Raw genomic sequence first — 72,089 nt, forward strand, 5'->3', positions numbered from 1 at the left:
GATATGTCACTGAGTTAATAGTGGAACAAGAGAGAATGTATCTGAATTAGAGAGACAGTGAAGCAAATAACCAATTCCAAAGCTAAGATAAAAATAAGTAGAATTGAGGCCTAGCCGGTTTGGCTCAGTGGATAGAGTGTTGGCCTGTGGACTGAAGAGTTCCGGGTTTGATTCTAGTCAAGGGCACATGCCCTGGCTGTGGGCTCGATCCCCAGAGTGAGGTGTGCAGGAGGCAGCCGATCAATGATTCTCTCATCATTGGTGTTTCTAGCTCTCTCTCCCTCTCCATTCTTCTCTGAAATCAATGAAAATATATTTTTTAAAAATAGGTAGCTTTGCAGGAATAAATCTTCAATGGGCAGAACAAACAGAATTTGACATGACTTTCTATGGCCTAGATGTCTGTGACTATAGATATCAATATGTATGTGCAAGGTCTGATTGAAATAGTAAGTGCCTAAGCTTAGAATTGCTGAAAGCAAATTATTTTGAAACAAAAACAGTTACCATGCCTGAGTGTTATGATGATTTGTCATTGTCTTTCAAATCTGCTCCTGGTGGAAATGTTGAGAGGACAAGTAACTGAGATAAAAGTCAAATGCCACTTAAAGTTTCAGTTTTAACTTTCAGCTATATAACGGGTAAGGCACTTAAATTTTCTGATCTTAGAATTATTTGCATAAAATAAAATTGTTGGGGAAAATGGTGGTCTATTCTGTTTTTAGTTATTTTTATAAAATTTAAATATCTAAAGGAATTTAGGAATAGGTTGCTAGGTTTGATTCCAACATTGCCATTGGGTGTCTTCTTGATCTTTCTCTGCCTCAGCATCCTTATACATAAAGTGTGGTTTATAAAATACTAGAGAAACAGTGCATGAATTTTGTGCCTGGTCTGCCCCTTCTCACAATCTGGGAGCCCTTAAGAGATGTCCTACTGATGGCATTCTGGCCTCCCTCTGTGCAAGGCAACAGGCCAGTCAGGGGAAGGAACCTTGCCCATCATCCCCTCACGGAGGCTGCCTCTGGACTCCCTCCACTGGAGACAGCCCTGAGATCATGGGAAGGCAACACCCCCATCACACCAATGCTGCTACCACTGCCAGCCCCAAGGCTGCCTGAGCCCTGCCCAGCTCTCATTGCCTCAGCCTCGGGCCATCACAGCAGCAGTGGCCATCAGACAAGAGCCCCAGGCCGGCCCTGGGCAAGTAGCAGCAGCCATTGGCCATGATCTTCCTCGTTCTTAACCAATCAGATCTGCTCATCCGGTGATGGGCAGACTGCATCTTCCAGGGTTCTCCTGGCTGCATGGGAGGGTGCAGGTCTCTCTCCCGCCCTGGGTCACTGGGTCAGGCTGCTAGAGGAAATTCCCTACATCTGCCACCCAGACACCTGGAGGCCTCCACTGATTCCCTACCCTGACCAGAGGGGCTTTGAGAGGCAATGGAGGCAGCCTGGGAAATTGAGGAGCCACAAGAAGGAGCTGCCTTTCTCAGAACCCCTGACCCGTGATGGGGCGTGGCCAGGCTGGGAGCTCTTAGCCGTGGAGCTGGACTTTCCTTCACCTGCCCTCACTACTGGGCTTTCCCTCACTCTCTGCCTTCACTACTGGTGCGGGGGATTCCTGGCAGACGGGCTCTGCTGTCACTTGGCAGAAGGAAGCTGTGGTCCTTCTGGGAAAGAGGCAGTGGCCACCAGGAACATTTAGAGCTGCCACCCCCATGTGGGGAGTATAAGCTACCTTCTGCCACGCCATGCCCATCCACCACATCTCCGCTATCACCATGGCCTCCCCAATACTGCAAATCCCTGCCCCTATCCTCGATGATGCAAATCCCTACCCAGCCATGCCTGCTGCATGCACAGACTGCTGATTGGTCATTACTGTGACTGTGTCCCAGACAATTTGCATATTACCCTTTTATTAGTATAGATATTTCTCACATAGTTATTATTAAAAAAAAAAAAAAGAAATAATGCATGGAGAGCATTTTTTATAGAGCTATTGAACATTCCATATGTGTCAGCAAAGGCTGATTCACCAAGAAGGTGATATGGCTTCTGGATCTTTATTTGCTGAAGTTCCTTCCAATATTCTGCACCTACTTATGAATTAAAACATTGTATTATTTTCAAAGACTCATTCAATAAGACTCAAATTTCATAAATTGGAAAAAAGTAACAATTATCACCTTTTATTACACATTTTAAAATGAATATATGCAACATGTAGTTTACTCAATTATTAATGGAAAAAATAATATTTGGTGATCTTGGTATAACTAAAAAATAATCAAATTATTATTTAGAATAGAATGAACATATAGAAAGTATATGATTTGTAAAACTGACTTCATTATTAAAACAACACTGATTTTAAGGATGCTTCTGCCTATATTAAAGGATATTGATGAGTTGAATAAGTTTGTTAGGTTGGCTACATGAGAGTACTTTGTCTTTTTAGACATGAGATTGCGAAGTACCACTGGTAAATACAAGACTAAGAAGGAAGAATCCTTGGTTGTACTGGGTAGTAAAAAGTCTAGTCATTCTTATGAGTTTCTGAGGAGAAAGAAAAATTTGTATTCATCCTTGAGTTTCAGGATAACAATTCTGTGCACCTCTTACTCCCAAATTACACTGTTTGGTGTGATAAAATATAAACATAAATTTCTTATGCTTTAAATTCCTGCTCTTCTTCTACCTGAAACCTTCTTAGAGTAAAATCAGAAATCTTAATTCCCCAGGGGGAATTAAACATCATATTGCTCAGATAAGGAAAATCAGTGGAGCCTGTAGAGCAAAAAGCACATGCAGCATAACTGCGCCAGTACAGATGGTGATGACTGGAAAGTTCTGATTCCTTTCGCTTTATTTGCTGGATCTATGAGCATGAAAAAGTGTTGACATGCCTGAGCCTCAGTTGGGTTTTTTTGTTTGATTTTTGTCAAAATATGATGTTTCCTTCTTGGCTATCTCAGAAAATTTACTGTCAACATCACATAAGAGTATAAGCTACACCATTTTAATTGATAATCTCTACTCATAAAAGGTTAAATAATTACTACAAAACATTCTAAAACTTACTGATGAGTCTTATTGATAGAGGTTTATTTTCTCAAAATATCATTAAAAAACTCTTTCATCTTATATAAATACCATATTATGATTTGAAGCCTAGATATAACTTTATAAAATGATTCAAAGCCTATATATTTTGAATAATTTCATTGTACACTGTTGCTCAAGTTATTCAACTGGTACTGGTTCTGTTATTAACTGTGTACTAACTTGGAGGAAGATATTTAAAATACCTGTCCTTTCCATTTCTTTATCTATAAAACTAGGTTAATTATAGTGGTAGAAGTACAGAATGTATTTCTAAATTTTAGAAAGCACCTGCCATTTACTAATAAAATATAAGATTTAAGCTATTATTATGCTACTGGACGCCGAGTGTGTGATTGAAATCATGAAAGGAGACACCCCACCTCCCACCTCCCACCACATAAGGAGGTCCCCCACAGGGTGCCGGCCTGAGAGGTGCTTCCTGCACCTCATGGTGAAGGGTCATTTGGTCATTTTGGTCATGACTCCTCTTGGCCTTTTATTATTATGATATTAAAATGAAAAAGTTGTATTAAATGCACAAAATTTTACCAATAATGGAAATAAAAAAGAATATAAACATTCACAGTGTCAGCATTCCAACAAAATGTTTTTACTTTTTCATGTTTCTTTTGGTTCTTGTTTATATCCTTGAGAATTTTACAGTAATGCAATTTAAAGTTTTATAGTTATTTTATAGCATATTATATTATAAACATTTTTAATATTTTCTCATAAAACTCATGCTTTTATTTAATGGTGATCAAATTAAAATATTTTAATGTATGACAAACAAAATATGTCAACACTAAATCATTATTTGAGATTAAGTTTTTATGTATTGAGGTTATGTAATAAGATTATCATAGTGTGGGAGACAAAGCACTCAATAATTGTTAACCATTAATTTTCTTATCACTATTACCAAATATGTACTTATTAAAATAATAACTAATATAGTTTATTTTCTCTCTCTTCATATTATTGTCTTATTACACATTTATAAGACTGTTATTTTATTTGAAATAAGAAAAATTTTAAGGAGCCTAAAATATACTGCCATATCATTCATATCATATTTTGTTGTTATTCTTATCTTTTATTTTCAAATAATTTCTACTCACAAAAGCTGGCAAATATAGGATTCAAAGAATCTTGTACATTTTCCCAGCATCTCCAGATGTTAATATCTTAGATCCAATGCTATTAACTAATTATTGATTTTATTCAAATTTTCCCAATTCTGTCACTAGCTATGTTGTTTTTTTAGAAGAGTAGTTTCCATTGCATGTCAATTGAAATATAGGAGTATATGTTTTATAAAATTCCCAAGATTAGGTTTATCTTTAGTTTTAATTGCTGATGATTTAATATATAAAAATGAAATGATGTTGTTATTTTATTGTACATAGTCTCTGAAGAAAATATTTTAAATTATCACTCAAGAGTATTTTTTCATTGATTTTTAGAGAAAGTGGAAGGGAAGGATGGAGGGGAGAGAGAAAGAGAGATAGAGATAGAGATAGACAGAGAGAGAGAGAGAGAGAGAGAGAGAGAGAGAAAGAGAGAGAGAGAGATCAATGTGAGAGAGACACATAGATTGGTTGCCTCCCACACAGGCCCTGACCAGGGCTGGGGATCTAACCTGCAACTCAAGGTACATGTTCTTGACTTGGAATTGAAACTGCAACCATTCAATACGCAGATTTGGTGATCTAACCACTGAGATCACCAGCCAGGGCTCAAAACTATTTTAAGAAAAATCAATAGACTTTATTTTGTACATTTTAGGTTTACATGAAAATTGAACAAAAAAACATGAAAACTCCTATTTACTTCCCACCTTCCCAACAGTTTCCCTTATTTTTAATATCTTGTATTGGTGAGATTCATTTGTGATAAGTGATGAACCAATATTAATTTATTATTAATAATTAAGGTCATAGGGTACATTACTGCTCAATCTTCATGTTGTGCAGTTCTGTGTGGCTTGAAAATGCCATGTGCATGCAACTTTTATCTATCATAATTTAGAATGTGATAGTATAAACTATAGTACAAATGACAAAAATAAAATTCAAACCACCTATTTGAACATCTAGAGATTTCTATTATGAATATATGCTTTCTTAATAATAAGCAATTTATATAATAAAGATAGTGGTATATATATTTAATATGTATATACTTACATAATTTATTAAATGTTATTATGGTGTCTTGTTTCCATTATTGCTTTTGTCTTATGGTCTTTCACATGCAGGTTTTTCAATAAAACTGTGTTAGTTTTTTAAAACAACTTTATTGACATATATACCATATAATTCACTCATTTTAAGTGTAAAATGAAATGATTTTTAGTAAATTTACTAAGTTGTGAAGTAATTACCAACATGCAGTTGTAGAACATTCCATCAATTCCACTGTCCTATATAATAAAAGGCTAATATGCAAATAGCCAGAACGGTGGAACAACAGGAACAACCAAACAACTGAATAACCAGTTGCTATTATGTGCACTGACCACAAGGGGATATGTGTAGAACATGATGAGCATTGGCCATGGAGGGATGGTGGAGCAAGTGAGTGGGGGCACCAGACCAAGGCAGGGCGCAGGTTGCTGTCATTGGGGTGAGCCTCTGCTGGCCACTAAAAATTCTTTGCTCCCGTGTGCTGCGGTCCCGCCCAGTGCTCGCACCTGCTGCCAGTACTGGCCTCACTTGTACCGGCAGCCGGTGCTGGAGCTGCTGCTCACTCCCGCTGCCAAGTGCTCAGTGTCAGTCCTAATCCCTCAGCGCTGTCAGCAGGAACAAGCATTGGCTATCAGCCCCCATTGCTCCTGAGGGCTTCTCTACCTCCCCCTGCTCCTGAGGGGCAATCAAGGCAGCAGTTGCTGCTCATACCCAATGACAGCACTGGCCCTGCTTGTACCTGGTGCTGGCACCAGCCCCAATTGCTGCACACCATAATTGGGCGTGAGTGGGGCTGGTGCCTTCAGCGCATGGGGGGGAGGGAGTGGGAGTGGGGCTGCCAGCAAACAGGGAATTGGGGGCTGCAGCAGAAGGGGCAGGGTAGGAGTGAAGAGGATGGGCCAAGACTCAGGTGACCAGATTTTAACATTGGTAAAGAGGGACACCATTGACCTGGGGGGGAGAGAGGCAGTTCCTTGATTAAAAATATGGTCTATATGAAGCAACGAAAATTTTCATAGGACACAAGAATAGTATTGTAATATTTATTTTTAAAATTTCAACATAAGTACAATTTACAAATATAATAAATAAATAAAAATTATGTATAGTTGTAAGTGTCACTTTGAAGGCCAGTGCTAGACTTTTTGCTGTCACTATAAAATATAAATAATATGAGTATTGTCTGCTAAATTCAAGAAAATTTATATATTTATGAAATAAATAAGTAAATTATTTACCTAAATTATCTGAAATAGCTGATTTGTAATGACATCACTTGTTTAACTAGCTTACTAGCACACAGTACGATGTGTATCATCTGAGAGACAGTTACAAAATGTTTTTGTCTTTGCCAATCCCAAAAAATGCCATTGTTCATTAAGTCCAAACAATGGTGGTCAAATACTAATAACTGATCAACAATGCGAACTTTGATAAGCAGTTTTCGATAATCATTTTAAAATCATAATAACAAAATTATTTGTTATTATTAAAGTTTAACATTATAAAATTAACAAAAATAATATAAAACTCATATCCTGGCTAAATAGCCACATGGCTGCCAAAAACCATATATTCCCTTCCTGTTCTCCCGCTGTTCCCTAGCTTGCCATGCATTCTTTCCAAAAATTGGGACTTTTTCAAAACGCCAAGGAACACATGACAAATTGTTAAAAATTGGGACTGTCCTGCCAAAAGTGGGATGTCTGGTCACCGTAGCCAAGACTCAGCCCAGTGCTTACTGCAGCTTCATGGCACACAGTTCCTTTTAAAGTTCACAAATACATGCACTGGTCCCCTAGTCTGTTTATAATTAGCTAGAGGCCCGTTGCAGGAAGATTCATGCAATAGGCATTCCTTCCCCTGGGTGCCAGCACCAGTTTTCCTCAGGCACCCAGGCCCCAAGCCCCAGAAGAGCCAAGCCATCAGCCTTCATGCTTGGCTTTGGCCATGAGCAGAGCCTTCAGCCTGCAGCCTTCAGGCTTGGCTCTGGCAGTGGGTGGAGGCTTCAGTCTTCAGTCTTCAGTCTTTACTAGGGCAGAGCCTTCTGTCTTCACTCCATACTTACACATGCAAATTAACCCACCGTATTTGTTGGGTTAATTTGCATACACACTCCTGATTGGATGTTCGATGTTGTGGAGGTATGTCAATTTGCATATTTCTATTTTATTAGTGTAGATCCTTCCTTACTGTGTCTGCCCATTGCAACCACTATCTCACTTTTTTTCTCAATAAGTTTGCCTTTTCTGAAAACGTCATATACATTTAATTGTACAATATATGTTATTGTGTGTCTGGTTTCTTTCAATTGGTGCAATGTCTCAGAGGGTTGGCCTTCTTCCATATGGCAGTAGGTATCAATATGCATTCTTATTGCTGACTAGTATCCCCTTGTACAGGTATAGTGTGCTTATGTGTTCATCATTTAGATTGTTTCCCCCCCTTTTTTTTCCCTTTGGCTGTTATAATAAATGCTACTATAATCATTTAATTGCCTTTATACAATTTTTTGTACAATGAAGTTTAAATTGGATTTTTGTAATTAAATAATTTAAGGACTACAATATTACGGTAATTAATTTTAAACACAGTAATTGTATGTTGTAAATTATGGTTAGTTTACTTTTTTGTTAATAGATGAATGTTCTACAATATGACTATAAAGCCAACACAAACACATTTTTTAAGCCATGCAAACTTATGAAAAAAATTTTTTTAAGAATCAAGAAAATGATTAGAATAAATTTCTTTCCTTAAGAGTTGCTTGAAATTTACAAACCAAAAGAAGTAACATTTTTCAAACTTTTCATACTCACTCTGTGAGGATATCCACTTGTCAATTCCTGAAAGATAGCACTTCCTGTAGTAACTAATCTCTCAAAAAAAAGCTGGAAGAGGTAAAAGAGATATAGTGAAGTGCATTTTCTTGTTTCTGTTCTTTGAATGCAATAGAAGTTGAGCAGGCTAAGTAATGTGCTGAGATTCTTAATAATGCTTATATTGTGGGACTCTATGTAAGTGAATAGTTGCATTATAAAATTTTACTTTGTTTCTCTTATAACCTTTAATCTTTTGTGTGGATAGAATATGTTTTAATGTGTGAAAGAGTAACCTCTCGATATCAGTGGCTTCAAATACAAGTATTTTCTTCGTGCTTTGCTAGAAGGCTCAGAATTTTATACTACACACTCATGGACCCTGGTAAAAATTCTCTGACAACTTAATATGTGCTTGCAGTGTTAAATAAGACAGCTGAGTTTGCCTCACTTCCAGTCACATCTTATGGCCATAACTTGCTAGATGATCGCATCCAAATTCAAAAGATTGGGAAAGATGAATCCTTTATTTGCATGGAAGCAGAGGGGAAATTGAATCATGGCCAATATCATTAATTTTATTTCTCTAAATTGACAAATCACACCTTTCTTTTTTTTCTGCTATTGAATTTGTATGATATTATTAGAAGAAAAAAAAAAGAAAAGAAATGGATGATTTCATGCTTTTCAAAGTCACTCCAAGTGATAATTTTCAGATTTGTCACAATAATGCTGCCATTTGTAGTTACCTCCATTTTTTGAGTATTCAGTCTCTTGACTTACGTATGCTTTAGTAGTTACTACATAGTGACTGAAATTTATTATCAAGTAGGACAAGTAAAACACAAAATGCATTCTAGACATTTCTAGTCATATTTTGTGATTAGAATATATTTCAAAACAAATACTACTTATATTTTAAAAATCAAGTGGTAAGAAGCATGGTTTATTCATTTAGTCTTTAACAACATATTAATGATTGTCTATTGGGATAGTTACTGCATGAGATGCTGGCAAAACAAAGGCAAGTATCAGGCCTTATCTCATTCACATGGAGATTGAGTGGGAGAAAGAGTTGGAATTAATCAAAGGAACACACAGTATTGAATGCACCCAACTGGAGGCAAGAGAAGACTTTCCTTAAGGGGGAAAAAAACATATTTAAAGAGATCTAATGTATAAAGATAAACTAAGGCTAAATAATGTGCTGAGATTATTAATAATGCTAGAAATAGAAGACGAGAGAGAGATTTTCTCTGACCCTATTGCAGAAGAAAATATGATGTGTTTAATACGAATGGGGGAAGTCATTGTGGATGGAAGAGATTTTGGAGCTTGGGCCAAGCTGAAATCAGTTGCAAGAGAAAATAGATTATATTCCAAGTGACTTGATAATAACTGAATTGGGGGCTGAAAGTCAAGAATCTCTCTCCTAGGTATAGCCGAAAGTGAACTGGACTTAAGTTGAAATAGACTTTACTCCACAGTCTTGTAGCTCTTTTCTCCTGGACAAAAGTGATAACTTCTGGAGCCCCACTTTTTTTATTGACATCATGAAGATGATGCCATTTACCTTATATGCCTATTGTTAACATGATAGAGCTTGATTAAAGTGCTCAGCTCATTATAGACTGTCATTTAGAGATCTCCAAAAGGAAAACAAAAACAAAAACCAATAACCACAAAAAAGTGGGGAGGGGAGGACAAAACAGATGCCAAAATAAGATATGGCTTACAAAGAATTTGTGGAGAAAACATTGGTGAAGATTGGTGAAAGAGGAACAAGATAAAAAAAGATAGGGAAACTGTAGACTATGATTATTTCTAATTTGTAAGAAAAAGAGAGGGAAGAAGATAACATTGAGTGGTAAGAATCTCCTTCTGCAGTGCAATTCCAAGAAAAGATTTGTCCATGTTGATGGTAGTCCTGGGGCCAGAGTTTTGCAGTAGAGGAGCCCATGCCTTGTAGGAACAGGCTTGCGTCAGTCGGTTCGTGGGAGAAGCCTAAGAGGAACGTGGTATTAATATGAACAGATTGCTGAAACCGGTTTGGCTCAGCGGTAGAGCGTTGGTCTGTGGACTGAAAGGTCCCAGATTTGATTCCGGTCAAGGGCATGTAGGTTGGTTGTGGGCACATCTCCTGTAGGGGGTGTGCAAGAGGCAGCTGCTTGATGTTTCTCTCTCATCTATGTTTCTAGCTCTCTATCTCTCTCCCTTCCTCCCTGTGAAAAATCAATAAAATATATTAAAAAAAATATGAACAGATTGATAAATCCAGAGAGGTAGTAGCTTGGATATCAGTCAAGCATGCTACACACAATAGAAGATTTGAATTGCATATTTTCATGGTTCCTGCTTTTGCTAGGCCTAGCTGATGATCAGGGCCGATCTGTGGAGCAAGGTGGTGGGGGGCCCCCACTGGCACTGTCTTGGCCAGCCTGGTGCTGCACACTCACTGACCTTGCCCCCCTCCTCCCCTGCCACTTCTAGTCGTCTCCCTCTACAAGGCAAATGGCAGTGCAATTGGGGCTCCTTCTGGTACCTATGTTGGCTGGCCTGGGGCCTGTGGGCTGGGGGACAGTTTCTACATTGAGCATCTGCCCCTTGGTGATCAGTATGCATCACAGTGACCTACAGTATTTCCACCATTGGTCGATTTGCATATTAGGCTTTTATTATATAGGACTGTCTTTCAAGGGCACAACCATTTTCAGTTTGCACCCACATAGCAAGGAAAAACATCTGTAAATAAGTTTTGCTCATTTTCATCTACTTCAGCTGTTTATACTGGGATATTATTAATTGTGATAGTCCACATTGATTCTCAAGATTCTTCCATCTGGCAAAATAAGTGTAGATAATATAGGTATCAATATCTGTGTATTATTGACATATTTAATCAAAGCACTAAACTCCCAATTTTCCCTTCCACCTTCCAGGCTGCTTCATTGTGTTGGATCTATCTTGGCCATTGTGTGAAAGGATACAGTTTCAGAAATTTCTATTTGGGCTTTTCTGACATAATAGTCTTTACCCTACAAGTGAAGAACCAAAAACGGAGGCTCCTCCAACTGTAAGTATATCAATTCCAATTATACACTAAAGACTGGAGAAATAACCACCGGATCCCAGGACACAGTGGGCCTGAAGGCCATGCTTTTTATGTCAAACTATGGTGCCCACCAATTGAGCATCTGATAATGTTGGTGCTATAATAAATTTAAGAATGAGGTCATTAGTACCTAACCAATAGTGGGCTCTCAAAAAAAAAATATTGGCTTTTGTATACTGTGAGTATACATTTACTAGCAATGATTTTCTAACAAGATATATATTTGAAGCATTGGGTCTTCAAGTAGCACTCAAATCATAACATCTGATGACTGTAATGCTTGGGTATTGTCCTTTTCCCACTGTAGAATCACCTGGTCAAACAGCTATCGGTCTTTTTTTTTTTTTTTTTTTTTTTTTTTTTTTTTAGGAGAGTAGAGGAATTATTATAATTATACTTTCAGTTATGTTGCAGGGTCTTTCCTTCTAGGGACCCAGGCACTTTTTAAATCAGAATTACTGGCATAAAAATTGGGTCTGGTCTAGGTAATGAGCAAAGGGTCATGACTTTTCATTAAGAGAACTGCCTTCATTTTCCGTTCTTGCATTTTTCTGGTTGAGAGTTAAGCGCTCCCCTTGCTGGCTGCCCATCTATTGTGCCCCTACTGACACCACGTTCTATCATTTCCACAACTCACCATGTGTCAAGCCCTCTGAATGCCCCTCTACCATACTGTTGGTTAAGGAAAAAGCAAACTTTTGGATTTTGACAATTTAGCACTTTCAATTCGACCAGTTGGCTTCTATTACTTTAAGGCTGTTTTATCCCTATTATTATAATTGGGGTTCTCTGGCTATTCACTTAACCTCCAAATTAGCCTTCAGAGTTTTCACTGAACTTCTTTGTGATGCTGGTATTCCACTAATCAATGCATTCTCAAACTCTTGATGAATAAACTGTCCTCTGGGCTCTTGTGTGGAATATTATCTTCTGTGAATCTTCGACCTCACATTATAAGGTTGAGGTAAAAGGAGGTTTACAATTGTGAGTACATGAGACACAGCTCATTCTTGTATTAATTATTATATATTTTTCCCATATTAAAATTCAGTTTCTAACTATAAACCTACTTTTCCCCCACCCTGTATATTTATGCCAGAATTTCTGCTACACTCAGTTTTTTTTGTTTGTTTGTTTTTTAATTTATTACTCTACCACCTGCCATAACAACTAAGTGTTCATATTTCATCCTGTGCTGGCCATTATGTTCTTCACACTTCTAGTTATCCATTTCAGCAGTGAGTGTGCCCCAACCTATGAGGTCCTTGTCTGGGTGTGAAATCTGAAATCCCAAGTAAATGTATTCAAATCAATGACTTCTTGTTTATCAAGATTTACCTTCCAGCCTAGGTGATCAAGTAAGTTCTAAATTAGTGTCAGGAATACTCTCTTGTCTCCTATGAAAAGTTCTTACTAATAATTGCAGTTCCTCTTGTATATATTTTCTTCCTTTTCTTACCTGGCCCTGAAACTCATTCACAGCTGAGTTGTTGTTTTTCTGGAATTTTACCCTAGTCATCCTGGAAGTTACATCTTCTGTTGTCTTGTGGGAGAGACATCTGTAGTTTTACACAGCATGGGGGTAATGCTGGTTATTACTAGCCCCTTGCTGCAAGCTCTGAGGTTTTAATAGTCTCTGTAAAGACATCTTCTGGGGGGATTTACTAGTATCTAGGTACTTTCATCCCATATTATTGTGTTCAAGTTTTTAACAATAAGTGTCTGGTTTTAGCATAGTGACCTACTTTGTTTGTAAATATAAATGTCACTAAACTCTGTGATTCTATCTGGGCCTTAGTCTGCTGCTCAGCTGTGTCTGCTCATCTACTCCACGAGATAAGTGCTTCTTTGTAAGTTACTAAAGAGACCCTTTTACCCTAACTTTCATATATAGCATTTAATTGCTTATCAATGACCTTCAGTCTTTCATTATTCATCTGCAATATGTCAACACAACTCATCTGTGACCCTTTGACTCTATTATCCCTATAAGTATTGATCTCCTTGAGATATTTCAATTTATATTAAGAAATATGTATTTGGGGGTATTTAAAGATGGCAGCTAGGTAAATGCCTGTGCTTACTACCTCCTATTAGAATCGCATCAAAATTACAACTAGAATATAGTACAACCATCATCCAGAACTGCTAGAAAGCTGGCTGAATGGAAGTCCTACATCTAGAGAAGTAAAGAAGAAAGCACACTGAGATTGGTAGGAAGTGCAGAGGCACAAAACAGGCTGGTATGGCACCCGCCTGTGCTGCTTTTTAATTGGGAGGGGGATCATCTCTGTGGAGGCTGCCCATAAAAGCAAGGAGTCCCAATCCCACACCAAACTCAGCCCAGGGTCCCAGAGCTGGGAAAAGAAGTCCATATGTGCAGTAAGTCCTACAGCCTATAAAAACCAGTGCAGATTGGGACTCAGTGACACAGAGGCTGCTGGATACTCAAGTGTTCCTCTTAAGAGACCAGCACCATGAACTGAATTTTTAAGATCTCCCTTTCTCTGAGCTCTAGGGAACACAGACACATATGAGGAGGAACTAGATTATCTGGCATTGGTGCAGGAACTCAGGAGTGGCTTTCTCCCAAGTGGAGGTGCTCACAGGGATCATCGGTCCTATGCTGGGACTTCCCCTGTTTCAGGACTGACTGACAGCCATTTCTGTTTGCTCTGCTCTGATAATTCCCTAAGACCTTGCCTCATCCAATTTGCTGCTCCACTGTGTGCAGTGACTTTTTCATATGAATGGCATGTCATTGCTCAAGCTAAAATCTCTCAAACAAGCTGCAGCTGGGTCAGGGAGCCCCAAACCTATCAATAAAAGGTCCCAAACTCAACACCAGTACCAGTATGCCTTGCTTCGTAGCTGGGCATCATATGGGCACTTCCAAACCTGATACAAAGAAGAGGAATCTGCAGATCTATCTGGAGCTCCTGCTGGGTGGTCCCAGGCATAAGCTGACTTTTCACTTCCCTGGATACCCAAAAGCCAGTATATCCAGTAGTCACTGTCAGATCCTATCAGATTAAAACTCTTCACATCGATAAGTGACATACTCAAGGGGTACTCAGTCCTGCTCCATAGTGGTGTCTCCTACACAGCAGCTCTTCCATTGGAGTTGCAGCTGGTCTTCATAGCAATTGGCCTGGAGGTCAATTCCCCCCAGTGACACCAATAGCAATCAAGTCTCAACTATAACAAGATTGTATTCACAGCCCACAAAGGGGTACACCTAAAACTCCCAGCTCAGGTAACTGGGGGGTTTGAGCAACAAGGCCCTGTAGAGTACCTACTACACAAGACTACTCTACCAACTCAAGGAGACATAGCAGCTACCCAATACATAGAAACAAACACAGGAAAGCAGTCAAAATGCAAAGACAAGGAAACATGTCACAAATAAGAGAAATGGAAGAATATAAACTACTGGATATAGAGTTCAAATTCACGGTTGTAAAGTTACTCAAGAATCTTCTAGAAACACCCAAAAAGGAAAAAATAAATAAATTGAAAAGGACCAGAAATTAAGCATACACTGACTTAAATGAAAAGTAATATATGAGGATTCAAGAGCAGAATAGAAGATTCTTAGAATCAAATCAACAATTTGAAATATGAGGAAGTAAAAAACACCCAACTAGAAGAGAGAAAAAAAAAAGAATAAAATTTTTTGAAGATAGTGTAAGGAGCTTATGGGATAACTTAGAGCATACCAATATTTGCATTATTTGATTGCCAGAAGAAGAGAGAGAGCAATATACTTAAAACATCTTTGAAGAAATAATGACAGAATACTTCCCCTACCTGGTGAAAAGAAATAGACTTACAAGTTCAGAAATCAGAGTCCTAAACAAGAGGAATCCAAAGAGGACCACACCATGACACATAATAATTAAAATGCCAAGAGCTCAAGACAAGGATAGGATTAGATACAATAATGAATTGTTTCAGGAAATGCAGGTTAAGGACAAAATTGAGGGAAATGAAAAAGTTGAGGAGAGCCTTTAGTCTCAAGGATGCTGAAAAAGAGCAGGAAAAAGTAGGAGGATAGAGTAGAAAGTCTCCTATTGCAGTGCCCATTAAAGAAAGGTGCCCACTGGTATTCCTAGTGGCTGTCACTCAACACGGAATTACCAAAGCTCAAAAACATGGTCTTTGTATACAGAGTGATCATTCGTTGGCTGGAGCAGCCCATAACAGGCATTTCCTGAGAGGGAATATGGTGGGAACCTTGTTAGAATGGCTGAGTGCCTGGCTGGTGTTCCCTAGCGGGAAGGAGATAAAAGCTCCGGACTGTGCTGAACCCCAGACCCTACAGCACTGAACCCCAGTTCTAGGCCAGACCCTGGGGGACCCAGGCTCAAACAGAGGGAGCCTGGGCTGTGAGGCGGAATCCCAGGGGAGCAGCAAAAGGCAGAGCCCCCGGAGGCATGCACATTGCACACAGAGAAGGGACAGTTGGCTGTGCAGAGGGATTGCCCTGGCGGGAAGGAGACAAAAGCTCCAGACTGCTCTGAACCCCACTTCCAATCCCACTTCCAACTGAACTGAACCCCAGTTCCAGGCTCATTGGGGGAAAGACTAGACTGTTTGGTAGCAGGCAAAAACTCCAGGGCACCTCACTCTCAGAGGTGCTTGCAGGGAGTACTGAAGGACCCTGAGGAATACTGAGATTCAGGACCACATAAGGTGTGGCTGACAGAAGCCAAGGCTGTAGGCTCCATCCTGAAACTCCACCCCATCAGGGAAGTTGCGAAAATGCCAAGACAAGGAAATAGATCACAAACTAAAGAAATGGAGGACAAAAAGTGACTGGATATAGAGTTCAAAACCACACTTATAAGGTTGTTCAAGAATCTCCTAGAAAAGGCCAATAAAATAAACGAGACCTATGAGAATATGAAAAGGGATCAACTAGAAATAATAAGGGATCAACAAGAAATAAAGAATACATTGTCTGAAATAAAAAATATTATACAGAGTCCTAAAAACAGAATGGAAGATTGCAAGAATCAAGTCAAAGATTTGGAACATAAAAAGCCAGAAGACACTCCTCAGCAGAAACAAGAAGGCAAGAGAATCCAGAAAGTTGAAGATAATGTAAGAAAACTCTGGGACAACTTCAAGCGAACCAACATCAGAATTATGGGGGTCCCAGAAGATGAGAGAGAGCAAGATATCAAAAACATACTGAAAGAAATAGTGACAGAAAACTTCCCCCACCTGGTGAAATGATTAGACTTACAAGTCCAGGAAGCGCACAGAACTCCAAACAAAAGGAATCCAAAGAAGACCATGCCAAGACAAATCATAATTAAAATTCCAAGAGCAAAAGACAAAGAGAGAATATTAAAAGCAGCAAGAGCAAATAAGGTAGTTACCTATAAAGGAGCACCCATACGATTGTCAGCTGATTTCTCAGCAGAAACCATGCAGGCCAGACAGGACTGGCAAGAAATATTCAAGATGATGAATAGTAAGAACCTACAGCCAAAAATAATCTACCCAGCAAAGCTATCACTTAGAATTGAAGGCCAGTTTATCTGCCTTCAATAAAGGCAGACCAATGGCAGAGCTTCACCAATAAAAAAAAAAGCTAAAGGAGTTCATCACCACCAAATCAGAATTATATGAATTGCTGAAGGAGGTTCTTTTGGAAGAGAAAGTAAATAAAGATAAAAACTATGAAAAACAAATACGTAACTATCAACAAGTGAATCTAAAAACAAAAAATAAAAATAAATAAATAAATAAATAAATAAATCTGATGAACAATATTAACTGTTGAATATAATAGAATCAGAGGTATGGAAGGGGAGTGAACTGATGATTCTCGGGGAAAAGGAGAGATGGGGATGTGGGAAGAGACTGAACATAAACTGTGCACCTATGGATGAGGACAATAATAGGTGGGGAAAGGGCAGAGGGTGGGGTGGGAACCTGGTGGAGGGGAGTAATGGAGGGGGCGGGAAAAAGAGGAACATCTGTAATAATATGAACAATAAAGATTAAAAAAAAAGATAAAATCACAACCATGATCATAATAAACCACATCTGAAGCACCATTCTACATGGATTATATTCTACAATGGCTTTCTATCTAATTACTTCATTTTCACTCTGATCCATTTCCCACAATTCTTCATATTGCAGCCATATTTTTTTAAATTAAAATCTGATTATGTCTCATGGATTCTTAAAATTTTAAGTAGATTTCTAATCTCATATGATGAAGACTAAAGTTATTGACATTATCTTCATGTCTGTGCTGTGTGTCCCTCAAATTTTGCCTAGGCTCATCTCACTTCACTTTGGTTCTCCTTACCTCTGTCTTTCACACCTGCCTTCTTTCTGTTCCTACAAAATGTCCATGTAGTGTTCTGTCATCCAACACCATCTCACCTCTTTGGTAGCTCCATATTGATCTGGAAGCATTTTTTTAAATGAATTTGCTCTGGTCATTATTGTGCTACAAGGAATTGGTTTAGCTTCACTAGCTCAACTTTTTCATGAATAACACATTAAGGCTATAGCGGATCAGAAAGACTGAATCTTTTATTGCAATTATTGGGAGGCAATTATAATACCAGCAAGAAAATAGCAATGCCTCTATTTCTTTTTTTTAACTGTGGACCTAATCCTTTCTTTCTTCAACTACACATTTTCTAAAAATAAAAGTTTACAATGTTCTGAAGATGAAGTGACAGGCTTTATTTTAACACAATTTGTAAATTATTAATAGAGTTCAAGAAACTCTTGACATCCTTGTTAGTCAGGATAGAATAGGCATTCAGTGAATGCATGTTGAAATTATCTAAATATTCAATTCAAATGAACTCATGTAGAAATGATCTACATGATTTAAATAACAAAAGTAACTTAATGTTGCATGCTGTCATTTGATTTAGCATCTAAGCCAAATACATATGTGCATTATTGATTCATTGCAAACATATTTAAAAGACAGCAGCTTTTTCAATAATTATACCTAAAGCTAAAATGTAATCATATTAGTTGTTATTAAGTATAGAAAGTATAGAAATAATGAAGAGAATCCTTCCTATTTTTTTTTTAATCTCGAGACAGGCATTCTGTATTTTGCTATATTTCCTTTTGATTATTTTATTTTAATGCATGTAAGTATGTACATTATTTATACATTTTTGGAATTATTCTATTGCATAAATTTATTGCTTTTATAAAAGGAATCCTTTTTGTGTTGACCATATTGTTCCATCACATTCTGAAGAAACTCAAACCCATTTCCTCTGTGCTCTCTGTTATTTGGAGAATGAGATTATAGTATTTAAAATAATATCACCTAAATATGGGATATTTGCCAGGGTATCATCTTCTCTAACCACAGTTGTTGCCTAGAGGTTTTGTTTTTTTCTGTTTGGTCAAGTGGTCTGTTCAAAAGATTAAAACATCAGGATCCCAGTGCAATTTTCTGATAATCTTACCTCCCCCATGATGATGGCATACTGGGTTTCCTGGAAAGAAATTCTCATTGCTCTACATGACACAGCCTGGGCATTTTGAACTTGCTTTGTAAAAAATTACAGCTCTCGTGTTCCACTCAAAGATTCTTTGATTCAGTTATTTGTTCAAGAGCATGTTCTGCTAAGAGAATGAGAATTTTCACTTATTCAGGAGATGATTCACTTTCCACCAGGAGACTCAGTGCCATGTTCTTCTTCTGAGGACCACCCAGCAAACTGATGCTGATATTGTTTTTTAAGTATCTGACTTCTCTGACAGGATCAAGTTCAGTTATCTGAGTGAACCTAATTCCACAGAGGGAAGGATAGGTACATCATATAAAATGATTGTCAATCATGGGTTATATAAACAGGTGCTCTATACTTGACTCTGTGTGTGTGTGTGTGTGTGTGTGTGTGTGTGTGTGTGTGTAGCAAAATACAAGACCATTTAAAAAATATATTTTATTGATTTTTTACAGAGAGGAAGGGAGAGGGATAGAGAGTTAGAAACATCAATGAGAGAGAATCATCGATCAGCTGCCTCCAGTACACCTCCTACTGGGGATGTGCCTGCAACCCAGGTACCTGCCCTTGACCGGAATCGAACCCTGGACCTATCAGTCCGCAGGCTGATGCTCTATCCACAGAGCAAAACCAGTTTTGGCAAAATACAAGACCATTTTAAGACAAAGTCAAAGCATGCCAGAGTCTAAAATGAGCTGGGCAGCTTTCTGCTTTCATTTATGTGCATCTTGACTTCATCAAGGGTATTAGACACATACATGAATCAGCATTTTAAAGCCTCTGATCTTCCTTGAATAAGCAGAGTTAATTCTCTTTGCCTCCTATCAACACACATGCATCGTTTTAAAAAAGTGTTTGCATTCCTCTACAATGTCCAGAGGAGGCACCCTTTTATATACTGTTGAGTCTCTTTTGACTCTGATAGTACCTGACCTCATCTAGGTTTTAGGTTAAGTGCAGCGGATAGCTTTATTTGCTGGCATCATGGATGATTGCTCTAGGAAGAAATAAAACAAGGAAATAAAGCCACGATTCTGTAAGTGCTGACCACAATTTACAGCAGATAGTCAACCAGCGGATATGGACATTACATTGTCTCACATTCACCAACATTTTATAGTGAACAAATGGGAAAGTAGAGGTTTTCTTTTTCATTTGTATAAGAGACCTATATTGATGTTTGATGCAGCCAAATGTTTGGATAAAGATAATGACATCAAACAAATATAAGCTAACTTGGGGGCAGGGGGAAATAAAGGATAGAAAACAATCTGGTCCTACCTTTTCTATTTTAAACTTTTGAGAATCAAAATAAAGTAATAGCATTTTTAAAATTTGAACTGCAACAATATTTTTAGGTATTTTAATAGAACTCCTAAACATTATCTGGTTCTTGAAAACATTATTGTTTATAGCAGTAGTTAAGTAGTTCCTGGAACCAGAATGACTGTATAAAATATCAATTAAAGTATTTCAGAAAAGAAACAGTTTAGACTTTAATCTTTTGTGGCTTTTTCCATATAGAAATAAAGTCATTATTTGATTTTGTTCCTTATAACAGCATTTATGAACACAGATGTGAAATACAAAGTGAATGCCTTAGGGAACTTCTCTCTCTCTCTCTCTCTCTCTCTCTCTCTCTCTCTCTCTCTCTCTCTCTCTCTCTCTCACTTTCTATCTCTCTCTCTGAAATCCAAATTAGATCCACTTCATTGATTAAAAATATTGCATCTAGTGATTTGCCAAAAACTGCATTCTGAAATTTAAATTAGGTTAAGTATTTTGTTGCAGACTGCCATAATAATTTTCCAAAGCAATAGAATCAGTTATCAGAATTAATGATATGTAAAATTCATTTTATGATTTTACTTACATTACCTTACATCTCTCTTTTACCTGTTTTCAAATGAACTCCTGTAACTCTATAGTGTGTCTGCTCTACCTAAGGTTCCTGGCTGTGGTAGAGAGGACAACTGAATTCAACATGATTCTTTATACAGTCTTGTTTGTATTCACAAGTTGCATGAAATATATAAGATACTGAATAAACGTGGTAGCCTGCTGTCTCTGTGAATATAAAATCCCCTTAAAGTGGCAGGGGCCCTTCAAGCAGTCTTCCCTGGAGCTCTCAGTGATGGAATAGTTGGCATTACCTGTTGAGTGAATGAAGCAGCTGCCACTTGAACAATCAAGGAATGGACCCCTGTAGCTCAATTACCCTCTCCATACAACTGTCGAGGACACAGGTCTCCCTTTCCCTCCTTGTGAGTCTATGATGACAAATGAAATATTTTTTTTTATTTAAACTATTTAGTCCGTCATTCATTCTGTCACTTAGCCTATCAGTTCTTCCCTAAATTAAGCAGACATAGAGTACCTACTGTGTATGGGCAGCATGCCCTGGACAAAAGAAACAGAGCTGGTCTGTTTCTAGAGACTGTCTTATGAGAAGACAGACACATAATCTTGAGGCAGGAATTAGCACAAATGAGGGAGTTAACCATTCTACCTATGATGTTCACTCAGGACAGTCCTCTAAGTTTCATGAAACCACAGGTTTTAGATGCTGCTGGAAACAATTTACAGTTGATAATTATTCAAAACTACTCTAAAACAAAATGTGCTTAATAAGGATGCCACCTAGAGCACGTGGCTTGTGGCTCCTGAATGTGTAATTTTATTTTGCCTGAGCATAGTGTAGAGGAGCATATTGTGAGCATGTTAGAATGCTATCGGGATCCCTGGGTATTCTAAAGGTGAACAAGAGGAAGAACAATCAAAACAGCACGTCTGCTCTACCATTCAACTAATCCTCACCACTGCTGCACTGACCATTTAAGTGTATCTTCTTTTTAACCTGCCATTCCTTTTATCACTTTATCTTTCATTTTAACCCTATCTCATTCTCTTCCAATCCCAGATCTTTAGGTTTTCATATCATACCATAAATATGAATACCTAAATACCTAAAAATCTTTTAAAATGCATATTCAGGGCAGAATTTCAGATTCTTATTTTAAGCAAATTTCCAGATCACACTGATTCTCATGCTGCTATAGCTCAAGTAACAAGTAATATAACCAGTTTATACTCAATGTTACCTATTATACACTGAGTGGCCAGATTATTATGACTATCTGACGCTTGTAGGCAAATTAGCCTTACACTCATCGTATGGGATTTGGAAGCTGAAGGCCTGTTCAGACACCTTTGCTGTCTGCAGTTACCAAGATAAAACGTCTCCAATTCGCACAGGAACACAAGGATTGGACAGCTGAGCATTGGAGAAAAGTCATGTGGTCCGATGGATCACATTTCCAGTTGCATCATGCAAATGGCAGAGTGAGAATTTCACAGAAACAGCATGAAAGCATACATCCCACATGAATGAGTACAACCCTTCAAGCTGGTGGGAGCAGTGTTATGGTTTGGGGCATGTTTTCCTGGCATGATTTGGGTCCTTTAATTCGTGTAAAACAATGTCTGAATAGCACAACATACCTAAGTATCTTGATATCAAGTTCATCCTATCATGTTGATGGTGTATCCCAATGGAGATGGCTTCTTCCAACAAGACAATGTGCCATGCCATGATGCTTATATTGTGCAGGAGTGGTTTCAAGAACATGAGGCAGACTTTTCCTTGCTTAGGTGGCCCCCACAATCACCAGATCTCAATCCAATTGAGCATTTGTGCGACAAAGTTAAAAGAGCCATCAGGCAGCTGGTTCCACAACCTTCATGTCTCACAGAACTGGACAGTGCTATTCATCAGACATGGTCAGATTATTTTTTTAATATTTTATTGATTTTTTTACAGAGAGGAAGAGAGAGAGACAGAGAGTTAGAAACATCGATGAGAGAGAAACATCGATCAGCTGCCTCCTGTACACCCCCTACTGGGGATGTGCCTGCAACTCAGGTACATGCCCTTGACAGGAATCGAACCCGGAACCTTTCAGTCCACAGGCTCATGCTCTATCCACTGAGCCAAACCGGTTTCGGCGATGGTCAGATTCCTCGCATCACCTTTCAACATCTCATGGAGTCAATGCCAAGAGCAATCGTCACAGTATTGAAGGCAAAAGGTGGCCCAACGAAGTATTGATAGGGTGATCATAATAATCTGGCCACTCAGTGTATATATAATGGTGATGGGGGTATGATATGTAAATAAACATAAATAAATATATACCCTTATTTACTTATTCTTATTTAAAGGTAAATTGGAATTGTGAAGATAATGACATACTAGGGGCCCAATACACAAATTCATGCACATTAAAAGGAGCTGTTGGCCCCGAGGGGCAGGTCTCAGCACAGCCTCTGTGCCCCTGCCTGGCCCCTCCCACTGCAGACCCTGGTCCCCTGTTTGCCCACAGCCCTGCTCCCATTGCCACTTCACACACTGACAGTGCTGGTCCCACTTGCACCAACTGACAGCAGAGTAATTGGGGCTGGTGCCAGCAGCAGGTGCAAATGGGGCTGGCACCATAAGCAGGTGCTAGTGGCGGCTGCTTCCCTGATCGACTCTCAGGAGCAGGGGGAAGTGGAGAAGCCTCAGTAATGGTGAGGGCCAGCAGCCACCATTCACGCCAGCTGAAGGTGCAAAGGGATCCGGATCGGTGCCAGGCACTGGCAGCAGGTGTGAGTGGTGACTCTGGTGCCAGCAGTGGGTGCTAGAGGTGGCTGTCAGCCCTGATTGCTTCTCAGGAGCAGTGGGAGGTGGAGAAACCCTGAGGGGTGGCCAGGGTCGGCAGCCGATGATAGTGCCGAGTGATTGGGTTGGCACTGGGTGCTGCAGCAGGTTTGAGTGCCAGATGTTACTGTGGTGCCCAGGAGCAAAGAATTTTCATTAACTACCCAGAGGCTTGCCACAATGACAGCCACCGGCACCCCCACTCACTTGCTCCATTATCCCACTGCTGCCGACACCTGCCATGTTCTGCACTCTACAGCCTGTTGCCATGCCCACCATGTTCTTGGTGCACATGCTGGTGATCAGTACATGTCATAGCGACTAGTTGTTTGTTCGGTCTATTTGTATATTACAGTTTTATACAAGTATATTTTTCAGGTGGAAAATATCATGTGTGTGTGTGTGTGTATGTGTGTGTGTGTGTGTGTGTGTGTGTGTGTGTGTGTGAATACGAACTTATCTCTGTGGAATAGATGTTCAAGAGTGAAATTGTTGGGACATAAAATTGCATATTTAGTCTTGTAGAAAGACAACCAAAATTTTTGTCAGAGAGATTATAACATTTTACATTCCCACCAGCAAAGCATAAGGAATCCATTTTCTCTGTATCCTGGCAAAGCATGTGGTCTTGTAACAAATGAACAAACAAAAACTTACCCTTTCTGATTGGCATGTGGTGATATCACATGTGGTTTTAGGTTTCATTTTCATAATAGTTAACGAAGCTGAACATCTTTAATGTGCTTCTTTGCTGCCTGTATGTCCTTTCAGTGATATTTCTGTTTATGTCTTTTGCCTGTTTCATTTTGTTTTCTTTATTTTGTTTGTCAATTTATTTTGTTTATTAGATTCCACATATAAGTGAGATTATATGTTATTTGCCTTTCTCTGTCTGGCTTATTTTGCTTAGCATAATACTCTCCAGGTTCCTCCATGCTGTCTCATAGGGTAAGAGATCCTTCTTTTTATAGCAGCCTAGTATTCCATTGTGAAAATGTACCACAGCTTTTTTTTTTTTTAATCCATTTATCTATTTATGGGCACTTATTGTTGTAAATAACACCGCTTTGAACATAAGGGTGCATATATTATTTTTGATTAGTGTTTCAGGTTTCTTAGGATGTATTCCCAGAAGTGGTCCAAAGGCAGTTCCATATTTCTATTTTTTAGCACAATCCATAATGTTTTCCACAGTGTCTGCACCAGTCTGAATTTGAAATATGTAAAGGTACAATGGGCATGATATGAAGGCATTGTGCCTTTACTATCTTAAAAAAAAGAGTGATATTGAACTTAGTGTTCAAAAGATGATAGTGATACTATCCTCCATAACAAAATAGTAGTTTGACCACCAATATTAATCCTTCTTTCAGGTTCAGTTCTGCTTCCTCCCCACAAGACTGATCGTTAGCACCTAGCACAGTTCCTAAAAAAGAATCAATACGTGGTAATAATTTTGTCAATACATTTAAAAAGCAAACAACAACAACAACATATAACTGTCCTACTAACCATACCCTCAACCTCCTTGGTTTGGTTTCTTAGATATGAGTAAGATTCTGATATAATAGATGTGTGATGAGCAGTATTTTGATAATAGAAACCTAGATTGGGAAAAGCCCCAGAATATGTTATAAAATATGGTGTGCAGATTGGCATTTCTACATATAGATAGATGAGTTGTTCATCTGGTGCTTATGAAAATAGTGGTTCTCTTTGAAACAGAGACATGATTGAGTAACATATACTGTATGTCATAAACATTAAACTTTTAAACATTAAAATAGGGTTTCTGAGGACACACTTTAGCATTTTGTTAAAATGCTTGAATAATCACTGTGAATACTTCACAACAGCAAGCAGAGAATGGTGTAATTCACACATTCAAAGAACACACCCTATAGTAATATAAGTATGCATACTGTATTATTTAAATTGTGTGATTCTACACTTTTGATCTGAAGATAGATTATCCTGAATTTTTTTGACAGAATCATATTGTTTCTACAAATCCTAGGGGCCAGAGGCCACGTCTGGCATATCTATCTATTCTTAGCACTTAACTCTGTTAATGAAGCATAGGAAGTCTTCGTATATGTTGTTCACAAATGGATTAATGACCTGTTTCCATAAACATTGCAGGTTAGAATTTGTTACATAATGAACCCTCTAAATATACCCTGAGAATGGTGTTGCTTTAAAAGTGTAACTCTAAAAGAAAAATTTTTCTTTTTTTTGTTCAGGTTCTGGCTGGGCAAGTCATTTAGAGATATTTTTAAACAAACATGTCAGTTATTCTTTTATTCATTAAATGTCTTAATTGGAGACATTAAAATTACAGTTGGAACAAGTGCAAATTGAGCATATATTACTAATTCTCTCCTGAAATACAGTGTAATTATGAATCATTAAATATTACATTCATATGTTTTGCTAGACTGGAAATACATAACTAATCAAATGTTTTATCATTTTTTCTGTATTCAAATACAGCAAAAATAAACTATGCAATATTTTAATGAACTGGAAATCTATCCAAAGTAATAATTATTAGAAATGTTATTCAATTAAGATTTTTATGTATACCAATTCTGAAATACATAACAAAAATTTTGCTGTGCATTTCTTTATCTAGACATTTGATTCTAATATTTTAGTCTAGAGAATATGTGGTAAGTGAAGAAAGATATACTTTCTAATAATGTGATTGGTTTAGTACCCCCATTCACTTATTAACAAAAGGGTGAATTAGATGAATAAAAAATATTCCTATTCAATAGACTTTTTGCATTTGTACAAAAAAATAAGTTATTCTCTATATGTCGCCATAGAAGGGTTTGTGAGTTATATTGTCAAAAAAGACATAAAAATGTATAAGAAACAAGTTACATTATTTAATTTCTGAGGAAAAAAGAAAATTAATAATCAACTATAATTTCCCATTTGGAAAAGGGAAGGACAGTCTTATCTTTTATACAACTAAGAATATTTTCCTCTTAGAATATATATATATATATATATTTTTATAGCAACATCAAAACTACAGATATGTTTAGAAACTTTGTTATCAGCCATGTCAACATGACTTTGATAAATATTCTGAATACTTTTTTCTAGCCCAATTTTTTTATTGGCTCAAGCAAAAATAGTACTGTGAAGTATGAATTCACAAAGAGAAATGAATATATTGTTTATTCTAGGTATCATGGATTAAGTTTTTAAGAATAAATCTAACACATAAAATGAATTTGTGCATGTAATGTAAATCCTGTGCCACACTTTCTGACACCTGGTGTTTCCTTCCAGTTGGAGGGAGTTCCAAAAGCATACCACTTCTAGCTGCCTCTTTTCCCCTCTTCCCCAACTCATTTCTTTTCCAAAAAATGAGTGACTTATTTGATAATTGGGTTTAAAGGCAGACCCTGGCATGTGTATGCACTTGCTATATCTTCTCCTCTTTTCTTCTGTGCATCTAATTTGCTCACAGAAGAAATAATTCTTTTTAACAATGTTATAAGTTTTACATATTAGAAGTAATCAAATATTGCCTATGACTGGGAGGGAGTATATAAAATTTTGGGCTTCAATATTAAGAAATCAACTAACTTGAAGGTATTAGCTTTAATAGTAATAAGGTATATTTTGCCCTCACATATTCTGTACTTTTTTCCCCCATATTTCTCATTTAGTTCAAATTTTAGATTGGGAGAGATAGATATTATTTATTGTTTCCCTAAATACACAACCATTGTCTGATGGGATTCTGAATATTGAAATCATACCTCAAAATATTGTCCAAAAATCATGTTGTTGTTTAATTTGTTGTTGTTTTTTATCACAAAACTAAAGTATATTATTAAAATTTGTATAAGAACACAATATAAAAAATATATTTAATATAAAATATAATGAATAAAAGAAAATAAATACAGTAGATTATTAGTAGGAGTAGCTAGAGTTAACATGAAGTCATAGTATATTGAGTTCTTAGTGATTATTTTAAACATTTGTGATTATACTAAAATATAATTCATATATTGGTATAGTCAGTTAAAGGCAATTATAAACATTTTCCTTGCTTTTAAGACACCTAACAAGCTTAATTTGTCATCCTGTTATTCCCTTTGTGTTAAGATGCATCTTTTTCTTTTAAGTCTCCCTTATCTTAGGGATTTAATTTGTTTATAAATTCTCACTATTGTACCTAGTGTTGTCATAAATACCCTTTAGCCTAAATCACTGTTTGTATTTCCTTCATATAGAACTCATATAAGAAAATTTCTGAATGTAAAGTTACATAACAAACTCAATTTCCAAAAAAGGTAAAAAGCATTCAATTCTTGCAAGAGTAAAATAAAAAAAAATAATGTTTTCATGCAGTTTTTTTAAATTAAAAAAGTAATATAGAAAAAATGAAAAATATAAAATAATTTTCACTTCTGGAAAATGTATATCAACGTAAAAATGTTTTGTATACTTTTTAGTTTTATTTTAAACCTGGGACCCTTGCCCATCTTTTCTATAGGTATCATGCAGTATGTTAGGTAAGGTAACTACAATTTCCTAATTGATATTTGTTCAAGATTAATTCTGGGACATGTACACATGTTTCCCATTGATTCTCTTAAATCATTCAATTACCTAATAACACACAACTGTGTCTGAATTTGTACTAGCTTAAATGGAAAGAAGAAAAAGAGGCCCAAAATAGAAGGTTCAAAAAACAAAAGTTCTCTTGCTTTACAATCACTCTTTCTGTGGGATGTATTCCTTTTGCCTTCTCTACTCGAATACCCCAGATAACTCCGGGAATCCCCAGGTCACTTACGAGTGTCCCAAGTTAGATTCCTAGGCTTCCTCAGAGAGGATGGTACTATCCTCCCTCCGCCTGGAACATGGGTGATACCCCTTGGCTCTGCCCTCACACAAAGCATTAGCTCATTCACCATGTCTAACAGATGCTCAACCATCACTGTGGCTTCATATCTAATAAGTGTTGCCAGATTTAATATTTCAAAAACAAGTTTCTTTTTTCTCCTCCTCCTGTAAGTGTATTTATTAGATAACATCTTCTGTCTTTGAGAGAGGCATCAACATTCACCCAGTCGCTGAAGCCAAGTGCAAGAGGTCAACCTTGATTTCTTGATTTTTTTAACTCTTGACATTCAGTCCACATCATACTGTATCAATTATTATCCAGAATGTAGCCCACATATTTGTACTCCTTGCCAGCCGCAGTACGTCCCAATAACTAAAGCCCAATAACATCTCACTTAGATTCCTATAATTTACCCACCTTGCCTTCCTGTAACTACTACTACTTCAGAAATCTCTTTCACACTGAAGCACCAGGGATCTTTCTAAAATCTAAATTGTGTCAACTTACTGCCTGCTTGAAATTTTTCAATGGCATGTCATTGCAAAGGGATTAACATTTTTACATCTTCCTCTAGCTGGCAAGGTCTTTTATGCATGAGCCCTTCCTGAATCTCTGGTCTCATCTCACACAAACCAGGCTTTTCCTCTCTACCTTCTCAGATCCATGAATGTCTCCCTGTCTTTCAGCTCACATCTCAAATGATAATTTAAGTGGAAAAACATCCTGGTAAAGTATTTGCGCCACAATTTCCTTCCTACTTGATGAGGCTTTATAACCTACATTAATTTTATAATTAACTAGAATACAAGAACAAGTAATATGTTGTTGTTTTTTTAAGTTATGTAAAGGGTAAATTTTCTGAGCAGTTGCTTCTTTCTGAATAACTTTAATTTGCATTAAAATTTAAATATCTACTCTTTTTAAAAAAATATATATTTTATTGATTTTTTACAGAGAGGAAGGGAGAGAGATAGAGAGCCAGAAACGTCGATGAGAGAGAAACATCGATCAGCTGCCTCCTGCACACCCCCAACCGGGGATTTGCCTGCAACCAATGTACATGCCCTTGACCAGAATCGAACCTGGGAGCTTTCAGTCAGCAGACCGACACTACCACTGAGCCAAACTGCTTTCGGCTAACTTGCATTAAAATTTAAAAACAAATTGGCCATATTAAAAATTCTGGGAACTTTCTTTCCTCAAAAATATAGATATAGATTCCACAGGTTCTAGTACTTAGTACTTCAAAAATATGAACAATTGGTTTTATATTGTTTAAAATCCTGTATTTTTAAAATAGTTTTTCTTTATTGGTTGAGGTATTACAATATGGCCTTATCTTACCATTGTACCCCACCCTGCCCAATCCTTTGCTCACCTTCACCCCCTGTTGTCTGCGTCCATCGCTTATGCTTATATGCATGCATACAAATCCTTTGGTTGATCCCTTTCTCCACCTTCCCCTACCATCCCTTTGAGGTTTGAGCATCTGGTTGGTGATTTTCTTTTTCTGAATCTGTTTTTACTCATCAGTTTATGTTGTTCATTATAATCCACAAATGAGTGAGATTGTGTGCTATCTATTTTTATCTGACTTACTTATTTCACTTAAAATGTTCTCCAGCTCTATTCATGCTGTTGCAAATGGTAGGAGTTCCTTCCTTTTTTACAGCAGCTTAGTATTCATTGTGTAGATATACCACAGTTTTTTAATCCACTCATCTATTGATGGGCACTTAGGCTGTTTCCAAATCTTAGCTATTGTAAATTGTGCTGCTGTGAACATAGGGGTACATATATCCTTTCTAATTGGTGTTTCTAGTTTCTTGGGATATATTCCTAGAAGTGGGATCAAATGGAAGTTCCATTTTTAGTTTTTTGAGGAAACTTCATACTGTTCTCCACAGTGGTTGCACCAAAAACCCTGCATTTTAAAAAATATGATGGCTTATTTCTTAATTATTGAGATTCTAAAATGTTATATGTCATGTGTGGATTTTCATGGACTTTTGATAATGTTCAGTCCTTGGAAATAGCACACTCTGATAATTCATAAGATCAGAAGGACTTCTTAATATATTTATTTTGTTGATTTTTAAAATTCAGTAGGTAAAGGTAAAATGGTGTTCCTATAAAGTTCTGATCCTTCATGTCTGTTCACTTTTCCCTCATTATTTTAGTCTTTGATCATTTATTTGTTTAATTATTTATTCATATTTCTATGTTCTGGTGACCTGAGTGAGTGGGATTTACATAGTGTCAGTTGAGCTATTGTGTTTTTTAGTTTATTTATAATTTTCTTTATGTAAGCAACCTAAATTTTTCATATTTCATCTAATAAAAGAATAATATGCAAATTGACCATCACTCCAACACACAAGATGGCTGCCCCATGTGGATACAAGATGGTTGCCACAAGATGACCAGCAGGGGAGAGCAGTTGGGAGGGACCAGTCCCACAGGGGAGGGCAATTGGGAGCAATCAAGCCTGCAGGGGAGGGCAGTTAGGGGTGACCAGGTATGCAGGGGAGGACAGTTAGGACCAAACAGGCTGGCAGGGGAATGGTTAGGGGGTGATCAGGCTCGCAGGCACAAGCAGTTAGGAGCAATCAGGAAGGCAGGCAGGAGGGCAGTTGGGAGCCAGCAGTCCTGGATTGTGAGAGGGATGTCCTGGGATCGGGCCTAAACAGGCAGTCAGATTGGCTCTCCAATCTGGCCTAAGGGACACACACCCCTGTGCATGAATTGTGTACACCAGGCCTCTAGTATGTATATACTTCACCATTACTTGCATCCTTGAAAGCATTACCATAATTTAATATGTGGTAAGACCACTGAAAATGATTTGGTGGACTGATACTTCATCTTGTCTCAGTAGCATTTGCCAGAACATAGACCTATAGGTCACAACTATGTGAAAAGGAATCTGAAATCTGGATGGCCATATATCTCACTAAAAATATAGGATTTACTTATAAAATAAGAAGGGAAGCCTAACTATTGAAGCGGTCAACTGTTTCTAACAAAGAAGGCAGGAAGAGAGAAAAAAATCAAAGAGCTCTTTTAGGAAGGATAATCATGCTGCTCAGAGTGACTTGTCAGACTGCCCAAAACTATATCACCCATCAGTAGTAGACTCCTGGCCTGAATTTGAGTGCCCTTGTTGTGAGTTCCCTTCTCTTCATCTGCTTCAGTCATCATCAGGGCAATGGTTCCAGGACTCACATTTTGTTCAGCTGCCACAATAGACGAAATGACTGACCCTGTTTGTTTTACCACATTTAATCTATGTTTTCAGTCAGATTTCTGAAAATTGAAAGGTAATTTTGATTGTAGCAATTGCTCATTGTGCCAGAATGACTTTTGATTTTGTTGCTATAGAATTTTGAATATTTCAACTCTTATTACATAATAAAATATTTACTAATTTTAAATAGTAATATTTGATATTTTAAATAAAATATTAAAATAAAATTTTAATACCAGTTAGTTTAAAAACAAAACAAAACACCAGTGTATTCAATTTTATTCTCAGCTTATTTTTTTAGTATACCTCATAGGAGCACAGAAAGATATCAGGTTTCACTTATAAATCTTACTATATGAAGGAAAAAATGCATGAAGAAACTCTAAAATGTTGATACAAATCTCTGTGCAACAACAAATGTTAAGCATGCTTAAATTTTTTAACTTATCCATGTATTAAAAATTATTTACTACAGAATTTTATCATATTTTCTATTGAGCCAAAACCAAAAACACTTTATACAATGTTTTTTTCTTATCACATTACTAGAGGCCCAATGCATGAATATGGTCCCTAGGCCTGACCTACAATCATGGCTATCTTCCCCAGGTGCCCGCAGCCAGCCCTGCCCCCTTTGCCACCCACCCCCGATTCCCCATTCACCATCAGATGATCAGAGTCTGCCAGCCAGGGGGAAATAACAAGAGGTGGTCAGTGCACCTCATAGTGACTGGTCAAGCAGTTGTTCTGGTCCTTCCTTATGGTCAATTTGCATATTACCCTTTTGTTATATAGGATCTTTATAGTAAAACCCGCATTTAGGTAGGGAAATGTACGAAGATATAAGGAAATGATGAACAATAAGTCTATAGCCAAATGAAAATGGAGACACAGCTTTAAGGCATTAAAAATATAGTAATAAATCCTGGCCGTGTGCTACTATAGTCTCTATTCTCCACATAAGCAGTTGATTAAAGGAAAGTGGTCACTGTGTTTGCTCCAGACAAATGGTAGAGCACTATGCAATAAACGATCAAGTAGCCAAGCTGTTTGGCTAAGGCCTCCATGGAGCAATGAGAGCGCCATAGCATCACCATCCTCAGAGCCAGCAGCCACAGCAGAATGGAGGCTATGCCAAGAGCAAGCAGGTGCTCAGAGTGCACATCCACGCTCACAACATCAGCCCTTGGCATCTTTCCTGGCAAAGATACCTCTGAGTATTGTTAGACCACAGTGAGTGGCAATAAATTTTGTGGCACCTGTGGCCAAACAACTCCATTAGTTGTTCACCATACCAGAAGTTATTTCTAATGATGTTACAGGAAATACTTAGGTTTTCTATGTTCCTCGAATGTTTCAAAGGACCTACATATATTGACTCACTGAATTCTGTGACCTTAACCTCTTGTTCAAAGTAACATATATTGTAATATATGGTGACTCAAGATTTAAGCCCAAAATATGTGCCCCTAATTATTAAGCTCTGCTGAAAGACAGAGTGCATAATTAAAGGAACATGTTAGAGATTTCCAAGGAATCCCAGAATGAATTAAAAACTTTAAGGTTTGAGAGGAGTATGGGTAGAAAGCAAGTGTCAGAGCAAGGGGTCTTTGATGTGACCTTAATTTCTTTTTTATAGTACATCTTGGGAAACATCAATTATAAATTATTACATTAAATTGATTTTGCAAATAACTCAAAGATAAAATATATACCTATAAACATAATATTCACCAAATTATGTAACAAATGTAAAGAATTCCAGAGAGAAACATTGATTGGCTGCCTCCTTCACACCCCTTTGGGGATCCACCTGCAACTGGGCATGTGCCCTTGAAATCAAACCTGTGACCTCTCAGTGATGAGAGGATGTTCAACTCTGGCCAGGGCAGCACTGTCCATTTTTAAATGCAGTAATATAAATCCCTATTTCTGAAATCTGTTTTTTTTCTCCTTCTGTTGTCAGTGTCTTATCAGATATGATTAAATTACTTCATTGTTTCATCTTATGAATAGCAGACGAATAGCTTTAACTAGGGTGTGTTACATGTCATCTCTGCTTCATTTCTAATTGTTTGTGTTTGAGTCATTTGAGTTATTTTAATAACCTATTTGCGTACAGGAATATTTTAATGTCATCATTCATTTTTGAGATTCATTTAGCTTAAAGTAGCTATTATAATCCATAAATCATGTTAACCTGGCATGAGTACACTGCACTTTGTGAAAATACATTGAAGAAAACTATTGAGAATGCCATTTTCACCAACTGCCTCATAAAACCTTCCCGCTCCTTAAGAATGTATCCTATTTCACCATATACATGACCTTCTAATAGCTATCGCTTAGAGAATGTGCCAATGCCAGTCTACATAGTAAATAATAGTAGAACATAATTCCTTTTATATCTTTAAATTCAAAATTTGAATAAAATGCATACTTATTGTTTATGAAAAATCCTATTTATAAAATTAATGTCTAATTATTTTAATTATATCATTTAGAGTAGAAAGAGGTAATAAAACTAAACACATATTTTAATTATATCTTTTAAATTATTTTGAAATACTGCATTTTCTATAAGCTGTGTTTCCAATCACACTTATGTCTTTCATGTCCTTTGCATAAATAAAAAAGAAATAATTAACAACATACATTATCCTTTTAACATGATTATATCCATCATAAATTTACACATTTACTGGCCAATGCATTCATTTTCAAGCATTGTGTTGGGTGACAGAGGTGTTTGCTATGTCTTTTATTGAGTGAGCTGTCCCTTTAGCAAGGGACTAAGTTCTTTAGTTGGGGAATTTGTTATGGAGAGGAGAGCATCAACATGTGAGTGGGGTTGGAGGAGATGAAATGGAATTTATATTAATGCCTGATGCACAATAGAAAGAGTTCTTTCAAAGGTAGAAAGTTGTCTTTCACCATAAATATTAGAATAGTTGGTCCTTTCTGGAGAGAAATGACAAGTTTTTAAAATACTATAGGCCTTAGCCCAGGTGCCATGTCTCAGTGGTTGAGGGTGAACTTCTGAACCAAGAGATTATGGTTCATTCACAGTCAGGGCACATGCTGGGTTGTGGGCTTGAACCCAGTATGGGGCATGCGGGAGGCAGCGGATCAATGAATCTGTCATCATTGATGTTTCTCTCTCTCTCCCTCTCCTTCTTCTCTGAAAGCAATAAAATATATATGTTTAAAAAATTATAGGTCTTAATACAGTAGTTCAACTGCTGTTTTATCTAGTGCCCTGGTATAGGAAGACAAAGAGAAGAAATTCCTCAGTGGGTAATAAAAGGTTACAATGATAGATAGTATTAGCTGCAAGAAAAGATCAAGGGCCCTGTGTAGCCAAATTAAAATGGGCAATATCCTGGAAAATCTGTACATAAGGCTTCTAGTTCCAATATATTGCTTCTGAAAGACAAGTAGGAGAGTAGCTAACATTAGGGGATGTCTCTGCCCAAATGTGGTTCTTAATAGAGAAAGATCTATTACTCATGGTCATCAGCCTTCTGATTCACTTAGAATCCATTTAATTGTAAGAGACATACAGCTGACTTAAACTGTAAGGAATACATTTCTATTGTTTAAATCATTCAGTCTATGGTTATTTTCATATAACAGCTAGAGCTAAGACATAAATATTCAAAAATATTGAAATACTTGACTAACCCAGATAAACCTGAATAAATTAATAATTCAATCTCAGAGCAGAGTCATAGATAAGAAATGCAAAGTAGAACTTTTAGAATCAACAAATGTCTTAAGGATAAAAGAATGCAGGGATCTAATGGTTGTTATAAACAGGAAAGGAAATTGCTATTTGAATATCTAAGCACTGTGTCCTGGTGAAGAACTCTGAGAGCAATACACTGAATGACTAGTATTGCAGAGAGAGAGAGACAGAGGCCATACCATCTAGTAGTTTTGGTTAGCTTAAGTAGATGACTGATACCATCTCAATGTAATGGCCTCCTTGTTTAAATACTTTAGTAGTACTAGTGCTTAAATAACACACACACACACACACACAACAACAACAACAACAACAACAACAACAACACATTTATCATTGTAACTTTTTAAATTAATTTAAGTTCTTTATTGTTCAAACTATTACATATGTCCCCTATGTCCCCCCATTGGCCTCTCCTCAGGTACTCCCAGCCCCAAGCACATTCCCTCATACCCCTGTTGTCTGTCTCCATTGGTTATGCATATATGCATGCATATAAGCCCTTTGGTTCATAAAAGTCCCCTACCTTCCCTCTGAGCTTTGACAGTCTGTTCGATGCTTCTATGTCTCTGGCTCTATTTTTATCCATTAGTTTATGTTGTGCATAATATTCCACAAATGAGTGAGATTATGTGATATTTATTTTTCTTCAACTGGCTTATTCCACTTAGCATAATGCTCTCTAGATCCATTCATGCTGTTAAGAATGGTAAAAGTTCTTTCTTTTTTATAGCAGCATAGCATTTCATTATATAGCTGTAGCATCATTTTTAATCCACTTACCTGCTGATGGGAACTTAGGCTCTTTCCAAATCTTAGCTATGGTGAATTGTACTGCTATGAACATAGGATTGCATATATTCTTCCTGATTGGTGTTTCTGATTCCTTGGGATAATTTCCCAGGGATTACTGGGTCAAATAGGAGTTCCATTTTTAGTTTTTTTAAGAAAATGCTGCACTGTTTTCCATAGTGCCTGCACCAGTCTGCATTCCCACCAAGAATGCACAAGGGTTCCTTTTTCTCCACATCTTCACCAGCATTTGTCATTTGTTGATTTGTTGATGATAGCCATTCTGACAGGTGTGAGATGGTACCTCATTTTTGTTTTGATTTGCCTCTCTTGGATGATTAGTAACTTTAAGCATGTTTTCATATGACTTGGCCTTCTATTTGACTACTTTGGATTACTGTCTATTTAGGTCCTTTGTCTATTTTTTGATTGGGTTGTTTATTTTTCTTTTGTTAGGTTGTGTAAGTTCCCCATAGGAATAAACTTAACTAAGGAGGTAAAAGACTTATACTTGAAAAAAACTACAGGACATTGAAAAAAGACATAGAGGAAAACATAAACAAAAGGAAGAATATACCATGGTCGGATTGGTAGAATCAACATCATTAAAATGTCCATACTACTCAAAGAAATCTATAGATTCAATGCACTCCCCATCAAAATATCACTGCATATTTCACAGACCTAGAACAAACTCCAAAAACATTTATGGAATAAAACAAACCAAAAAAAAAAAACAAAACAGAAAAACACAATAAATAGCCGAAGCAATCCTGAGAAAGAAGAACAAAGCTTGAGGGATCACAATACTAGATATCAAACTATATTACAAAGCTACTGTTCTCAAAATAGCCTGGTACTGGCACAAGAACAGACATATAGACCAATGGAACAGAACAGAGAACCCAGAAATTAACCTAAGCCATTATACTTAGTTAATAATTTGACGAAGGAGGTAAGAGCATACAATGGAGTGAAGACAGTCTCTTCAATGAATAGTGTTGGGAAAATTGGACAGGTACAGGCAAAAAATGAAACTAGACCACCAACTTACATCATACACAAAAATAAATTCAAAATGGGTAAAGGACTTAAATGTAAGATGGGAAACCATAAGAATCTTAGACGAATCCATAGACAGCAAAATCTCAGACATATGTTGTAGCAATATTTTTAACGATACAGCTCCTAGGACAATGGAAACTAAAGAGAAAACAATGAAATGGGACTACATCAAAGTAAAAAGCTTTTGCACAGCAAAAGAAACCATCAACAAAACAAGAAAACCCACTGCCTGGGACAACATATTTGCCAAGGTTATATCTAATAAGAGTTTAATCTCTAAAGTTTATAGGGAACTCATACAACTTGCATAATAAAATAATTTGTTGATTATTATTTAATTCATTTAATATAAAAGATAAAAATTACAAAATCTTAAGGAGTTTATAAACTGTTGCCCTTCCTACAATGTGTTCCAGATATTTTTATTTATAAATTACAGATTCAGATGAAAACCAAAGTAGTATTATTCAGATGTGGATGATGTGGTGATATAAATGACTTATTTTGATTGATGTTAATTTTATACAAACAACTATGCTTGGTATTTATTTTCCTACTAATGCACAACTTTGTCTTATTTTATTTTACCCATTTACTCATTCAAAAAAAGCATTGTTTATTCAATTCTTGGTATAAATTGATATTTTAAAAAGGATGATTTTAAATGCATTAAATAGATAGATTAATTTTCTTAGAGAAGAATTATTTTATAAAGCACTTCTTAATATTTTAATAGGCCTTATTTTTAGAATGGTTTTAGATTCATGGCAAAATTGAGTAGAAGGTATAGAATTTCCTATATATTCCCTATTCCCACTCACATATAGTTTCCCTCATTATCAGTGTCCCATGTCAGACAGGTACCTTTGTTACAATTGGTGAACCTATATTAACATATTATGATCACCTAAAGTTCATAACTTATATTTGAGTCTACTCAAATTGTTTATTCTCTGGGTTAGGACAAATGTATAATGACATGTATCCATCAGTATAGTATCACACAGAGTATTTTCAGTGCCCTAAAAACCTAGCATTTGGCTTTACAAAATAAGATGCACTTATACATTTTGTTCTCATTAGTGTAATTCCACTTTTCTGTGTTATTGCTCCCTGAAAATAAAGCAATTAAATGACTATCATACCCTTCCACAGTGGGTAGAGACAAACTCAGAAGAGTTTGTTGTCTATTTCACTATCTTTAAATATATTTTTCCTCAACATGAGCAGTTAACTTCAAAAGAGGAAACAGATGGTAGAAGGAACATAAAGAGGATAAAACTGATTTATACAGGACTGCACCTGGACAGATCACACCTTTGACCCTGTCTTGGAGAAAAGGAGAAAGCAGTTCTAGAAAATATTTTCTCTCTTTCTTATTTCCTGTCACAGCATTATTAATCATCCTACCAAATCCCATAAATTAACTTCAGTCAGTCTTAGAAAGATAGACTTTACCTTGTAACTCAGGCCATGTAAATGTCACCAGATCAAAATCAGCTCATAATCACTCTATAAACCTATGAAGTCTGGGTCCTTCCTCTGAAAGCCCTCTTTCCTTGTCAAGGTGACAGAGGACCTGATTAATTACAATTAGGTCTTTAGGACAAAGGCTCCTGAGTTCCTTAATTGCTTCAACCTTTGGTTTAATAGCTGTCAACCTTTAAAAAACTGACTTTTCTCTATGTATAAAATTATATAAATTAGAGATATACCTGGTAACAATATTAGAGATGGTGAAAGTTAAACGTGAGTAACTTAAAAATTATAAATATTTTTGAAAAGTGGAATAAGATTCTGGTTATACTATAAACCATATTCTTCTGTCAATCTATATTATGCTAACAGACATATCTGGGTCTAAATATAAGTTAAAAATTCATAACATGAAAAATGTATTTTTCTAAACAAAGAGAAAAATCATTTTATTAAAGAGAGAAACAATACAATTTTGTATCATATTTTAAGACTATCATCTGGTAGTGAAGAAGACTTAAATATGTTTAGGAAAACTTGTTTGTAAACTTTATGCATATTTTCAGGTTTTCTTTCAATATCCAATATTTAAACTCATCTTATGTCTCCTTAATGATACCTATGAAAGGTGGCATAAACAGATGCCTGGCAGGGTTTGAGTCTTAGCTGACTTTTGCTGCCACAATATGGAAATAGTCTTGAATTTTGTGTTTTTACTATGTTTTATAGAAATGTTTGCAATAAAATAAAAGGTGGCATTCTGTTGAAGAAAACACATCAACTTCAAGCTCTTTACTCACCATGACACTATTTATCACTTTGTGTATTTAATTTTGCTAGTGTTGTGATTCTCTGTATGGTATTCACTTTCTCTTTTTGGTGTATTTATTATGTTGATGTGAATGAGGCCTTCCTGTAGAGTGTTTCTGAGCACTTCATAAATAAAATATAAAAATTTCATTGTTGTAATACTTCTTGCTTTTTGACTTTTTTTTTATTGACTTTATTAAAAGATTCATGAATCGGGTAGCATCCTGTCTAACAACTAGAAGGGCACTCCCCCTTTTTTAAAAAAAATATATTTTATTGATTTTTTACAGAGAGGAAGGGAGAGAGATAGAGAGCTAGAAACATAGATGAGAGAGAAACATTGACCAGCTGCCTCTTGCACACCCCCTACCGGAGATGTGCCCACAACCAACCTACATGCCCTGACCGGAATCGAACCTGGGACCTTACAGTCCGCAGACCAACGCTCTACCGCTGAGCCAAACCGGTTTCGGCTTTTTTTTTTTTTTTTTTTAACTGTTTTTATCTTTGACACTACCACAGGTGTCCCCAGCCCTTTGCCCAGCTCCACCTGGCCTCAGCTTCACCTCCCCTCTGGCCATTACCTTGTCTATGGGTAATGTTTTTTTTGTTTTGTTTTGTTTTGTTTTTGTTTTTGTTTTTAAGGATTTGGTTAATAAACTAGTATATGCATCTACCACTAGTTCACTTCCCACAAAGGTAAAAGAAATACTTTTCAAGATAGAATCCAGAATTATTTTATTAGAGCTGAAATAACAACCCACAGTACTGGCTATTTGAAGGCTGATTATGTCAGAAAAGTTATAATTGAGGAATATGTAAACAAATTAATTAATCTAACACAGTATATTGGAGGGCTAAATCCTAAATAATCAACTATACTGTATATCTGTCTTTCTTTTAGAATTAGTATCTCTTTTCTATCCAAGGAAATAGGTTAGCTTCTTTTTCAGTATTGCATTGTCCATTTGCCTGCCAGCTTTTCCAAGATAACCTGACCCTCGAAGTCTAGATATTTGTCTTGTAATTTGTAACATTCCCAATGCCTCAATCTTGAGTGATTGAACTGATAAAGATACGAGCATATAATACCAATAGTAAGACAAATTTGAAACTTAACTTTGTATAGATGAGTATTCAAATGTAAAATGATATCGTTGTACTGATAATTTTATTTTATTTTTAAATACATTTTATTGATTTTTTTTACAGAGAGGAAAGGAAAGGGATAGAAAGTTAGAAACATTGATGAGAGAGAAACATCAATCAGCTGCCTCTTGCACACCGCCTACTGGGGATGTGCTTGGGACCTTTAAGTCCACAGGCCCATGCTCTATCCACTGAGCCAAACCGGTATCAGTAGTTTTTTGTTGTTGTTGTTTGTTTGTTTGTTTGTTTGCTTGCTTTAAAGATGTTATACAAGTCATAGTAACATGTATTCTGTGTGTGGTTTTCTTTTGATATTAAGTTGTATGAAATGAAGGCAGCCAATATTTATTAACTACCTTTTTAGTTAGGCTTCTTGGATAGAAAGTAAACAGATGTATGCCTGGCTGGCATGGCTCAGTGGTTGAGTGTAGGCCTATGAACCAGGAGGTCATAATTGGATTCCCTGTTAGGGCACAAGCCCTGGGTTGCTGCTTGAATCCCAGTGGGGGGCGTGCAGGAGACAGCCAAGCAATGATTCTCTCTCATCATTGATGTTTCTTTATCTCTCCCTCTCTCTTCCTCTTAAATCAATAAAAATATAATTTAAAAGTAAAAGAAAGTAAACAAATGTACTTAGTAGACTGAAAGAAAAAAGGGAGATGGAGAGGGACAAGAAAAGAGAGGAGGAAAGACAGAGAGAAACAGGGTGAGTGAGGGAGAGTTTGTTAACCATAAGGATATTATTAATCAAATCTTATTAATCATAAGAAAATATATAAAACTATTTATCCTGTGCAGTCAATAAACTTAGAAATAAGCTTTCTGCCATATGTGCTTAAGTAATCTTTAATATTTCGTGTAACAAGGACACATGGCAGCCCATACTCTCCAATCTATTTCTTTACAAATAACCTAAAATATATTTTTCCTTCTCTTTAAAGATTCCCAAGTAAAAATAGACTGCTAAGGTTAGCCTAAAACTGATTGTTAAGATTACCCCTATTTAGTAAACTTCATGATACCTATGATGAAGAGTAATGCAACTTTTCTCAACCCTTTATGTAAAATATTCTCATGGTTATAATCAGTCCTTAAAGAGTTACATTAGAGATTTGCTGGTAAGAAGCTCACTGGGGTGGGGGGAAAGGGGCAGTAAATGTTAGAGAACTTCTGTTATGATTCTTCATGGAATAATGAATAGTAAGTGTTAAAGTATATTGAACAGAATACAAGGGCACTTTTATTTGTGAACAGATGATTTTTTAATAAATTGATGCAAAGTAACATAATTGTTATATGTTCATGGGCTTTGGTTAATAGACCTATTAACGTGAAAGCAGCAAAGCCAGGATTTTAAATTATGTCATCTTGTTCAAAGTACCATGCTTTCTCTAAAACAATCTCAATTTATCTATCAAATCAGGATAGTTTTGCTTAACTTTTGAACTTGTCATGAAACTTAATTGAGAAAATATATATAGTAGAAGCCCGGTGTGCAAAATTTGTGCACGGTGCGGGGGAGGGGGGGGACACACCCCTCAAGGGATAGCTGACTGTCTGTTTAGGCCTTGATCCTATTGATAGGATCAGGACTAAACGGGCAGTCAAACATCCCTCTCACAATCCAGGACTGTTGACTCACAACTGCTTGCCTACCTGCCTTCCTATTTGCCCCTAACTGCCCTTCTCTGTAGGCCTGGTCATTCCTAACTGCCCTCCCCTGCAGACCTGGTTACCCTCAACTTCTCTCCTCTGCTGGCCATCTTGTAGTGATCATTTTGTGTCCTCATGGGGGCAGGATCTTTGTCCATATGGGGCAAAGCCATCTTGTGTGTTGGAGTGATGGTCAATCTGCATAATTGCTGACTACTGCTTTAGGACAATGATTTGGGTGATACCTTAGAGCAGTAGTTGGCAAACTTTGGCTCACTAGCTACAACCTCAAAAGGTCAAAGACCCGCATGTGGCTTCTAAGCCACAGTTCGCCTATCCCTGGTGCATGGGTGGGGGGCAGCTGTTTTGCCCTGAAGGGTGTTCCGGATCAGGGTGGGGGTTCCCTTGGGGCATGGGGAATCCTGGGCGAGGGGCCTGTGGTAGTTTGCAAGCTGGTCATGCCCCCAGCAACCCAAGTGGTATCTGGGATTTATTAATCTTCTACAATTGAAACTTTATAGCCTGGAGTGGAGCCAAGCCTCCTGCTCTCTCGGTGGTGGCAGCCATTTCTGTTGGGATTTATTTATCTTCCATAATTAAAACTTTGTAGCCTTAAGTGGTGGCCTGGGCTGGCCAAGGTGTGTGGAAGGATTGGCTTCCTCTATCACTGGGGAACCCAAACCTCCCTTCTGCTCTCTATGGCTGCAGCTATCTTAGTTGGGTTTATTTGCATATTCACTCCTGATTGGCTGGTGGGCATGACTTGTGGGTGTAGCAGAGGTATGGTCAATTTGCACATTACTCTTTTATTAGATTTTTATTAGATAGGGTATATACCATCCATTAGTACATGCCTACTATAGTTCCTAGCTCACAGTAAATGTTCTGCTTCTATAGTACTAGTATATTTGTACTCACCCACATAAATGTCTAGAGGTTTTAAAACATTGGCCCAAGTCTTGCAGCTATATATTAAGCTTTTAACCCATGTCAGATAAAGTTATCTTCTGTCTTCATGCACTGAGTTACTTTACTCTTCCACAGGCTTGTCTAACATATGAGTTTGAAATTAATAGCCTGAAAATGGAATACAGGCAAGTTCTCATCTCTTTACAAAAGTATTTTTCCTAGCCATTTTAGGTTATTACAGGTTATATAAAAATGATAAGTAATGCTTATCTTTTAAAAAGAATAAGAAAATGTTCTCAGCAGTTTACATAATCTAGTCGTTTCTTTTACTATCTACTTGAGTTTTATTTTTGCATCCTTAAATTATTATCATTGACTATGTAGCAAGCTAAATATCAAATGTAATTGTGTATTCTAAGGAGAAAAACTTCAAAATGATTGTTTTAGAGAAATAATTGCAATCTTAAACTCTCAGATAAGTTCATTGTTTGTCTCTTTTACTTCCACTATTTAATGTGGGAATGAGGGATTTTTTTTTTTTATTTCCTCTTCTTAGAGAATCATGTTGAGTATTTCCTGGAAAGAAAACGTGCTTGTAGTTTGGGAGAGTATAAAGAAGCTTTGCCAAATTTCCAGATTATAAACACTACCAGAAACAAAAACAAAAAGGAACAGAAACATCTGTGTTGCTCTTTATTTAATTCAGATGTATCTGTAAGAACCTATAGAGCAATAATCATTTGTATTTTCTGTATCAGGTTATAATTCTGAATAGCTGTAGTCATATTTTTCTTAGAGTTCAGGCATATAGTTAGACAATATTATTCTCATTGTCTTTTTTTTATCACAAAAATAAGAATTGGCTGCTAACAAATTTGAAGAATCAAAAGATTCCATTACCATCCATTAGTACATGATAGAAATCGCATCTATAGTGCAGTGTGACTCAGCCCAAATGACCTCATTTAATAAAGCAATAGTAACCTGATTTCCATTAAGTCAGATAAGGGACCTACATGGTAAAAATACAATTAATCTTCTACAATTGAAACTTTGTAGCCTGGAGTGGAGCCAAGCCTCCTGCTCTCTCTGTGGTGGCAGCCCAACATAAAAGGACTCTTTTGTAAAAAAAAAAAAAAAAAAAAAAATAGAGTCCCAGTGTATGAATTTGTGCACAGGTGGGTTCTGGCTGGTCCAGCCCCCATTGGGATGGATTGGGGCTGAGCATGTCAGGAGGAGGAGATGGTGGGAGGTTGGCCAGCTGGCTTGCCCCAATCAGGGAACAATCAGGGCCAGGCCAGCTGGGGAGGGGCTGTGGGTGACTGGCCGGCAGGATCCTCCCCTGATTGGGGTAAAAGGGCCAATTGGTGGTGGGGTTGACAATGGGGAGTGGCTGTGGATTTTGGGCCAGCCAGCCTACCTCCAATAGGTGTGTGGGCCCATTGGGGCCAGGGCTGGCCAGGGGGAGGGGGCAAAGATGGTTGGCTGGCTGGCCCTGTCCCAGATTGGGGTGGGAGGGCTAATCTTGGGTGGAGCCAGGCTGGGGGAGAAGCTACAGGAGGTTGGCCAGATGGCCCCACTCCGTATTGGGCTAGGGAGCCAGTCAGGGGTGGGGCTGGCTGGGGTTGGGGGCTGAGGGCCAATTTGGGTGGATCAGGCTGATTGGGGGTAGGGCCAGCTGTGGAGAGGGGCCAAGGGAGTTTGGCTAGCAGGCCCCACCCCTGATCAGGTCAGTTCACTGGCCACAGTGGGCATTATAGTGACTGGTCATTCAGGTACTTACAGCATTATGGTTGCTGGCTTTTTATATACATACAAATTAAGTTAGGTAATTGTCGACTTTTTCACTTCCTTTAACATTCACACTATATGGAATTAACATATCATACATCAATTCCACTTCCTATTATATATCCAAAATAATTTGAAGCAGGAATTCAATGTGTGGTATATAAAGAAATATTTTTCAACCTTGAAAAAGAAGGACATTCTGACACATGCTATAACATGGACGCATCTAGAAGACATTATGCAAGTGAAATTAGCCAGTCATAAAAGGAAAAATACTGCACAATTTCACTTATGTGAGGTAACTAGAATTTTCCAATTACAGAGACAAAAACCAAAAATGGTGGTGACCAATAATGGAAGGATCAACACCATTGTAATAATTAGTTATTAACAGGAAAGAAATAAAGGGAAAGCCAAATATTATAGGCATGTCATTTGAGCAGCTTTGTCAGAAACCTGTAGCTTTACATTCCTCAAGGGCCCAAGGAAGGGGCGAGAAATCCATGCCCAGTGAAGTTGGGGTGACATGGAAAGGTTTTTGTCTGTCAGTTACTATCCGGGAAAAGCCATTGGCCAAAGTGGGCATAGCCACTGCAAGGGCAAGCAATTTGGTATACTTAATGCCTTAAACAAGGGAGTTAGCTTTCATGGGCTATCTTGGTTTCTCTTCTGCTCTTGGCTTGTTGTGCTCTCATGCATTTGCCTACATGGCTCAGGACCATGTGAATCCTGCACACAGTGGACTGATAAATTGCAACTAGCCTGATGCTGAACTGGACCCAGCTGCAAAATGAAATAGAAACTCTGGACACTGGTTTTGCTTCTAGTCCTACTGAATCTCCAACCATACTTCTTCTAGGACTGGATTAAGGTAAATAGGACTTTGGATACTCAGGACGTAGTTCCACAAATAAAAATCACTCATCATCTGGTGTGAGTCTGAAAAAATTATTTTTCTCTAGATAGTGTAAGGACAAAGGGTTATCTTCATTCCCCTGATAACAGAATAAAAACCTATTGTTGATGGATAGAACATTTCAGTTTTGGAATGTTCAGGAAATGGCCCAAGCTGGTTTGGCTCAGTTGGTGGAGGGTCAGCCTATGGGCTGAAGGCTCAAGGGTTCGATTCCAGTCAAGGGCACATGTCTGGGTTGCTCAATCCTCAGTAAGGGGCATGCAGGAGGCAGCTGATAGATAATCCTCTCTAATTATTGATGGTTCTTTCTCTCTGTCCTTCTCCCCACCTCTCTGAAATCAATAAAAATATATAATTTTAAATGTCCAGGAAATGAATGGTGATGATGTTTGCTCAACAATGTGAATGTACTTAATGTCACAAAAGTGTACACTTAAAAATTAAATGGCAAAAAGCAAACAACAAAACCTATTAAGTTGTTTTTCTCTTAAGGTTGAGATAAAACAAAGCCGAGTGATAGAATTTCAAAACTATACTATTTGAATTCTTATTCTTTAATTTGTTTGAGTCTTTCATTATTCTGTAGGAATTAATATCTGTATTACTTTAGATCTTTCTTTACATCAATTTTAGCTTACAGAAACTTTGAAGTTTTGGGCTCTATTTTTTTATCTTGAGTAAAGATTTTCATATAATTTTTTAAAGGCAACTAAAATTTAGAGAGCTAACAAAAAAATGTAATGTTATTGTAGCATAGATAGATTAATTTAAAAAGTATTTCCTTAAAAGTGCAAACATTTCCAAAATCTAACTAATAATAGGCAGCAGAGAGAAATATATTCTAATATGCAGAAATTTATATTTTTATCTTAACATAAATAAAAATAACAAGTGTACAGTTAGAGTAAAATATTTATAATTTTGACAATTTTTACTTCTTTTTAACTGACTTTTTGCAGAGAGGAAGGGAGAGGGATAGAGAGTTAGAAACATCAAGAGAGATAATCATTGATCAACTACCTCCTGCACGCTCCCTACTGGGGATTGAGCCTGCAACCAAGGTATATGCCCTCAACTGTTACTGAACCTGGGACCTTTCAGTCCATGGCCCTATGCTCTATCCACTGAGCCAAATCCGTCATGGCCAATTGTTACTTCTTGAAGTTCCAACTTGTCTTGATACAATTTTTATTATATGTACATGATAAACAATTGTAAATATATATTCCTACTCCATACTTTTTTTGTTCACTAAATGCTGTATTTACCAACATGCTATATCTACTTTTTAGTATTTCTCTTGCAAAAACAGTTTTGTCTTGAATGTTGAATTTCCAGCCAAATATATATTAATAATATCTACGATTTCATATTTTTTTCATGTTTATCAAAGTAAACTTTCAAAAGACTTACTAGTTGATTCCATAAATTGCATAAAAAATTAAACCATTGTTGGAATTAATTTAGCTAATTTTCTACTTGCAGAATATAATGTTGAAAAAAGGAAAAGTTATTTGTACACTACTGCTGCAGCAATGAAGCCAACCAATTAACATCAGTCACCTTGCTTTCACACATGCACAAATAATGAGCAAGAGATTTTTTGAGAAAAATAGTTATTCTATTGAAGTGAAAAGTCATGATTCATATACATACATATATATATGAATATAACTTTTACATTTGCACTTAACTCGTTCTCTTTGAATATACTGTTAAAATAAATAACTGACTAAATGATCCTGTCTACATTATGAAGGATAAGCTGCTTTATCTAAACACTACTGATTTAAATGTTTTTCTCATCCCAAAAGTACTTTCATAGCAACCAGTGTTTAACCAACTATCTGGCTAATAAGCCTAACCAAATTGATATATAAAATTAACTGAATTTGTTCACTGAATCAAGGAAGGATGCTACAATGAATATAGAATGTATATCCAAGGGATAGAATATTTTCTTTTTTTTTTTAAATCTTTATTGTTGAATGTATTACATATGTCCCCTTTCCCCCGATAGATCCCTTATAGCTTGCCCCTGCTCCCTGCTCCAGGCCTTCACCACCCTATTGTCTATGTCCATGGGTTATGTATATATGCATGCAAGTTCTTCCCATTCACCCATCCACTCCCACCTTCCCTCTGAGATTTGACAGTCTGTTCCATGATTCCATGTCTCTGGATCTATTTTGTTCATTAGATACCACAGATGAGTGAGATCATGTGATACTTGTCTTTATCTGACTGGCTTCATTTCTTGATATGACTGCCTCCTTCAACCAGGAAAGTAGCTTTGGCTTGAGGAAATGAGAGGTATGAATTTTAGGTCATGGGGGCCAAAGCCAATTAGCCACCTCTTTTGTAAATACAGTTTTATTGGAACACAGCCACTTAGCTATTGTCTACTGCTGCTTTCCTGCTACAAGACTGAGTCCAGTACTTGTCACAGAGACTGGGTGGCCCAAGGCCTACAATATTTAGTTCATTTTTATTTACAGAAAATATTTGCCAATCCCGAGTCAAGAATGAAACCTCAGTGTATTACCTGAACTTCCTGTGGAGCAGATACCGTCGAGTAGGAAAAAGAAAAGCCATATTATTTAAAGACAATTTCACCTTGTCTTTACTCTGTCCAGCAGTGGAAAATTACTTTAGTTGGTGCTAGAATTGTTCCCTTAATCATTTTAAGATAATTCTACTATGTGCTTGAATCAAATGGGCATGAGAATGCCTTATTACCTTTAGAAATTGCAACCATGGTTTCTGAGGGACTACGCTTGTATTTGGAATGTTACTATTCATTGCAAGAGCTTTACTAAATATTTTTTTTTAAAGCTAGAGTTACTGCTCTCACACTTGTAAAATATATCCTTGGAACAAGATACCAAATTATGCAAACTGTGTGGGTTTTAAAGTGTGACCAGAGAGGCTGTTAGGAAACTAACTCTCAACTACTTTTCCAGTTGGAGGCAACTTATGCTTTTTAATCACTAACTCGCCACATCCCACTGTATTTTGCATAGATAATAATGCATTCAATGATTTTGGCTTCAAAGGCTAATGTGGTCATGAAAATTCAGTGTTTGTAGCCACTCAAACTAATTGTTCCATTGGAAATATAATGAAGAAGCCATAAAGGAATTTCATAGATTTTTCTAAGTGCTGGAGCAAGAAATGATCTCTCGTGGTTAGTTCCTTTTTGAAACATTATTTTCTGTGCTTCACAGCTTTTACTAACAGAATAAGAAATATTTGGGATATATTTATGCATTAAAGGAATATGGACATTCCTGGCCAAGGCACAGATGGTAAGAATTAAAGTTCAGTCCAAGGGACAAGTTTCAAGATATGAATTGTGAGAGACTGATAAATGATTTAAAAAGAAGTTAACTGTAGAGTGTGAAATCCTTCTAACACATGAAGCTATTACAATATTGCCAATTACCAGGTGATTCTCTAAATGTGTTTTCATAGATCTCTTTAAAGATAGAGTACATTTATTTTTATTATTTAAAAATTATATATTTTTATTGTTTAAAGTAATACAAATAGTAGTAAATATGTCTCCTTTTTTCCCCATTGACCTCCCCACAGCCGCCCCTACCCCAGCACATGCCCTCACCCACCCCCAGTATCTTGTGTCCACTGGTTATGCTTATCTGCATTCACACAAGTCTTTCGGTTGATCTCTTACCCCCCATCCCAACCTCCCCTTTCTTCCTGATTTCAGAGAGTAAGGTAGAGGTATAGAAAGATAGAAATATTGATAATAAAAGAGAATCATTGATTGGCTGACTCCTGCACACCCCACATTGGAGATCAAGTCTGCAACCTGGGCATTTGCCCTGAGCTGGAATGGAACAAGACTTCCTGGTTCATAAGTTGAATGCTCAGCCACTGAGCCACACTAGCCAGGCAAGTACATTTATTTTTTAAGATATAAAATTGTTAAGCTAGTGCTTGTGCCATTTGACATGTAATAGACAAAACACTGATGCCAATATGGATCAGGAAAAAAAATGGAAATACAATAAAACAAAAGAATATGGCAAAACCATAACAATCCAAAAGAAGACATAGGCAGTAAAATTTCAGACATCTCTCACAGCAATATGTTTGCCACTACATCTCCTAGGGCCAAGGAAACAAAGGAAAAAATAAACAAGTGGAACTACATCAAACTAAAAAGCTCTGTACAGCAATAGAAACCACTAACAAAATGAAAAAAAAAAGAACACACTATATGGGAGAACATATTTGCCAATGATACATTTGATAAGGAATTAATTTCCAAAATATGTAAAGAAATTATACAACTCAACACCAAGAAGACAACCCAGTTTTAAAAAAAAAATGGGCAAAGGACCTGAATAGATACTTCTTCAAATAAGACATAAAGATAGATGACCAATAGACATGTGAAAAAAATGTTCAACATCACTAATCATCAGAGAGATGCAAATTTAGACTACAATGAGATATCACTTAACATCTTCCAGAATAACTACCATAAATAAGCCAAAAAACAAGTGCTGGCAAGGATGTGGAGAAAAGGAAACCCTAATACACTGTTGGTGGGAATGCAGACTTGTGCAGCCACTATGGAAAACAATATGGAGTTTCCAAAAAAAAAATTAAAAATGGAATTACTGTTTGACCCAGCTTATCCCACTTCTGGGAATATATCATAAGAATCTTGAAACACCAGTCAGGAATAACATGTACCCCTATGTTGTTTACAATAGCCAGGATCTGGAAACAGCTTAAGTGCCCATCAATAGATGAGAGGATATAGAAGCTGTGGTACATTTACACAATGGAATACTATGCAGCTATAAAAAACAAGGAACTCTTCCCTTCTGTGACAGCATGAATAGACCTGAAGATTATTATGCTAAGCAAAATAACCCAGTCAGAGAAATACAAATATCATGTGATCTCACTTCTTTGTGGAATCTATTGAATAAAATAAACTGCAAAACAAAATAGGACCTGAGACATGGTACAAATTTATACATGTCAGAGGGGAGGTGGGTAGGGTAGACCCTATGAAAGAAGGTGAAGAGTTAAACCAAAGAACAAATATGTAAGGCCCATGGATCCAGACAACAATGTGGGGAGGGCTAGAGGAAGGTGAGAGTGGGGTCTGGGTGGTGGTGGGCAAAGGGGGAGAAATTGGGGGACATCTGTAATAATGTCAACAATAAAAATAAAATTCAAAAAGGTTATAATACATCTGGTATTTTAGCTAAATGCTTATTGTTGAATACAATGTTAGTTTCTTGCGTTAAATGAACCCCACTAAATTAGAAACATCTGTTCTGTGTTCAGATCATCACTGAAGTCATCTACACATAGAGCTTCTTTTATTGAAAGATATTTATATATATTCCTTTAATAGTGGGGTAATTTAGGTTATCTATTCTTGAATGACTGTCAATGCTTTTTATACAGGGAAGGGAAAAAATAGGTTTAAAATTGTGAGTAATGTGAAACAATAATTATGCTTATATTATTTATTTATTATTGTATTATATATTTTATTATTTATAAACGTACTTTTGTCCACACATGTACTTCCAGAAATTTATACATTTCATGCTCATTAACAAACATATTAGCACACATTTATTTTCAACTTTCCTTGGATTCCATTTAATATCTATAGAATCTTTAGTTATGACCCAAATTCTATTTCTACATTGGTACATTTTTTCTTTAAAAAAATATTTTGAAATAGATAGACTTTTTGAAAATTTGCAAAGGCATTTTCTGTATAGTCTTCTCCCATATTCCACTATCCTCTGAAGAACCTGGAAAGAAATTGGTTAGTTTGAAAGAAAGTCTGCTCATTTCCAAAACCCAAGAAAATTTATGGAGCATTATCAGGGATCGCGGAGCAGTTACTACTAAAACCTGCCTTCCCTATCCATCCTCAAGGGTGTATCATTTCCCTTCTCCCCAATAAATCTTTCCATAACTTAATCTCCTCCACCCTGGGTGCCCTTTGAAATTCCTTTCTCATAACACCACAGCAACACATTTTGCCTACACGGAGACCACTCCTTGTACTGACGTTAGTTCCTGGGTTTAATTCCTTCATGCTTGAGTTCAGTTAAAAGGCCCCTTTAGATTCCATACTAACTGTATTTTCCAATCCAATCGCCATGAAAAAGAATGGTCATATTTTATCTTCCACCTAATCAGTTCCTCGTTTTGAATTTTTAATGTATTTTTAGAACCTCACCAGGGAAAGTGCAGCTATTTATAAAGTCCCCTGTTGAAGACACCAGTATCTTCTACAAGACCAGAGACATGGCGAAACAGGACAACACGGACTGTGCAGGGAGCCAGGCTCTGTAAGGAGCCGGGCCCTGTGCCAGGCCATATACGTTAAGTGTTGGGTAAAGGTTTGCCTTTATGATTTCTTGTAGCTTATGGAATACAACTTTATGCCATGGGCTATGTGTAAGGTGACCAGACATTCCTCTTTGGGCGGGACAGTCCCGATTTTCAACAATTTGCCCCTCGTCCCATAGCGTTTAATCAGGACTGTTTAAAACGCTGCAGGACTCGGGACAAATTGTTAAAAATCGGGACTGTCCCGCCCAAAGTGAGACATCTGGTCACCTTAGCTATGTGGTATGTTTAATTTGGTGGTGCCTTCTGCTTATGGAGTTTTTGTCCACAACCGAGTGACAGTTCATAAAAACAGGGAGGAAGGCAAAAGTACTTGAACCTTTTGAAAGGTGTAGGGCTCCTCAGGAATGCCAAGGCATTGCACAAATTAGATGGGTTTATGTGCGCTAATGCAAATACTAAAGGAAGGATGGGTCAGTGGCTTCTACCGGGCTGAAAGAGCATCTCAAATATGTTATTGCAGAGGCCTTAGGAAGTGAGCACAGATGAAGGGAAATCTCAATTAGAAAATGATTAGAAGTCATGGGTGACTTCTCCCAAATTGGTCTAATAGTTGACCAGGGGAGCATTCACAATCCCAAGGCCCCTTTTGCAGGCATAGGCAGTGTTATGTTGCAGGCTATTGCTGGCTTGCAATACAGGTGCAAGATTTTTTTTTTTTTTGATTGTTTGTCTGAGACAAAGATTTGATTGTAAGGAAATGGATATTTCCAGTCTTTTTATGCATTTATGTGCAGAACAGTTTCTACTGCAGTTAAAATGCAAAGATCTAAGTTTGCTTGTTCTATAGAGCACAGGGGAATTTCCAGCTTTAAATTGTTAGAGCTCGGCTTATGTAGACATGACTAAATACACCGAATCAAATTCCATCCTGCATTTTGGGGCCGTGGAGGATTCTGTGCAGGGATATAGAGACTTGTCCACAGCTCAGGAATGAAAAATACTCTGCAAAAATATTAGACTGTATTTTTAAGGTGAGGAAATTATGGTTGGTGGGTATGTAGATACTGCCTGTACCCAGAGGGACCATTCCTGAGCAATCGATGATATTGAAAATGGTGGGGAAAGTACACACACACACACACACACACACACACACACACACCCCGTTTCTTCCTGCTGCAGCACAGGTTTTAGGAATAGCAGCTTTGGTTTAGCAATCTGCTGAGCCTGATTCTCCACCTGATACAAATGTGGGGACCTTTCCTCCGAGGCAGAACTCACAGAACTGTTGGCCTGTAGATGTGGTAAATGCGATACAACACAATTAAGTTCTTGTTGGGACTTTTCCTAATTGAATGTTAATGAATTCATCATGGATCCCAGACAGCTGGCACAGACTGCTCGGCGTTCCAGACTGCCTGCTATTTCTGAATTTTGGCTAAAACCAAAGATACATTTTCTATCCACTCCTTCCCTCCCCTATGAATCACACTGTCTAGGACTTTAGTAAGACTAAGTACTGAGTACTGGCACAGCTGGCATAGGACCAGGATGGCTTTCTTTCCCAAATTTGGTGGTTACATGGTGAGTTCTCCGATGATGTTTCTTAATATTTTGGTCTTTTTAAAACAGGAGTAATTCTCTTGTATAAATGCATGAGGATTTGTTTATTTAGTGGAACTTTGGCTTGGTTACTGTTTGGGGTTTTATATATAGCTGAAAACAAGAAACAACATGGATGCAATTTTAAAAGAGGAAGAAGACAGACAAAGCCAGTTTGTCTCAGTGGATAGAGCACATGTGTCAAACACAAGGCCCTCGGGCCAAATCCAGCCCGCCTGGCCTTGCAATGTGGCCCGCACCATGCTGTCATCACTGCACTCCGCTGTCAGTTTATGACATTGTCAGTTTATGACTGTTCAGTAAACCATTCGGCCCGCGATTTAGGCTGGATTTTAGATTTTTGCCCCTTCTCTGATTGAGTTCGACACCCCTAGGATAGAGTGTTGGCCTGCGGACTGAAAGGTCCCAGGTTCGATTCCAGTCAAGGGCATGTACATTGGTTGCTGGCACATCCCCGGTGGGGGTGTGCAGGAGGCAGCTGGTCGATGTATCTCTCTCATCAATGTTTTTAGCTCTCTATCCCTTTCCCTTCCTCTCTGTGAAAAATCAATAAAAAAAAAAAAAAATATATATATATATATATATATATATATATTTTTTTTTTTTTAAATAAATAAAAGAGGAAGAAGACAGACACAAAATCTACATATGTTGTTACCATTCCATTTAGACAACATTCTAGAGTGTCAAAACTATGCAATAGAAAGCAGTTGAGTGGGATTCCAAGGTTCACTGAAAAGTTCTCCAGAGGAGACGTTTGGGGTGACATAAATGTTATTTATCCTGATTGCTATAGTGGCTACAGGACTACATCCATTTAAAAAATATACTGCATTTTATGCTTAAATTTGGTAGCTTAAAAATATAATTAGGCCGAAACTGGTTTGGCTCAGAGGTAGAGCGTCGGTCTGCAGACTGAAAGATCCCAGGTTCAATTCTGGTCAAGGGCATGTACCTTGGTTACAGGCACATCCCCGATAGGGGGTGTGCAAGAGGCAGCTGGTTGATGTTACTCTCTCATTGACGTTTCTAGCTCTCTATCTCTCTCCCTTCCTCTAAAACAATAAAACATATTTAAAACAATATATATATATAATTAGAACAATTACAGACTTAATGTTGAACCAAAACAATTTCAGGCTCTGAAGAAACTTTACCAGTTACCAAACCAAACAGCACAGGCTGTAGCTGCACCAAGAACACGAGCTTTCGGAAAAGGACGTATGTGGGACTCCACAGGAAAAAAGAATCAGGAAATGGTTTTCAATTTAAATTTAACTTAAACTGTGGTCTTTGGATATTTCAGTGAGAAGGACAAAATGTCTATTTTTTAACTTAAGTAAGATATTTATTATTTTTAAATTTAAGAAGACTAATGTTTAACTTTAAATGTTCTCTGACAATTTGTTAATCACAAAGGGATTAATAATCAAATTTGGTCAAAAGACAAATACTTAATTAGGATATTTTAAACTCTGTTCATGATGTGTTTTTTTGTTTGTTTGTTTGTTTTTGTTTTTGTTTTTGTGTGTGTCTGTGTATGTGTTTTAAAATCTTTGTTGTGGTTTTGGTATACACTTAGTTTGAAGGATATATTGGCTTCTTCAAGTAGCTAAAAGCTTTTTCTTATACCTCATACTCTCTGGAAGAATTTGGATAAGATTGGGATCAGCTGTTCCTTGGGAGTTTGGCCTGCCCTTGACTGTGACCCACTTGCACATTAACATATTCAAAAACCAAAAATGGGGTTAGGGACATATTTGTTGGATTAATGTAACTGAAAATTATTTCCCCCACATTTATTATATTTTTGTACATAATTTTATTTGTAACTTTTAACTACCGTTCTCCTTGCACATTCTTTAACTTATTTTTTGTGTTTTCTTTTATTTTTTTAATTAAATTATTATCATAGTTTAACATTAACTCCCCCTCCCATACAGACCCTCCCTCCCAGAGTTTTGTGTCCATTGGTTGTACTTATATGCATGTATATAAGTCCTTCAGTTGATCTCTTCTCTTATCTCCCCCAGATCTCCCTCCCCTCCCCGCTAAAATTTGACAGTCTGCTTGTTGCTTTACTGTCTCTATATCTATCTTTTGTTTCATCAGTTTATAATGTTCTTTATTATCCATAAATGAGTGAGGTCATGTGGTGTTTCTCTTTCATTGATTAGCTTATTTCACTCAGCATGATGTTCTCCAATTCCATCCAGGTTGCTGCAAATGATGAAAATTCCTCCTTTTTTATGGCAGCATAGTATTCCATTCTGTAGATATACCATAGTTTTTTTTTATCCAATCATTGCTGATTGGCACCTAGGCTGTTTCCAAATCCTAGCTATTGTAGATTGTGCTGCTATGAACATAGGGGTGCATATATCCTTTCTGATTGGTGTTTCTAGTTTCTTGGAATATAATCCTAGGAGTGGTATTACTGGGTCAAATGGGAGTTCCATTTTTAGTTTTTTTGTTTGTTTGTTTGTTTGTTTTTTAATATATTTTATTGATTTTTTACAGAGAGGAGAAGAGAGGGACAGAGAGCTAGAAACGTCGATGACAGAGAAACATCTACCAGCTGCCTCCTGCACACCCCCTACTGGGGATGTGCCCGCAACCAAGGTACATGCCTCTGACCAGAATTGAACCCGGGACTTTTCAGTCCGCAGACCTATGCTCTACCACTGAGCCAAACCGGTTTTGGCCCATTTTTAGTTTTTTGAGGAAACTCCATACTGTTCTCCACAGTGGTTGCACCAGTCTGAATTTCCACCAGCAGTGCATGAGGGTTCCTTTTTCTCCGCAACCTAGCCAACATTTGTCGTTTGTGGATTTGTTGATGTTGGCCATTCTGACAGGTGTGAGATGCTACTGCATTGTTGTTTTGATTTGCATCTCTCGAACAATTAGTGACTTTGAGCATGTTTTCATGTGCTTCTTGGCCTTCTTTCTGTTTTCTTTTGAAAATATTCTATTTAGGTCCATTGCCCATTTTTTAATTGGATCATTCATTTTCCTTTTAGTTAGTTGTATAAGCTGTCTGTAGATGTCGGAGATTAAACCTTTATCAGTGATAACATTTGCAAATATGTTCTCCCAAACAGTGGGCTTTCTTGTTTTGTTGATGGTTTCTTTTGCTGTAAAAAAGCTTTTTATTTTGATGTAGTCCCATTTGTTTATTTTCTCTTTAGCTTCGATTGCCCTAGGGGCAGTATCAGTGAAGTTCTTTTGGCATATGTCTGAGATTTTGCTGCCTGTGGATGCCTCTAGTATTTTTATGGTTTCCCATCTTATGTTTAAGTCCTACATCCATTTTGAGTTTATTTTTGTGTATGATGTAAGTTGGTGATCTAGTTTCATTCTTTTGCATGTATCTGTCCAATTTTCCCAACACCATTTATTGAAGAGACTGTCTTGACTCCATAGTATATCCGTGCCTCCTTTGTCAAATATTAATTGAGCATAGTGATTTGGGTTGATATATGGGTTCTCGATTCTATTCCATTGATCTATATGTCTGTTCTTGTGCCAGTACCAGGCTGTTTTGAGAACAGTGGCTTTGTAATACAGCTTGAAGTCTGATATTGAGATCCCTCCTACTTTACTCTTCTTTCTCAGGATTGCTGTGGCTATTTGGGGTCTTTTATTGTTCCAAATGAACTTTTGGAGAGTTCTTTCTAGGTCATTGAAATATGCCGTTGGTATTTTAATGGGGAGTGCATTGAACCTATAGATTGCTTTAGGAAGTATGGACATTTTGATGATGTTGATTCTACCAATCCATGAACATGGTATGCTCTTCCATCTGTTTACATCTTCCTCTATCTCATTTTTCAGTGTCATGTAGTTTTCCTCATATAGGTCCTTTACTTCCTTAGTTAAGTTTATTCCTGGGTTCTCTTTTAAAATACCTGAGTTAAAATAATATATTTTTATTCCACCTTTTAGTAATGCAAATGTGGAAGCATACACATTTTCCTCTGAGTACAACTTTGGCCATGTTTCACAGATTTTTAGTTATCTTCTAAATATGCCACAATTCTGTTTTTGCTTTGTTTTATGTGTGCTGGGTCTCTTTTCATAAAACTTTGTATATTTCCTATTCTTGCTATTTAATTGTTGATGATGTATTCTGTCCTAATTCTAATGTTCTTAGGTTTTTATAGAGGTCTTCTTTATCTTTGCTATTTTCTTTTCTTTCTTCTTTTAAATATATTTTTAACTAGAGGCCCAGTGCACAAATTTTGTGCACAGGGTGTGTGTGTGTGTGTGTGTGTGTGTGTGTGTGTGTGTCCCTCAGCCCACACCCTGTGTGTCCCTCAGCCCACACCCTCTCCAATCGACTGCTGGCTCCCAACTGCTTCTGCCTGCCAGCCTACTCACCCCTAGCCACTCCTCTGCCCTCCTGATTAATGCCTAACTGTTCCTCTGTTGGCTCAAGTGCCCCTAACTGCCCATGCCTGCTGGCATAGGTCACCCTGAACTGCCCTTCCCTGCCAGCCTGGTCCCCCCCAACTGCCCTCCCTTGCAGGCCTGGTCCCCCCCAACTGCCCTCCTCTGCTGGCCTGATTGCCCACTACTGGCCTCCACTGCTGGTCATCTTGTGGTGGCCATCTTGGTCCACATGGGGTGGCCATCTTTGAATAAATAGGGGCAGCCATCTTCTATGTTGGAGTGATGTCAGTTTGCATATTACTCTTTTATTAAATAGGATGATTTCAGAGAGGAAAGGAGAGGGAAAGAGATAGAAAGATCAATGATGAGAGATAATCAATCATTAATCAGCTGCCTCCTGTACTTCTCTCATTGGGGTTTAAATCTGCAACCTGGACATGTGCCCTTACCAGGAATTGAACCATGATCTTCCAAGTTGAAGTTCAACCACTGAGCCATTCAGGCTGGCAATTTTCTTAATTTAGATTGAAATATGTCTATGCATAGTTTCTATGCTCCCTTTTTCTGTCTCCTTGCATTATCTGAGAAGACAAATACATTTTTCTATCATTCCTGTATTTTTAGCATTTTTGTTTTATGTATTTTGCTACTATTTACATTTTAATTTTAATTTATTTTCTGACATTATTTAACATTGTGGCCTCTGTTATCTTTTTGCTTGCATTTCCCTATATCTCTCTCATTCTTTTACATTCAAGTATTTTAAATCACTTGATTGTATTTGTGTCTATTTATAAACAATACACAGTAGTATTTTACAACCCTATATAGTTGAATTTAATTTTATAACTCTGCATATTATATTATTACATTTTCATGTATTGATTTGACATGTAATTTTGGTTTCATTCCTGTCATCTTATTTGATTTTCTGTTTTTTACTGTTTCCTAGCAATTGCCTTTGTTTTTTAGCATGTGCTTTATGGTTTGTATTATTTTTTTATCTATGTTTCCTACTGATTACATAATAATTATAGAATGTTTTCTGCTCTTTAGCAGAACTTTCTTTATATGTTTATATCAAAATTTTAATTCTTATTTTTTTATATATAAACTTCAGAAACCAAGCATAGAGTAATGACTCTCTTTATAGAAACTAAATCAATTTATTTGCCTTCTACCACCCTTCTCACATTACTTTTTTTATATTTGAGATTTTTCTATCAGACTTTTTGTAGATAAATTAGCATACATTTTTCATTAGATGGCAAATTTTTCACAAGTTTAATATAACTTCATGTCCACAATTATCATAGTTAAATTAACACAATTCTGTTTTAATCAAAAGGTTCAAAGCTACCCCAACCATTTTAATACTTTTGGTTCTGTTTTTTTTGGTTTTTATTTGTGTTTATTCAGTAGTATACTAGTAGATGGTGACATAAAGTGGTTTTTATTTGGAGATTATATAGAGTTTATGCTTCCACAAAGAGGTTGGAGACTTTATTTTCAATTATTTGGGTGTTGTTTGATTTTTGTACTCTTTGATTAATATATTACAATCTGTCAATCTATTGAGTATTTCCTTTTGGAGGCATTTTCAAAGGCTGGTTATACAGCAGTACACAAGTATCAAGAACCTCAACTTTGATAGAGCCCCCATTGCATTAAGAATGTAATTAACCAGTAAACAAGCACATATATAGGATATGCACTAACATATAGTCAATATGCTATATATGCTATGTTTTGGAAGTATGTTAAGGACAGGCATCTGAGAATATATAATTTACTATCAGACAGGAGAGGACCTAAGCAGAGGAAATAGCAAATGCAAATATTCTGGGACTTTAAAAACCCTTGAGTTTGCTAAGAATAGTGTAGAGACCAGTCTGGGCAGAGAAAATCACTGGATGGAGTATCTATATATTAAAGCCAAGTGACCAGGATGATGAAATATCTGGAACGACTGGAATGACTCGTCACTAAGATGTGCACTGCAGCAGCCAACTGGCCTGATTGGGGTCCCGAAAGGTACCCCCAAGCCTATGGTGGCCCTTCCCTTTCTGCAGGCCTGGCTCCTGATTGCCCCTCCACCTGGATTGGGGTGGGACTGGCCAGCCAATATCCCATGTCCCTCCCCTCAGCCGACAGGCCCTGATCAACCAATTGGGGCCAGGCCCTGGGCTGGGACACAGAACCACATTGGGTGGTGGTGGAGGCAGGTGGTGAGGGAAGGAGGAGGTGGGGAAACAGGGAAATGAGGAACCTGATTGGCCCTGATCACTGGCCAGGTCTAGGGACCCCACCTGTGCATGAATTTTGTGCATGGGGCCTCTAGTGTGCCATAAGAGGTTAGAGAGGTAGCTATGGGTCAGATCACTTAGGTAAAAGTAGCTTGGATTTTAATCTAAGTGTAATGAAAGTCATTGCAATGTTCTGAAAAAAGGGGGGTTGAATGATTTTATTAACTTAAACATTCCTATAGCCACTGTTTTATAAATAAACTTTGGATTCACCCAATGTTACTGAGAGTCCTAAGATTAGATTGCTGAATAATTTTTGTTCTTAAAGGTTAATAACTTCTTTCCAGGCTTATTCATTTTGCCTACAAATTTATTGTGTGTGGTTTTTAATATGCTAAGTGCCTGTGACACCATACATTTTCCCAAAGTATATTATTTCTTTAAATTGAATTTAATTGAGCCAGTGGAACATCATTTCCTTATTGGCCAATGCATAGGTTAACTATTTCCACACACACACATACACACACAAAAAAAATGTCATGCAAGTAATCATCTAAACATAAACATTCATTGATTTTAGACAATTACTGATATAAGATCACAGGTCAGAGTGTTTGCCAGGGAGCTGGTTGATAAAAGCTGGGGTCAGCTGGGCATGGCTCCAAGCTATACTTTGAGACTATGTTTGTCCCCATGTTGATTACTTCCTCTGGAACAGTGAGTGGGTTAGGAATTTGGAGATGCCAATGAGAGGCATGGACATTAGGGCACAGAAGATCTTCTCACAAGGATGGAAAAAGCTCAAGGAAAGCTAGAGGAAATGTGATATGCTTAGGGTTTGTGCGCTTATTTTTCCTGACACATTTCTGTGGTCTAAATAACAATCCTGGACAAGTCCATCAACAGTGAGCAGTGAAGTAAATTCTACCTTCAGTGACAAAACAACAGCCCTGGCCTCTGTGGCTCAGTGATGGAACATTGACCTATGAACCAGGAGAGCACAGTTCAATTCCTAGTCAGGGCACATGCCCAGGTTATGATCTACATCCCTGATGTGGAGCTTGAAGGAAGCAGCTGATAAGTGATTCTCATCATTGATGTGTCTATCTCTATCTCCCTCTCCCTTCCTTTCTAAAATCAATTAAATAGATATATTTTTTAAAAAGGAAACAAAACAAAATCTCAAAACTACAAAGTCACATAAACAAAGGCTGTGAATGCAAAGTGGAATGAAGACCTATGAGCAAAAATGCAAATTGCCATTGTCAAATTTATTTTATTGTTGTCTGAGAGAAATGCACATATTTTTGTTAAAGATTCTAGTTTTCCTTTATTTCATTGCTATTTCTTTTTTTTCTTGAATATTTCCTATTTATTACCTTTGTTCTTTTTTTTCAGGTAAATAATATCACTACTTCAGATCTCTCCAGTCTGTCCTCTTTATTGTATTTTTTCTGTAAATTGGATGGCTTTCTTTGCCCTGTGCTACCACATTATGTCTGATTTTCTTAGGTCTGTCCTCCATGGAATTAATTTGTCTTTCTACATTGTTGATTCTCTCTTTTCTGTTTTATTTCTACTTTGTGATATCTAATTGTGGTTTTTCTTCCCAATTTATTCCATTAGTTTGCCAAGCTTAGTCTTCATCATAGTCCACTGTTTTTTATTTTTTTTAAGTAGAGTTTCTGGCTTGGATTTTTTTGTAACTTAGAGTAGAAATGTAAATATGCACTAAATAACCATCCCCCCATTTTCATTTATTTTTGTATGATATCTGCTACATTTCTTTTTCTGTTTACTACATTTTATATTCATGCATCTCTTTCTTTTTGTTCTTTTGTTTGGACAAAGTTAATTTTAGCCACACCTAATTGTCAATATTAAGTATTGGCATAATGCATTGTCTTCTAATGAGACCGCCTTTTCTTCTCTGAATATATTCTTTTCCTAGTCCCAGAGCAAAAAATAAACACACACCAAAGTGCCATAAAGATATATTTTGACTGAACTGCTCAGTTGTATATTAAATTACCCATCTTATATGTTAATTTTGAGTTGTCATTATCCTCATGAAATTACTTTAAAACTGGACTTTTTTGTTATGCTGTAAACCTACTTATTCTTCAAGCTACCCATATCATTAAATGACAGCCCTATCAACTCCACTGAGAGGCAACCCTTTTTTAATTGAAATTAAACAGTAGTTTATTTGAAAGATAATGTTCTAAGTTTGTAGTATGAGGTTGTGACCATTTCCCTAACATTTTAGCATGGATAAAGGGTCTTTTTGATACATGTTGTTGTTTTCAAGGATGGGCTATTGTAATTCTGCTTCCTGTTTTTCAGAAATTCAATTAGTCTTGATTAGATAAGAGGATAGCTGTCATTCAGATGAATTGCTTTTGAAAAACAGAAAAGAAATTTCCAAAATGGAAACAATTAATTAATGGGACTTTCTATAAATAACTACACTAATTTTTTCTAGAAATAATATAATTTAATATTATTAATTTATAATAAATAAATAAATAAATAAACCCTGCCTGTCAAAAACCTCATCTCTAAGGGGTTCACATAGTCTTTTTCTTTCTTCCTCTTTCTGTCTCTCCCTTCCTCTCTTTAGAATCAATAATTATTTTCAAATTTCTAGACAAATCAGAAGTTATCGCTTGATAATTACACCTGCTTATACTGAGAATTATTCCTACTGATTCAGAAACATGTCTTTTCCAAACGTAAAAGCTTTTGAAATGCATTTTGTTCAATCAGTTCTATGAATATTTCAGTTATATTTGCTAAGAATTGTTAGTTTATTTTAAAATTTCAAAGTAATTTTAATTTTAAATATATTAACTATTACAGTTGTAAATTAGAAGAAACAATTATTGAACATTAAGAAAAAAGAAAAAAAAAAAAAACCCTAGATGGTTTGGCTCAGTGAATAGAGTGCCAGTAGGCAGACTTAAGTGTCTTTGGTCCTTTTTTGGTCAAGAGCCAGTAAGTTGGTTGCAGCTTTATCCCTGGCGTTGGTCTGGGCACATGTGGGAGGTAACCAATCAATGTGTCTCTCACATCTATGTTGCTCAATCTTTTCTCCTCCTTTCTACTCTCTCTAAAAATCAATAGAATAATATCCTTGGATTAGGATTAACAAAAAAAAAAAAAAAAAACACAACTAAAGTTTGTTTTACACTTATATTTATTCATTCAATTACTTAGTTTTAGTGATATGTAGGTGCATTTAATTATATATGTAGACTATAAATATTTATATTTGAATTAATTTATTGATTTGGCATTATTATAGACATAGAGAAAATATCTGCCCATATAGAGCTTATATTTGTAGTGGAAAAATGCATAAATAAATAAGTAAACATTTAGCAAAATAAGGAAGAGGAGGAGAGAAGGCTGGAGGTTACTGCAACTTAAATTAGTATAATCAGAAATGCAAACCAGAAGATGACTTTTGAGTATAGGTTTGAAGAAGATGATTGAGCAAGCCATTTGCAATAAATAACTTGTAGTTTTATTCTGAGTGACATAAATTGACATTAAAGGATTTTCAAAATGGAGGTGATCTAATTTGACTCACATTAGTATCACATTGTCTGCTTAGTGGGTAATATTTAAACATTCTTGTAGAAAATGTATTTATTGCAACAACATAAAAATATTCCTTTGGGCAGCTAACCCTAACAGTTAACCTGCCTTTTTTGATTAAGTTAAAAACTTAAGTAACTCATTGCATATATTAATCAATACCAAGTCTGCTGGTAACTAAATATTTAGAAGAAACACACTAATTTTAATGATTAATTTCCTTGGCATTCTAATTTTTATTACTTTAATAAAATAAGTCATCAGAAAACATTGAGTTAATCCACACTCTTGCCTGAATTTTTTTTGTGTGTGTGTTTGTGCAAATTTAGAGCATAATATTATATTCTCGGTTTTATTAAAAAATAGAGGCCTAATGCATGAAATTTGTGCATTGGGCAGGGGGGGTTTCCCTCAGCCTTGCTTGCATGCTCTCCAATCGGGACCCCTTGGGGGATGTCTGACCACCAGGCAGACATCTCTTTTACAATCCAGGACCACTGGCTCCTAACAGTCACCTGCCTGCCTTCCTGACCACCCCTAACTGCCCCCCACCAGCCTAGTTACCCCCAACTGCCCCCCCACCAGTCTGGTCACTCCCAACTGCCCTCCCGCCGGCTTGGTCACCCCTTACTGCCGCCCCCCCAGTGGCCTGGTCACCCCTCACTGCCCCCCTTTGCCAGCCTGGTCACCACCTAACTGCCACCCCTGCCAGCCTGGTTGCCCTATGCAGCCTACTACTCAGTTGTTTGTTTGCCCCTCACTAACCCCCTTGCTGGCCTGATCGCCCCATGCAGCCTACTGCTTGGTCATTTGGTCATCCCTCATTAATCCCCCTGCTGGCCTAGTTACCCCACTCAGCCTGTTCGGTTGTCTGTTCGATTGCAATTGTTGCTTAGGTTTTTATATATATATAGAACGTGATCCATTTGAATAAAATATAGAAGTTCTTACAATATCATAACTAAATGCTGTTAAAGAAGGCCAATGAGGGATAAAATTACAAGCCTATGATGGCAGAATATATGTTAGATTGTGGAGGAAAGGGAATAACTAAAATAGATATAGACACTATGAGGGACTAGGAGAGGGAGTTAAAAATGTATATATAAGGCCTATGAAGTATTTTAATAAGAGAATGACTTTTGAATCCAAACCTGAGAAAATTGGGAGAACTGGCTATACTAATAAAAAGATAATCTGCTAACTAGACAGGGAGACCTTCTGAGAGACTTTCTGGACATCCTTTTAGACAAAGCCATGATGGTGTGGCTGAAGCAGAGGTGCTTAGGGGTGAGGAGGCCAGGAAAGGAGGGAAGTTGGTGGTGATGAGGCCAATGGGGGGGGGTGGTGGCAGTTGAGGGTGAGCAGGCCAGTAATGGGTGGTGGTTGGGGGCAATCAGGCCAGCAGGGAGGGCAGTTCGGGGCAAGCAGGTCAGTGGGGAAGCAGTAGAGGGTCATAAGGCCAGCAGTGGGGGGCAATTGGGGGCAAGCAGGCTGGTGGGGAAGCAGTTAGGGGTGATTAGGTTGGCAGGCAGGTGAGCAGTTAGGATCCAGCGGTCCCAGATTGTGAGAGAGATGCACAACTGCCAGTTTAGGCCTGAACCCACAGGACAGTTGGACATCCCCCAAGGCAGTGGTTGGCAAACTGTGGCTCAAGAGCCACATGTAGCTCTTTGGCCCCTTGAGTGTGGCTCTTCCACAAAATGCCACGTGTAGGCATGCATGTACAGTGCTATTGAAACTTCGTGGCCCATGCCTAAAAGTAGGTTTTTGCCTCTCAAAAGAAATTTCAATCATTGTACTGTTGATATTTGGCTCTGTTGACTAATGAGTTTACTGACCACTGCCTCAGGGGGTTCCAGAATGGAGAGGGTGCAGGTTGTCTGAGGGACACCCCCCCTTCCCACCCCGTGCATCAATTTTTTGCAAAGGTCCACTAGTGTAGGTATAAGTGGAAAGACAGATCCAGGTAGAATAAATATTTAATGCCCTCAAAAAAGAGCCTTTTCTAAGCATCTGAGAAACACCAAGGAGGTCAGTCAGTGAGATACAGGTAAAAGCGAGGGAAGGGAAGTGAGGGCCATGGGTGGCCTGATCATAATTGGAAAGTTAATGGTGGCAAGTCATGTGGGAACTTGGGTTTTTATTATAAATGAAAATAGTAGTTTGGGTAGAAGACTGATATGACCTGCCTTACACATATGATAGCATGGCTGCTCTGTGAAAAATAGAGAGATGAAGACAACCTGGCTATCAGAACAATGTATTTAAGAACTGACATATAGCATTGTGTAAGTTTAAGGTAGACAATGTGTTGATTTGATAGATTTATATATTGTGAAATGATTAGCACAATAGCAATAGCTAATACCTCCATTGTATCCCCTAATTATCATTTTCTCTTTTGTGTGTGGTGAAAATCTTAAAATCTCAATCTTAACAACTTTTCAGTATATAAGGCAGCATTGTTAATTATAATCACAATGTTATGCATTAGATCCCCAGAATTTATTCATCTTCCAACTGAAAGTTTGTTCCCTTTGACCAACATCTAAGACTAAACAAATAAATGACTTGCTTTGGCAGTGGAATCCCAACTAGGGCTTTGATTGATACCATTTTAAGAATTTCTTCTCTGTTATGAAAGGCAGGAGACAGACGGTTTGAAACCAAAGCCACTGTTTCAGAAGTTGCAAGCTGCTGATCTAAGGAACAGATTTAGCCTGTAGATTTATTTTATTTGGCACATAACTGTTTTGAGCAATCACCTAACAATAGGAAGAATTCATACAAAATAGGGTTTTCAAGATTATCTTGAAATATCAGACACTCTGGCAACACTAGGTCTAGCATCAGACACTAAGCAACCATAGGAGCTAGTGAGTGTATGCCTACTCTATACAAGTCCATGCACTTATGTCCCACAATCCTTAACCCCACTCATGGTAAGATGCATTATATCAGTGTTTTTCAACCTTTTTTGGGCAAAGGCACACTTGTTTCATGAAAAAAATCACGAGGCACACCACCATTAGAAAATGTTAAAAAATTTAACTCTGTGCCTACATTGACCTATATATAAAGTAATTCTCTTGAATAGGAATCAAATAAACACAAAGAAAGTATTTTATAATTACTTTATTACAAAATATTAAGTAAACAAAATAGTGAAAAATTATAAAATTCTTGTCTTGTCTGCACCTACGGCACACCAGGCAACATCTCGTGCCGCGGAACAGTGGTTGAAAAACGCTGCATTATATCATCATGTTTGCTTTGTTATCCTATCTAATAAAGAGAGAATATGCAAATCGACCCTCAAACTGTCACAAAGATGGTGGAGCCCAGTCCCCTTAGCCCCGCCAAAGTCGTTTCAGCCCCATTGCTTTCCCAATGCTGGAGTCCCTGGGTCTTTCAGCCCCACCACTAGAGTCCCTAGTCCTTTCAGCCCTGCCAGGGGTGGGAAACAAGCTGGAGTCCCCAGTCCTTTTGGTTTCTGTGGCCCCTGGACCAGAGGTGGAAGCCAAGAGTGTGGGGAGCACTAGGAATGCTGGGAATTGTAGTTCTGGTGGCAGACACATTGCACAATCTCCTAGAAACTCCAGAGAAGTGAGCCTAGAGCAAGTTACTGTTGTGGGTGGGGGATGGAAGGAAAGCAAAGGTGAGAAACATAAGTAAAGTCCGAGTGTCGAGAAAAAATTAAAAGGATGATATCCTGCAACTACTAGGAAGTCTCCACCAATGGAGAAAAGAAGAAAAAAAAAAGGAAAAAAAGAGCTCTATTATTCTGTGAGCACCAAACCCGCCTGAGCTGAGGTCTCACACAATTCGCTCATATGATTGCAAAGACAGACAAAAACTTCACTCTTATGTAGCCAGGCAGATACAATGCACAACATGCACATTTTCATGGAAGAGAACTTAACAGGACCATTTGCTATACACCTTTTGGTAAGTCACCTTTTTGGTGGCCATCTGTGTTATTTTATTGCCATAACCAAGAGTAAAAATTAAAACTTTTCTATCTCTATGACAAGCAGGTCCTTACAGCTTGGAGCAAGGGAACTATCTATAATAATAAAAGTGTAATCTGAGGGACAATCAGACAGGCAGGCAGAGGGGTTAAGGGTGATGAGGCAGGCAAGCAGAATGTTTAGGGGCAATCAGGCTGGCAGGCAAGTGGTTAGGAGCCAGGGAGACAGGGGTCCCAGATTGTGAGAGGGTGCAAGCAGGACTGAAGGACTGCCCCCCCCCCCCCGCAAGAATTTTGTACACTGGGCCTCAAGTTTTCATTATATTACAGAATATTCTATGTACACATCTCTTTCAAAAGAGACAAAATAATAGATATGAAGGAAGTGGCCTGCATTAATATTTATATTCTTAGTTCATGAGTATTTGAGTTTGTGACCTCTATAGATGTTTAATGAAATTTAATCATCTTGTATAGGAAAGTTATTATGAAAATGCATTTAAATGAGTTATACTATCATATTAAGAAAAAAGCAATTCTACTTCCAACAAATATTATATTCTAGCATGTCCTTTAAATTCTGAAACTGGTAATTAGAATGTATTATGAGTTTGGAGGTCTTTTCACTTTCTAGAACTATTTTCTTATTATATTTCACAGTTCTGCTTTAAGTCAAATCTTCATTTGTATCCTACTCTTTGCTTGATTATATACAGATCTTACCTTGGGTTAACATTTAGAAATAGAAATTTCCATGAAGATTATTATATTTCTGAAACATATTGGTTAGATTTGTTTTTTCTAAGTGTTAAATTATCTATTGATACTAATAAAAGATTAATATGCTAATTAGACCTGGAGACCTTCCGGACATGCTTCCGGACAAAGCTCTCTAGAAAACTTATTTTAACTGCACCAGGTTTAACAACTTGTCACTGCTCTTAGCTTGTGTTGGCACTGTCCCATCATACAAGACTATGTAGCTCTCTTCCTTGGAGCTGTGAGGCATTCCTAAGGCTCTCTAGAATGGTCTCTGGTGGGGTTTACAAGCTCTGCTTGTTTCTTTTTCTCTTTGGAGAACCCCCAGCTAACAGCTGATTTTGCAGTCTTCTATGGTATACTGGCTTTGGCTATTGTGAAGAATTAGATAATGCATTTCAGAGCAGCACTTTACCACCCACCCACACCCTTTGCTTTCATAATGACCATCCTATAGCAGCTTGGCAACTCAAGCATTTACATTATTTTACTTTGCAAATTACTTTCAGCTCACAATTCACTCAGAGGAACCAATTGCAACTAAGAGGAATGAAGAAAAGTGAAGCACCAATCAGCAGCTCTTTTCATCTGCTTATTAATATAGGGCCCAAGGCTGACTGGTCTGGAACTTGGGAAATCCTTCACTCGGGCTCTTTCCCATGCTAGCCCCACTCAAGGTTCAGATTACCTTCTTATTGCATTTAAAGTTGAGCAAACTACTTCCAGTTATCCTATTTGTTTTTATCTCTTCATTAGCCACAAGCCTCCAAGATTAGAAGCACAGTGTCTTATTGCACAATATATCACTGTAACATCCCCTCTCCCAAAAGGGAAAGCTTTGCTGTTGCTAAAGTGCATCCTTCATACTTAATATTTCTCCATAGTATTAAATATTTCACAGAAAGCGCCAAGTTTCTATTATATACATGATAAACTCCTCAGAAAGAGTGTAAAGCAGAGATGTTATTAGTTATTGGTTCTTTATGTATTATTCTCAGTTCACATATATATCCAGAAGGAAATAAAAAATTCTCTGCATTAAAACAAGTATTTAGTGCAGTAAAACATACTAAATCAGCATAAGAAATTACTGCTGTATGTTAATCAGCCATAGTTTAATGTTAAATTTAAATAGACTAATTTAGATAGAAATTTAATATCATCACAACAATAAAATTATCTTTTATCTTTAACAACAGAAAATGTGGTATCATCATTAATCAAACATTTTGATTAATGCTATTGTGACTGTCATGTTTTTAAATTAAATACAGCATGTAAAAAATGTTGTTAAAATCATGCAAAAAGGAATTTAATAATATCATCAAGGTGTTCACATTATCATCATTCTAAATAAATGCTGAATCTCTAGTTAATAGAGTTCTGATAACTATAATCCTGGATAAAAGACATGTAAGGGGAATTTCTACATCTCCCAATGCTAATAAGCATTAAAATTTTAGAACCATGGTACATCACCCACTATCTTAAGGATTCTGTGAAAGTCCTTTATTCACTCATTCATCAAATATTTATTGAGCACTAATACCAGGCCAGTCAGTTGAGTAAGGGCTATAAATACAATAGGGGACAAGACATAGTCACAGTCTTCAAGAAGCAAAAAGTCTAATGGGCAATTTAAGCAGGTAAAAATATTACCTATCATACAAAGGACACCTCGCTCAGCCCTGTCGTGTCATGGAAAGATTCATGGAGCCAGTAAAAGGGACGTTGAAGAGCATTTCAGGCAGCTGGGACGGCAAGGGCAGTGGAGCAGGGCAGAAAAAGCATATTCACAGGGGAAACAGAATTTAAGTTTTAGAATGAAGCACCTCTCAGGTTAGAAAACACTGATGTCATAAATTACAAAATAGTTTAATTATGTTCACCATAAGATGTGACATTATCAGGAAAAAATTAAGTGTATGACATTGGATACATATCATACTACGGACATTGGTGAAATAATTGCTTCAGACCTTGTTATATGTTACACAAATCTGTATAATTTTTATGACAAAAACAAACCAGCTGTGTGTTATGCATTTTGTTAGTTCCAGCTCTGATAGTGGAGATCGGTAAGGAGGAGAGAGCCGCAGCACTTGATCCTATTCTATAGTTTCTTGAATAGCTTTCTAAAGTTGCTTCCTAGTAATAAGCAATTTACCCTGGGTACACCAATGCAATTCAAAATATTTATTACTAAGTTAGACTGAGTACCTGTAAGGAGATATGATGGGAGAGGGGGCTTACTATTAGTAAGATTGAAGGACAGGCACTAGAATGTGTGCTACAGGGCTTATAGATAGCAGTAAGTCTACTTTATTCCATCATTTATTCATAAATTATTTTTTTAGTTATTCAGTAGTTATTATGTATCAGGTAAGCCCCCCCCCTCTCCCATCATATCTTCTTGCAGGTACTCAGTCTAACTTAGTAATAAATATTTTGAATTATTAATGCCCCGGGGGACCCTGTGGAGTGATGAATAACACAGACCATATTCCTGCTTTTATGGAATTTATGCTCTATTGGATGATAATAGTTTTACTATGAGCCTCAATTTAGAATTATCTGAAGTGTTCACATATGTTCCATTTGGGTCAACTCACCGATTGCAGTGGTCGCATGTAAAGTTATAGGAGATTTTATGGCCAAATGAGGGACGGATTGTCTTTCTAATGCAGCGTGAAAGTATCCTTTGTTTGATTTGGGTCACATGAGTTAAACCTTCAGCATGCATTTACATTCTTGAAAGTCAACATTGGAATATTAGGAGATTTTATTTAAAAAATGGGGATTCCTATGTTTTTCTTAAACATTGGAAGCTGACCCTGCTGGGCCCATGTGATCTCATGGAACCTCTGGGCAGTTACTACATGGTATCTGTACCGCTAGAGTTGGGCCAGGGGAAGAAATGCCTATTTTAAATGAAACCTTCACAAATGCAAAATTCATTTGCTATGCCATCATTTATGTTTTTAAAGTCTTTAATTTTAAGAGCAGTTTTATGTACACAGCAAAATTAAGAGGATAAAGATAGTTCCCAAATATTTCATACTGCTACACATGCCTAGCGTTCCCCCATTATCAACGAGGCCAGTCAGTTGCGAAGGGCTATAAATACAATAGGGGACAAGACATAGTCACAGTCTTCAAGAAGCAAAAAGTCTAATGGGCAATTTAAGATTAGTTTTGATTAATGCTATTGTGCTGCTATTTGTGGGATTGGGGACTAATGACTGT

This window comes from Pipistrellus hanaki (assembly GCF_964339955.1).
Source record: "Pipistrellus hanaki genome assembly, chromosome: 1".
NCBI lineage: Eukaryota > Metazoa > Chordata > Mammalia > Chiroptera > Vespertilionidae > Pipistrellus > Pipistrellus hanaki.